Source organism: Macaca nemestrina, chromosome 6 (genome assembly GCF_043159975.1).
Source record: "Macaca nemestrina isolate mMacNem1 chromosome 6, mMacNem.hap1, whole genome shotgun sequence".
In the NCBI taxonomy this organism is placed as follows: Eukaryota; Metazoa; Chordata; class Mammalia; order Primates; family Cercopithecidae; genus Macaca; species Macaca nemestrina.
In genome coordinates this window covers 84917164-84989252 of record NC_092130.1, presented here as the reverse complement: position 1 = coordinate 84989252, position 72089 = coordinate 84917164, and the positions used below count along the sequence as shown (strand labels likewise).

The 72089-nt window shown below is 38.9% G+C and overlaps 1 protein-coding gene across 1 annotated transcript; it reads right to left on the bottom strand.

Annotated features, from left to right (window-relative positions):
- Nucleotides 1-25359: 25359 nt before the first annotated feature.
- Nucleotides 25360-65712, bottom strand: LOC105484100 (proprotein convertase subtilisin/kexin type 1). Its single transcript, XM_011745347.3, has 14 exons — nt 65299-65712; nt 61627-61731; nt 57677-57787; nt 54825-54971; nt 53422-53498; nt 47624-47712; nt 44272-44444; nt 42678-42890; nt 40123-40223; nt 32492-32725; nt 31423-31580; nt 29867-30000; nt 27369-27530; nt 25360-25830 (listed from the first exon to the last, which is right to left on the bottom strand). Exons 1-14 carry the CDS (start codon nt 65476-65478, stop codon nt 25465-25467), a joined length of 2250 nt encoding a protein of 749 aa, XP_011743649.1. The 5' UTR covers nt 65479-65712; the 3' UTR covers nt 25360-25464.
- Between the last annotated feature and the right edge of the window lie 6377 nt (nt 65713-72089).

The window sequence follows — 72089 nt, the reverse complement described above, 5'->3', positions numbered from 1 at the left end:
GAGTTTCCATAACACCAAAGCAATGTCTGCCTGAACCATATGTTTTCGAATCCAAACACAGGTTTTTGGATTCAAAACGTTCTCCCTCTTTCTTCTTGGTAATATGACAAGTAGAAAAACAGCAGGAAACATTTAGGACCACATAATAGAGGGCCATTTCCAGAAAACAAACAAATTCATTGGGACATTCCAGAAAGAAAACCTTGATAGGCCCATGAATATTTGCTCTATTCTGGAACTTCTGACATAAAGGAGATGTAATGGAAAGCCTCCTGGACTGAAATAATTTCTGATTTCCACTCTTCAAACTCAAGGTGTGAAAGGTAAGGATGACAAACAAGGAGAATACTGTATTACGCACTAGACTCTCTGCTTCAATCTGCACATTCAAGTGCCGATGGGTACAGTAATTATTTGTGTCTGCTCAACATCTTTTGAAAATGCTCTTGTATGTCTTGTAGTTTTCCATCTTTTGAGTTCTGTCTCATCAAAGTATGCTGCAAAAACTGCATCAGAATCTTTTGCTACTTAAGGTACAAGCATGTGACCTAGGTTTCCTCATTCAGATGCACCCCTACCAAAGACCGATGAGAAAGAGACTAGTGTTAGGATGTGGCCATGGAGAGAGAGATTTTCTGGTAGTTGTGGTGGAAGAAATGTTCCGGTTCTTCTGGGGTTGTGGCGCTGGAGTTTCTGGCACTCAATCTCGGGTATGATCAGTGCTGAGCAGTGGGTGGTGGTAGCAGGGCTGTTTTCACTAATACATTTCCCCTCGGGTAGAAGATGGGCATTGTTCCTATATTTCTAGCTGCTTAGCATTTTAAGTCCAATTCTCTGACTCTTTGAGATTCTGACACTTTCTCATATATTCAATAAGTCTCATTTTGCTTAAATTAGTTAGAAATCATCCTGTGATTTTCAACTAAGAGTCTTGACCTGAATAATGGATATAAGAAATAGTAACAGAGGGGCAGTTTAACCTCAGTTATGATAGCTAGAAGGGGCGTTGGAAATGGAATATTGGATGTGACCATAGAATAAAAGAATCTGATAGAGATTTTCAGGTGTCTTCAAATATGGAAGTTATTTTCTTGCTTAAATAAAGGAATGGTTTTTCAACTTCCCCTATAGCTGTACAAGAAATAGCATTAAGGGAAAAAATCTTGAGCATTTTTAAGAGTTTGTTAAATAGCATGAAGAAAATAAGTCCTGAATCATCATCTGGGATAATTTATTATTTGCTTTTTGATGTATTTTGTTTTATGTTTTTACTATGCACATGCGTTTACTCTTATGAGTTTACTATACAGTGTAGCTTCATTAAAGAAAAATTAAAAATATAAAAAGCACAAAACCAAAGGAAAAGTCTCCTGTGATGATTAATTTATGTGTCAACTGGCCAGGCTATATAGTTCCTAAAGTGATTTACTAAAACCTAACTTAGGTGTTACTGTGAAGATATTTTGGCAATGTGGTTAACATCTACAATCAGCCAATTTTAAGTAAAGGAGATTACCCTGTATAATGTGGGTTGGCCTTACCCAAGCAGTTGAAGGCCTTATAAGCAAAAACTGAAGGTTGCCACAGAATAAGAAATTCTGCCTCAAAACAGTATTATAGAAATACTGCCTATGTTTCTAGCCTACTGGCCTATCCTTTGAGTTTTAAACTTGCCAGCCACCACAATCCTATAAACTAATTACTTAAAATAACTCTCTCTCTCTCTATATATATATATATATAATATATATATGATATATATATGATATATATATAAGATATATATTATATATATATATATATAAGATATATATATATCTCCTATTAATTCTGTTTCCTGGAGAACCCTGACTGATGCTTCACCCATAAGACCATCACCCTCTAATATTACATGCTAATATCATGGTATCTTTATTCATTTTTTTCTTTTCTTTTCTTTTCTTTCTTTTCTCCGACCTCTCAGGGTGAATTCATATTTTTTCTATATACATATATACAGTCATATAATGCATAACATTTCAGCCAGTAATGGACCACATATACAATAGTGGTCCCATAAGATTAAAATGGAGTGGAAAAATTCCTATTGTACAACAATGTTGTAGCCATCCTAATAAAGCACCATGCATTGCGCATGTGTTCATGGTGATGCTAATTAAAGAAAACTACTGTGCTTCCAGTTGTATAAAAGTATAGCACACATAATTATATACAGTACATAATGTTAGATAATGATAATAAAAAACTATGTTACTAGTTTATATATTTACCATACTATGCTTTAAAAAAATTATTTTTATTTATTTTTTATTTTTTGAGACAGAGTCTCACTCTGTCACCCAGGCTGGAGTGCAGTGGTGCAATCTCAGCTTACTACAACCTCTGCCTCCTGGGTTCAAGTGATTCTCCTGCCTCAGCCTCCTGAATAGCTGAGAGTATAGGCATGCACCACCATGCCTGGTTAATTTTTGTATGCTTACTGGAGACAGAGTTTCACCATGTGGGCCAGGTCGGTCTTGAACTCTTGACCTCAAGTGATCTGCCTGCCTGGCCTCCCAAAGTGCTGGGATTGCAGAAGTTTGCCACCATACCCAGCCCCATACTATACTTTCAATCATTATTTTATAGTGTACTTCTACATATATATAAAAAGAGTTAACTGTAAAATAGCCTCAGGTAGGTCCTTCAGGAGGTATTCCAGAAGAAGGCATTGTTATTATGAGAGATGACAGCTCCATAAGTGTTCCTGCTCCTAAAGTCCTTCCAGTGGGATAAGATGTGGAGGTGGAAGACACTGATATTAATAATGCTGACTCTGTGTAGGCCTAGGCTGTGTGTGTTTGTGTGTTATTTCTTAACAAGAAAAGTAAAAAGTAAAGCAAAATAAATAAAATCGATAAAAATCTTATAGAATAAGGATACAAAGGAAGAATATATTTTTGTACAGCTGTACAATGTGTGTTTTAAGCCAACTTATTACAAATGAGCCAAATAAAAAAGTCAAACTTTGATTTTTTTAATTAAACTTTTATTTTTTAATTTTTTTAAAATTAAATTTATAAAGTAAAAGTCTACAAAAAGCTAAGTTTAATTTATTATAAAAGAAATAAAAATATCTATTTGTGAATTTAGTGTAGGCTAATTGTACAGTGTTTATAAAGTCTACAGCAGTGTACAGTAATGTCTTAGGCCTTCACATTCAATCACCACTTGCTGATTTACCCACAGTAACTTCCAGTCCTGAAAGCTCTTTTCATGGTTAGATATACGGGCAAATCATTTTTTTCTCTTTTATACTGCATTTTAACTGTACCTTTTCTATATTTAGATATGTCTAGATATACAAATATTTACCATTGTGTTACAATTCCCTACGGTGTTCAGTATAGTAACATATTCTACAACTTTGTAGCCTAGGAGCAACAGGCTGTACCAGGTAGCCTAGATGTGTAATAGGCTATACCTTCTAGGCTTATGTCAATATACTTCATAATGTTCACACAATGATGAAATTGCCTAACAACATATTTCTTAGACTGTATTCCCATTGTTAAGTGATACATGACTGAATATATGTGCAACTATTTATCCATTTATTTACAAAATAGGATAATACCATTCACACTGTATGTTAGGATGCTTTTTTCCCCCCACTCAACAGTGTACCTTGAATACATTTCCAAATCAATGAATGTACTTTTAAAAACATAATTTTTAATTTATTGCTGCATTATTGATAGTAATCAAGATCTGTAAAGAACTTAAATATTCATCAACAAATGAATGGATAAAGAAAAAATGTGGTGTATATATATACAATGGAATGTTCTTTAGCCTTAACAAAGAAGGCTATCCTGCCACCTGTGACAATACGGATGAACCTGGGGGACATTATGCTGCGTGAAATAAACCAGACACACAAACACAAATACTGCATGACTTCATTTATATGTGGAATCTAAAATAGTCAAACTTATAGAAGCAGAGAGTGGAATGGTGTTTGCCAGGGAATGGGAAGGGGGAAAGTGGGAAGGAGAAATTGAAAGATGTTAGTCAGAAGATATAAAGTTTCAGTTATACAAAATGAATGAATTCTGGAGATCTAATGTACAGTGTGGTGACTACAGTTAACAAATACTGTATTGTAAACTTTACATTTTTTAAGCAGATAGGTCTTAAATGTTCTCACTGCACCAAAAAAGAGAAAAAAGAAAATAAGAATGGTAAGTACGTGGGGTGAGAGATATGTTAATTGGCTTGATTGGGATGATTATTTTACAGTGTATATGTATATCAAAACATCAAGTTGTGCACTTAAATATATAGTTTTTTTCTCAATTATACCTTGATAAAGCTGAAAATTGTTTGCCAGTTTTATAAGCAAAAAACTAAAGAAACAAATTCATAAACCCCATCATTTTTAGTGCCAGTTTATTATCCCACTGTGTGAATAGTACAATTTCTGAAAATAGCTCTAAAGATATCCTTTAAAAGTCCTAGAATTAGAACTTCTGGATGAATAAAATTCATATTTTTAAAACTTTTGGTACATACTGCCAAACTGCTCTAAAGAAAAAGAATACCAACTTATACTCTTATTTATGAGTGTCCTTTCACCGTACTTTAACCAATTCATTTTATTATCATTCAAATTATTTTCTAGTTTAGAACTTTAAAAAGTTAACATGTATTATTTAAAAATTTTATGTTGGTGTATATGTATTTTTGCCTAATTGAGATTAGTGTATGTATATATGTAAGTAAATATATATATTCTACTTTTAAAAATAGTTATTACAAATAATTTCTTATATTATAAAACTTTCTAATTCATTTTTAGTGACCTGATAACGTTCCACTTCACAGATGTGCCATAATTGATTTATGCATTCTGCAATTAGTTATACGCTCTCATTTTTGCCAAAATTTCTATTTCCTTAGGATATTTTCTCAGAATGGGATTATAGGATCAAAAATTAGGAATGTTTATGAGCTTTCGATACCAGTGAATGTTCTCATTAGTAGAATAAGTCTGTTTCACCATATTCATCGATTTTGAATATTGGCTTAAAAAGTGAGAAAAACGTTATGAATGTGGTATGTAAGAGTGAAGCAGGTATTGCATTAAAAATACTAATGAGGGTTAATTTTGGCCCTCATCTAGATTCATTTGCTATTTCTCTTTCTTGTTTTATAAATGAGAATGAGGGACTTGAAACAAGTATTTAGTGAATCCATTCACATTGGGAAAACGTTTCCCAGGTTTCTACATTAGTATTAACTTACACTGTAGCATAGGAAAAATAACTAGGGCAACAAAAATGAAGCTGATGAAGTATATAAATTGTAAATATAAATTTTGATAAATTACAGATATGCACATAATAACATTTTATAATTGCCTGTCTTTCAGGGCCAGAGGATCTACCACCACAGAAGCATTCGAGATGTGAGTTCCCAGTGTGAAAGGACTGGGAGTTAACAGAAGAGCCACAGTGAGGTAGAGTTTGCTGTGTTTATATTTGCATTGAAGTTATTTTTAAAATATTATTTTCTCTTTCCTGCACACAATATTTTTTATTCTATAGCATACATAGAATCTATAGGTTTGATTCTATAGCATACATAGAATCTTTATGTTTGATTCGATAGCATAATTTCATTTCTTCTCAATCAGCCTTTTTGGCCATTTTGTTAAAGATCAGAGGTGTAGCCACATTAAGGAAAAGCATTCAAATCTGGGTTAGCCCTATCCGTGGTGACAGTTATTACCTGAGTGCCAGCGCCAGGATTGGATAGAGGGGGTATACAGCAGCCTGTCCTGAATGGTGTCTGAACAGGACCATTTCTGGTTCAATGTAGCCTTCCTTGGTTTTAACCTGTATCGTATGGGCTTGCCTAAAAGGAACAATATCCATTAATATTGAAAATTCTCTAACACAGCTATTCTTAAATTATTGTCCACACAACCCCGGGAATCCTGATATCTTTTCAGGGTGTCTGCAAAGCCAGCATGATTTTCGTAATAATCCTGACATAATTTGGCTTTTTCACTTTGTTGATATTTAGACTGATGGTACAAAAGCTATTGGTGGTACCTTAGTTACACCAAACTGTACTAGAAGTCATTTTATGCTTCACCCTTACATACTCATAATTTTTTTAAAAATTCCAGATGCAATTAAAAATACTCTTGGTGAAGCAGTAAAAACTAAATATAGACCCTTGAATATATGCCTTTTATGTTAGCTGATGAAATGTGAAGTTTATATAAAGCACTTTACTGCATGCCAAATTATCAGGCTTTTCTTGAAGAAAAACATTTGTGTAATTGTTTGAGTTGCAAACTGAACTAGTTGCTTTTTTCATCGAACATCATTTTTACTTGGAAAAAAAAAAGACTTATGCTTTTTTAAAAAAAAAAAAAAACTGTGCTTATTCTGACCTGAGTATTTGGCAGAAATGTTCTTGAAAATGAATAAAATGAGCTTGTCACTTCAAGGAAAACAGCTGATAGTCTTCATTGCCGGTGATGAAGTTTGAGCTTTCAAGTGAAATTAAAGTTTCAGAACACTTGTATCTACTATCATGAGGTTGACGGTTTCTTAATATTTAGAGATTTTATTATGAAATTAGGAATATTAATTAATGTGATTTTTAAAAATATTATATGATTAAATGTGTCAAAATTTGGAACATTTGCTAACTCAGTGAAATCAATATTGTCCAAATAGCAATGCTTGGGGTTACAAAATTATGCATGGATAAAAACTCTATTCAAAGTTCAAGATAGACCAATAGATTTTAATGTAAGAGAGCCCGAAAAGTTTATTGGGATAGTTTCAGAGTCTACATTGTGTCTTTTAAAAAACAACTTGTTGAATCTTGGTGCAGTATCACAGGAGAATATCCACAACTATGTTCCTTCCTTTTTCAGCTGTATCTTTGTGAAGCTACCTTTTCTGCATATACTTCAACCAAATTTTATGTTGCAGCAGGTTGAATGCTGAAGTAGGTAGCAGAATCCAGCATTCTTCTATTAAGCCAGACACTAAAGAGATTTGCAAAAATATAAAACAATGCAATTCTTCTCATTAACATTATGTTTTGGAAATATAATTATTTTTTCATAAAAATATGTTAATATATAGTGGGTTTAAATACGTTATTTATGTTAATATACAGTGGGTTTATTACTGTAATTTTAGAATTAACTAGTAAGTAGATACTTAATTTTTTCCATTTTTAAATACAGAAAGTTTCAATAGATATAACCCACATAAACAAAAACCCTTTGGGGTCCTCAATAATGTTGAGTGTGAAAGGTGTATGAGTCCAAAAACTTTAAGAACTGCTATCGGGCGCACACCCAAGATGGCCGAATAGGAACAGCTCCAGCCTCCAGCTCCCAGCATGAGCGACACAGAAGATGGGTGATTTCTGCGTTTTCAACTGAGGTACTGGGTTCATCTCACTGGGGCATGTCAGACAGCTGGCGCTGGTCCACGGGTGCAGCCTGAACAGCGAGAGCTGAAGCAGGGCGAGGCATCGCCTCACCTGGGAAGCACAAAGGGGAAGGAAATTCCTTTTCTTAGCCAAAGGAAATTGAGACATACAACACCTGGAAAATCAGGTAACTCCCACCCTAATACTGCGCTTTACCAAGGGTCTTAGCAAACAGCACACCAGGAGATTATATATCCCACACCTGGCCCAGGGGGTCCCACGCCCACAGAGGCTCCCTCATTGCTAGCACAGCAGTCTGAGATCTAACTGCAAGGCGGCAGTGAGGCTGGGGGAGGGGCGCCCGCTATTGCTGAGGCTTAAGTAGGTAAACAAAGCCTCCGGGAAGCTCGAATTGGGTGGAACCCACCACAGCTCAAAGAGGCCGGCCTGCTTCTGTAGACTCCTCCTCTGGGGACAGGGCATAGCTAAACAAAAAGCAGCAGAAACTTCGGCAGAGGTAAATGCCCTTGTCTGACAGCTTTGAAGAGAGCAGTGGATCTCCCAGCACGGAGGTTGAGATCTGAGAACGGACAGACTGCCTGCTTAAGTGGGTTCCTGACCCCTGAGGAGCCTAACTGGGAGACATCCCCCACTAGGTCCAGACTGACACCTCACACCTCACATGGCAGAGTACACCCCTGAGACGAAGCTTCCAGAGCAAGAATCAGACAGCAACACTTTCAGTTCAGCAATATTCTATCTTCTGCAGCCTCCTCTGCTGATACCCAGGCAAACAGGGTCTGGAGTGGACCTCAAGCAAACTCCAACAGACCTGCAGCTGAGGATCCTGACTGTTAGAAAGAAAACTAACAAACAGAAAGGACATCCACACCAAAACCCCATCAGTACGTCACCATCATCAAAGACCAAAGGCAGATAAAACCACAAAGATGAGAAAAAGCAGTGCAGAAAAGCTGGAAATCCAAAAAATCAGAGCACCTCCCCCCTCCAAAGGAACCCAGTTCATTGCCAGCAACGGAACAAAGCTGAATGGGGAATGACTTTGACGAGTTGAGGGAAGAAGGCTTCAGTCAATCAAACTTCTCAGAGCTAAAGGAGGAGCTATGTAGCCAGCACAAAGAAACTAAAAACCTTGAAAGAAGAATGGATGAATGGATAACTAGAATAATCAATGCAGAGAAGACCTTAAAAGAACTGATAGAGATGAAAACCATAACACAAGAACTACGTGACAAATGCACAAGCTTCAGTAACCGACTCGATCAACTGGAAGAAAAAGTATCAGCGATTGAAGATCAAAGGAATGAAATGAAGCAAGAAGAGAAGTGTAGAGAAAAAAAGAGTAAAAAGAAATGAACAGAGCCTCCAAGAAATATGGGATTATGTGAAAAGACCAAATCTACGTCTGATTGGTGTGCTTGAAAGTGACGGGGAAAATGGAACCAAGTTGGAAAACACTCTGCAGGATATCATCCAGGAGAACTTCTCCAACCTAGTAAGGCAGGCCAACATTCAAATTCAGGAAATACAGAGAACACCACAAAGATACTCTTCGAGAGGAGCAACTCCAAGACACATAATTGTCAGATTCACCAAAGTTGAAATGAAGGAAAAAATGTTAAGGGCAGCCAGAGAGAAAGGTTGGGTTACACACAAAGGGAAGCCCATCAGACTAACAGCAGATCTCTCAGCAGAAACTCTCAAAGCCAGAAGAGAGTGGGGACCAATATTCAACATTCTTAAAGAAAAGAATTTTCAACCCAGAATTTCATATCCAACCAAACTAAGTTTCATAAGTAAAGGAGAAATAAAATCCTTTACAGACAAGCAAATGCTTAGAGATTTTGTCACCACCAGGCCTGCCCTACAAGAGATCCTGAAGGAAGCACTAAACATGGAAGGAACAACAGGTACCAGCCATTGCAAAAACATGTCAAAATGTAAAGTCCATCGATGCTAGGAAAATACTGCATCAACTAGCGAGCAAAATAACCAGCTAATATCATAGTGACAGGTTCAAGTTCACACATAACAATGTTAACCTTAAATGTAAATGGACTAAATGGTCCAATTAAAAGACACAGAGTGGCAAATTGGAAAAAGAGTCAAGACCCATCAGTTTGCTGCATTCAGGAGACCCATCTCACATGCAGAGACACACATAGGCTCAAAATAAAGGGATGGAGGAAGATCTCCCAAGCAAATGGAAAACAAGCAAACAAAAAAAGCAGGGGTTGCAATCCTAATCTCTGAAAAAACAGACTTTAAACCATCAAAGATCAAAAGAGTCAAAGAAGGTCATTACATAATGGTAAAGGGATCAATTCATCAGGAAGAGCTAACTATCCTAAATATATATGCACCCAATGCAGGAGCACCCAGATTCATAAAGCAAGTCCTTAGAGACTTACAAAGAGGGACTTAGACTCCCATACAATAATAATGGGAGACTTTAACACCCCACTGTCAACATTAGACAGATCAACGAGACAGAAAGTTAACAAAGATATCCAGGAATTGGACTCAACTCTGCACCAAGCAGACCTAATAGACATCTACAGAACTCTCAACCCCAAATCAACAGAATGTACATTCTTCTCAGCACCACATTGCACTTATTCCAAAATTGACCACATAGTTGGAAGTAAAGCACTCCTCAGCAAATGTACAAGAACAGAAATTATAACAAATTGTCTCTCAGACCACAGTGCAATCAAACTAGAACTCAGGACTAAGAAACTCAATCAAAACTGCTCAACTACATGGAAACTGAACAACCTGCTCCTGAATGACTACTGGGTACATAACAAAATGAAGGCAGAAATAAGAATGTTCTTTGAAACCAATGAGAACAAAGATACAACATACCAGAATCTCTGGGACACATTTAAAGCAGTGTGTAGAGGGAAATTTATGGCACTAAATGCCCACAAGAGAAAGCAGGAAAGATCTAAAATTGACACCTTAGCATCACAATTAAAAGAACTAGAGAAGCAAGAGCAAACACATTCAAAAGCTAGCAGAAGGCAAGAAATAACTAAGATCAGAGCAGAACTGAAGGAGATAGAGACACAAAAAACCCTCCAAAATATCAATGAATCCAGGAGCTGGTTTTTTGAAAAGATCAACAAAATTGATAGACCACTAGCAAGACTAATAAAGAAGAAAAGAGAGAAGAATCAAATAGATGCAGTAAAAAATAATAAAGGGGATATCACCACCGACCCCACACAAATACAAACTACCATCAGAGAATACTATAAACACCTCTACGCAAATAAACTAGAAAACCTAGAAGAAATGGATAATTTCCTGGACACTTACACTCTCCCAGGACTAAACCAGTAAGAACTTGAATCCGTGAATAGACCAATAGCAAACTCTGAAATTGAGGCAATAATTAATAGCAAACCAAAAAAAGTCCAGGACCAGATGGATTCACAACCTAATTCTACCAGAGGAACAAGGAGGAGCTGGTACCATTCCTTCTGAAACTATTCCAATCAATAGAAAAAGAGGGAATCCTCCCTAACTCGTTTTACGAAGCCAACGTCATCCTGATACCAAAGCCTGACAGAGATACAACGAAAAAAGAGAATTTTAGACCAATATCCCTGATGAACATTGATACAAAATTCCTCAATAAAATACTGGCAAACCAAATCTAGCAGCACATAAAAAGCTTATCCACCATGATCAAGTGGGCTTCATCCCTGGGATGCAAGGCTGGTTCAACTTACGCAAATCAGTAAACATAATCCAGCATGTAAACAGAACCAAAGACAAAAACCACATGATTATCTCAATAGATGCAGAAAAGGCCTTTGACACAATTCAACAGCCCTTCATGCTAAAAACTGTCAATAAATTTGGTATTGATGGAACGTGTCTCAAAATAATAAGAGCTATTTATGACAAACCCACAGCCAATATCATACTGAATGGGTAAAAACTGGAAGCATTCCCTTTGAAAACTGGCACAAGGCAGGGATGCCCTCTCTCACCACTCCTATTCAACATAGTGTTGGAAGTTCTGGCTAGGGCAATCAGGCAAGAGAAAGAAATCAAGGGTATTCAGTTAGGAAAAGAAGAAGCCCAATTGTCCCTGTTTGCAGATGACATGATTGTATATTTAGAAAACACTGTTGTCTCAGCCCAAAATCTTGTTAAACTGATAAGCAACTTCAGCAAAGTCTCAGGATACAAAATCAATGTGCAAAAATCACAAGTATTCTTATACACCAGTAACAGACAAACAGAGCCAAATCATGAATGAACTCCCATTCACAATAGCTTCAAAGACAATAAAATACCTAGGAATCTAACTTACAAGGGATGTAAAGGACCTCTTCAAGGAGAACTACAAACCATTGCTCAGTGAAATAAAAGAGGACACAAACAAATGGAAGAACATACCATGCTCATGGATAGGAAGAATCAATATTGTGAAAATGGCCATAGTGCCCAAGGTAATTTATAGATTAAATGCCATCCTCATTAAGCTCCCAATGACTTTCTTCACAGAATTTGAAAAAACTGCTTTAAAGTTCATATGGAACCAAAAAAGAGCCTGCATTGCCAAGACAATCCTAAGACAAAAGAACAAAGCTGGAGGCATCACGCTACCTGACTTCAAACCATACTACAAGGCTACAGTAACCAAAACAGTATGGTACTGGTACCAAAACAGAGATATAGACCAATGGAACAGAACAGAGTCCTCAGAAATAATACCACACATCTACAGCCATCTGATCGTTGACAAACCTGACAAAAACAAGAAATGGGGAAAGGATTCCCTATTTAATAAATGGTGCTGGGAAAATTGGCTAGCCATAAGTAGAAAGCTGAAACTGGATCCTTTCCTTACTCCTTATACAAAATTAATTCAAGATGGATTAGAGACTTATCTGTTAGACCTAAAACCATAAAAACCCTAGAAGAAAACCTAGGTAATACCATTCAGGACATAGGCATGGGCAAGGACTTCATGTCTAAAACACCAAAAGCAACAGCAACAAAGCCAAAATTGACAAATGGGATCTAATTAAACTAAAGAGCTTCTGCACAGCAAAAGAAACTACCATCAGAGTGAACAGGAAACCTACAGAATGGGAGAAAATTTTTGCAATCTACTCATCTGACAAAGGGCTAATATCCAGAACCTATAAAGAACTCAATCAAATTTACAAGAAAAAAACAAACAACCCCATCAAAAAGTGGGCAAAGGATATGAACAGACACTTCTCAAAAGAAGACATTCATACAGCCAACAGACACATGAAAAAATGCTCATCATCACTGGCCATCAGAGAAATGCAAATCAAAACCACAATGAGATACCATCTCACACCAGTTAGATGGCAATCATTAAAAAATCAGGAAACAACAGGTGCTGGAGAGGATATGGAGAAACAGGAACACTTTTACACTGTTGGTGGGACTGTAAACTAGTTTAACCATTGTGGAAAACAGTGTGGCGATTCCTCAAGGATCTAGAACTAGAAATACCATTTGACCCAGCCACCCCACTACTAGGGATACACCCAAAGGATTGTTTTTTTTTTTTTTTTTTGAGACGGAGTCTCGCTCTGTCACCCAGGCTGGAGTGCAGTGGCCGGATCTCAGCTCACTGCAAGCTCCGCCTCCCGGGTTCACGCCATTCTCCTGCCTCAGCCTCCCGAGTAGCTGGGACTACAGGCGCCTGCCACCTCGCCTGGCTAAGTTTTTGTATTTTTTTTTAGTAGAGACGGGGTTTCACCGTGTCAGCCAGGATGGTCTCGATCTCCTGACCTCGTGATCCGCCCGTCTCAGCCTCCCAAAGTGCTGGGATTACAGGCTTGAGCCACCGCGCCCGGCCACCCAAAGGATTGTAAGTCATGCTGCTATAAAGACACATGCACACGTATGTTTATTGAGGCACTATTCACAATAGCAAAGACTTGGAATCAACCCAAATGTCCATCAGTGACAGACTGGATTAAGAAAATGTGGCACATATACACCATGGAATACTAGGCAGCCATAAAAAAGGATGAGTTTGTGTCCTTTGTAGGGACGTGGATGCAGCTGGAAACCATCATTCTCAGCAAACTATTGCAAGAACAGAAAACCAAACACCGCGTGTTCTCACTCATAGGTGGGAATTGAACAATGAGATCACCTGGATACAGGAAGGGGATCATCACACACTGGGTCCTATTGTGGGGAGGGGGGGGGAGGGATAGCATTAGGAGATATACCTGATGTAAATGACGAGTTAATGGGTGCAGCACACCAACATGGCACATGTATACATATGTAACAAACCTGCACGTTGTGCACATGTACCCTAGAACTTAAAGTATATTCAAAAAAAAAAAAAAAAAAAAAGAAGAAGAAGAAAAAGGAAATTAAAAAATTAAAAAAAACCCCTGCTGTCTTCATAAATTATCTTTGGATAATTTTGCATGTGAATATCATGAGGCTCTCCCAAGCAAGGTAATGTGTTCAGCAATAGATTAGGATGACCTCCTGATTTGAATGTAAAATTGGGTGTTATGGTCAATAACAGTCACACAAATAATTAATTAAGAGATGTCAAAAAGAAAAACACAGCTTTCAAAAGCCTCTTGAGTATTTCGCTCATGTGTGCCTGACAGTTGGACGTGGTTACTGGGGTGTGCTGGTGAGTGCAGCTCTTGGTCTCCTAAGGGAGCTGTTTGCTTTGCCTTGTCACACACATGCTCTTTTGATCTCAGATACTAGTCTCTGTCTGGCTTCCTTGTGGTTAATACATCTGACATATGGCTTGTTTCTTTGTCTAGCTTTTATTGTGTTATTTCATCAGGCTACTTTGAAATCAGTATATGCAATAATCGGCAGACTACAATTCAGTTTTAAGTGCATTTTCTTATCAAGATACATAGAGTTGTATGGCATTCTTATGATCCAGTGCTTCAACTGATGGCATATAATGTAGCGTTAAATAAAACTATACAGCCTGACATAGTTAAGTGTATTATTACCTGACATCGAACATAAAAACAGAAGAGTGAAAAAGGTGTATGAGGTCTTCATAGATAACTAAGCAGCTGAGTGAAAATACAGAAAGGTATTTCCCTGCTGCTGTTCTAATATCGCTACTTCACTTTCTCTAAGCTTTGGATTTCTCTCCTCATTTCCTCTTTCTGTAGGATTCTGTTCTCAGCAAGTGTTTGATACCACCTAAGGGTTCTGTCTTAGTGCTCACGCAGTTTATCACACATCTTCACCACGTATTAGCTATGCGACCTTGATCAGGTGAATTCAGCTGTTTGTGTTACTATTGTATTTCCCTCTCTGTAAAGTGGGGGATGATAATAAGTGTATCCACATCACTGAATGAAGAATAAGTGAAACCATCCATCTACTGGGCTTAGCATCCTGACTACCACCCCCAGTGGATCCTCCCTGGGTATCAGCTATTATTCTTCTCTACTTTTACTCATTGGCACTTTCACCTCATTTGCACAAAGAACTATATTAATTCAACAAACACATATTTAATAGCTATTGCATACCAGGCATTGTGCTAGGATGAGGGATACACGATGAATAAAAACAGTGCCCATGAGAGCAGAGGGCATGTCCACATAGTATTTAATACATTATGCTATTTCTGGCCTCTATCACAGTGTCTGACAGAGAGTAGGTGTTTCATCCATATAAGCAAATAACCAACCCTAAGAGTTAAGTGAAATTTTTATTCCTATTTTACAGATGAAGAAACTGAGACTTAGAAAGGAAGAGTAATCCATTTAGTGACACCCAGGTAGCTAGTCACAAAATCCCTCCAGAGGGATCTAGGAAGAAAATGCTTAACACTGCCAATTCATGCTGCTTGAGAAGGGTTAATCTGACTTCCCAATTTCTAATTTCCAAAGCACATCACGGACCTGCAGATAAACTAAATTCCCAACAACACTTTCCATAAGTACTCATTGATGTCCGCCTTGTGGTACAAGACACTGTGCCAATCTTTGGGATATTGCAAGTTAACCTGAGAGACATTAGAGGAGCTTACATTCCATTTGAGGAGACAGTTATGAAACAACTGATTATGTGTGTGGTTGCCTTGTGATAAACACTATGTAGACACATATATCAGAGGTTCTGACTTAAGCTGGTATGATGGTCAGAAAGGCTTCCCTGAGGATAGGATTTGTAAACTAAGCTCTGAAGGGTAAGTAGGAAAGAAGTAACTAGAAAAGAAGTGCAGGAAAAGCATTTCTAGCAGAATAGCATGTTCAAGAACTTGGAGCAGTAGCATACTGGAGGAAGGCCAGTGTGCTATACCCAGAGACTGAGTGGGACAGGGAGATGACAGGGAGCTATGGAAACAGGTTAGGGACAAATTCCCCAGGGCTTCAGACCCATGCTAAGCATTTTGATTTTGTTTTGTTTTGTTTTTGAGATGGAGTCTCACTCCGTCGCCAGGCTGGAGTGCAATGGCACAATCTCGGTTGCCTGCAACTTTCACCTCCCAGGTTCAAGCAATTCTCTGCCTCAGCCTCCTGAGTAGCTGGGACTACAGGCACAGGCCACCACGCCTAGCTAATTTTTTTTTTGTATTTTTAGTAGAGACGAGATTTCACCATGTTGGCCAGGATGGTCTTGATCTCCTGACCTCGTGATCTGCCTGCCTTGGCCTCCCAAAGTGCTGGGATTACAGGTGTGCATTTTGGTTTTATCCTAAGTACTCTTCAGTGAGTTTTCAAGAAGAGAGTGATGTGATAAGATACACAATTTAGAAACATCACAGTATGAATGGAGACCAGGGAGCACTCTGTTGCACTAGCGATGTGAAAGAAGATGGCATTGTGGACCAGGATGGTAACACTGAGGACAAGTGGGCAGGCTTGAGAGATACTCAAGATGTTGAGTTCATAGACTTGTGACTTAGATGAGGGAGATAAGCAGGAGGCAGATCTGAGCTTTATGGGGTCTGAAGCTCCTGGAACTGGAGAGCTCTTTCAGAAATGGATACTGTATATGGGAAGGTCCTAGGATGACCATCAAAGTCCTAGGCATTTCATACAGGCACAGTGAGATATGTACAAAGAAGAGGAGGTTTCTCTTCTCTGCATCTCTTTTTATTAAGAAGCAGCACTTTTCTCAGAATCCTCTCCAGCATTCCTTTCATGCTTAGGAAATTGGGTAGAGAAATAGGTGATTCTTTCCAATTCTGAGACTCAGTGATTGTGGTGGGAACAAAACATTTTAGGAAGTACAATTTCTCATCATCAAGCTGAGAAGACAATTCACATATGTGCTCTAGTGACAAGATATAATTATTGTTCAATAAGATACTTTTGATATAATTATGCTGGGACAACAGGGATAAGCGAAAGCTGTCCTTGACAAACTGGAACAATGACCACTCTATCTGTTATGGACATATGTGACTGGGTGAGTTCCCTCTCTTCCCACCTCTGAGCAGTCTTCCCTGCCCGTGTGTCCCTGCTGCTGGGCTATGACTCATCTTCCTCACTGACCACAGTTGGCACCTGTTTTCTGTCAGCTGACTGGCACTGCAGCATTTTCCACTGGGGCAAGGAGAAGGCATGAGCTGTAAGCGCTCAGAAATAATCAGGAGTATGGGGATTGCTTCTGACGGAACCCAGACTCAAGCTAGGAAATTATTGACGGGATGTAGTTGGCTGGGAGATAGTGTCTTTCCAAGTAAGCCGAGAGAACGCTGGTCCCTGAATATGCTCCAGGAGAAACAGATTCTGTCTGGACAAATGCTGAAAAATGCACTCCTAAAGAGTCTTAGTGCACATTAGTATATTTAAAAGTCTATTGAGAAGTCCTACAGTGAAAAAAATGCAAAAATCAGATTTTGTCCACAACTATGCAAGACCAGGGCTTCCTTTCTAAACATACACACCCCACACCACTGATAAATATCCTGAAGAATAGACTTGAAGAAACTTGTTAAAAAGAAGACACATTAACATCAAGGCAGGAAAGCCAAGAAATGGAGAGACAAATAGAATGGCCCAACATACTAGAATACTCCTAGAGTCAATGTGCTGGTTATTAATATATCTTAGCATCCCTGGGGCTGAGCTACACATGAGTTCATGGGATTAATTCTTCATCCAAATGTTGCTTGAGTTATTGGATTGGTCTGTTGCCTCCTAAGAATTTTGGTTCATTTCAAAATAGGTCAAGGAGTGATGATTGACAAGGACAACTTCTCTCACATTTAAATTTATTGGGGTTTCCAAAATTTGAAGTAAAGAAGTGGTATAAACTCTATCTAAGTGTTCCTGGAAGCAGGAGATTGCTTATTAAGGCACCAGTTTGCAAAATTTGGAAGTAAAGCTAAAAAGTGAAACAGAGTGAAAGAGCAAAAAGATGGGGTTGGATAAACCAGTTTTAAAATTGTGGCTTCACTGTACAACCTTTGGCAAATGATTTAACCTTTCCAAATCTCAGTTTCCATATATGTAAAAATACTTCACTTGTAGGATAATGCAAGCATTAGAAATAACATGTCTTATTCATGAATTATCATTGTGAAAATATAGAAAATGTGTGCTTAATGCAAAGAAAACGTTTAGTTAACAAAAGCTATTCCTATTATTTCAAATAACAGAAAAGAATCTACAGTAGATTCCTATGGTTCAGGAAAGTATACTCTGTTCATGGAGCAGAAGGGGCAGAGTGGATAATTCAAAGTGTCATGTATATTAATGCTATTGCCTTGCAAATTACAAGGCAGTTAGGACAACTTCATCTTCCTTCTCATGAGTTTAAATTTGTATTTAAGAACAAACATTTATTCCGTGCTATAAATATCTTCTAAAGTGTCATGTCACCTTTTTTGTCTTGCTAATATGAGGCATAGCTTGGATGCTGGAATTACTGCCAGGTTAAAATTTCAGCTCTACTCCTTGCTATCTGTATGACCTTAAGCAAGCAAATGAAACACATTATCCCTCAGTGCCTCACTTTTCCCGTCCTCAAAATAAGGACAATAATATTATTTATCTCAGATTTGTTTTACAATTCTTGTGAGAATTTAATTAAACAATGCACTGTGCTGTGAATATAGTTAAGCAAGAAGCTGTTTTATATTGTTATTATTGGCATCTCTATGCTTTAGAATTTTTTTTGTTTGAAAATTGTTACTCCAATTTCTTTCTGGATGTTAGGAGAAATCCTTACCAACTGGATGTAAGACAAAATTAAACAATGATTTTCTTTATTCAATATCTTCTTTTCCCTCACTTGTTGCCTCTGGCTTTCCTTAGTCCTGGGGAACTGTCTTTTGAGTCTCACTGTCACTTCAAGGACTCCTCGTTGCAGTTCAGTCTACACTGGTGATGATTAACCCATTTCCAATGTGGCTTTAGGAAAGGAAGGTTCACATTGGAATGACAATTCATGAGGCCACATGATCTTAACCAGAGACATTTAACAGTATTTTCATCTTCTTCATAAATTCTTACATTTTCTCCTTTATTAGATTTGCAGATAAGTGCTACAATTTCAAATCTGTTTGGTTCTAAAGTCCATTTTGTTTTCATGACACCACAGTAAAAACAACAATCTCACAAATAATAAAAACTAACATTTACTGAATATTTACTTTCTACAGAAACCATACTTTGCCAGGCACGGTGGCTCACACCTGTAATCCCAGCACTTTGTGAGGCCAAGGCGAGATCACTTGAGGCCAGGAGTTTGAGACCAGGCTAGCCAACATGGCGAAACCTTGTCTCAACTAAAAATACAAAAATTAGCTGAGCATGGAGGTGGGCACCTGTAATCCCAGCTACTCAGGAGGCTGAGACAGGAGAATCAGATGAACCCAGGAAACAGAGGCTGCAGTGAGCCGAGATCACACCGCTGCACTCCAGCCTGGGCAACAGAGCAAAACTCCATCTCAAAAAATAAACAAACAAACAAAAAACTAAATTACTTCTCTGCACTATCTTATTTAATCCTAACAGCAAATGCATAAGAGGTAGACTTAATTATTGTAGATGAGTAAATAAGGCCCAGAGAGGTGAGGTAACCCACTCAATGGCACATAGTTAGAAGGTGGTGAGCCTGGATTCCTCTAGCCTTTAACTTGTTAATACATTTTCAGACATTTTTGGCCCTTTAATGATTAGAATGGTATCATTTACAGCAACTGATTGAGAAAAGCTAAGGCTTGTGCCTTTTTGGTTTCTGTAGGTAAAAATAACACCAGCAGGTTCATGGCCATTCATTCATGTCACGAAAGTTTAGTAAATGCTAGTAAAGAATGACCAGAGCCAAGGGCCTAGATGCTCAGATAAACAAGATGGATTTGATCCACCCCTGAGAGGACTGATGGGATGGATAGGATCTCGCAGGTGGGCTTTCTTCCTTCTAATTCTCTCTGGCAAGAGAATTGAAACAGCCCATAAATTTCTTTATTATTACAAATCTCTCTTAACATTTTGGGCTCAAAACTTATACTATTCAATAAGCATTTTCTTATCCAAAACAGACTGGCATTAGGCACCCTACCATGGAACACTCAAATGACACTCTTTTCTATGAATGTGACTATGAACTGAAAATTATGCATGATATGTGGGGAGCACTGGACCCTCCCCAAGGATGAGTTTGGGGCTAAGCCCTGGTGGTGCCTGGAATAGGAGACGTGATGATGCAAGAAGTATTGTAAAGTATGTAAGACGGAACTAAGGCCGAAGGCTACTCTCCTCTCACTGAGACATCATCTAGGTTTATAAATCACCTGCCACTGGGGCTACTAGGGACAGGGATATGGGAAATGAAGGTATCAATCATGACAACCCTGCAGGAAGAAATTTGAGGATATTTTCCTCTATCCTCTTCTAAGAACAAGAATTCCTTTTAAGATTGGGGTCCCTGTTCAGATACATATTTAATGAAGATACTCTCAATATGGGGGTGTATAGAGATGGGGTGCATATGGATCTGGAGGAGACAGAAAGTGCTTTATGGCATTCTAGGCAAATTGACTGAAAGTGGCATACATGGTAGAGAGAACCAGTATAGAAACCAGGAAAGTGGTCTCTGCCTCCCTGGCACATGCCATGAGAATGAAGGGCACATAATGATTTCAGATACCTCCTTTTACTGACACATTAATGATAGAGTAATGCTTATAAAATATGTACATATAGCAACAACATACAGGCTAGTTAGACTGTTCTCCTCAGGATGGCTCTGCTTCATGCTATGAGTTGGCTGGGCTTGGTTCCAGAATGTGGTTTTGATTTGCATCTGGTTCATATACATCTGTTCTGGAAACCAGGCTTAAGGGGCAGTAGCTCCTGGGGCACACTCTCCTCACAGCGCTGGTCACTGAAAAGCAAGAGCCAAGCCAAACTGTGCAAGCACATTTGAGGCTTCTGCTTGCTTCACATTCATTAATATTCCATTGGCCAAAGTAGATTGCATGGTCAACATCAGTGGTCCAGGAAAGTATACTCTGTCCACAGGGGCGGAGGGAACAGAGTGGATAATTCAAACAATCATTTATATGAATACTATAGCCTTGCAAATTACAAGGCAGTTGGAAAGCACTTCTCTTCCTCCTCATGAGTTTAAACTTGTATTTAAGAATTAATGTGTATCCTTTGTACACGTGCATGTATTTGTGTTTGTACTCACAGCATGTACATGCTTAATCCAACAGCTACCAGATGGACATTCAAAAGAAAGTAGAGACCATCTATGGAAATTGTTTTATATACACACAAACACACACACACACACACACACACACACACACACACACACACACACACACGACTATTTCTATATATATATATATATTTCTGTGTATATATATGTATACATATGTAAATATATACACACACACACACATATATGAAATTCAGCCTTTAAAAGGAGATCTTGCCACTTGCAATAAATGGATGAACCTAGAATATATTATGCTAAGAGAAATAAGCCAGACACAGAAAGAAAAATGCTGCATAATGTCACTTATATGTGGAATTTTTAAAAAGTCAAATAGATAGAAACATAGAGTAGAATGGTGGTTGCAGTGGGGTGGGAGAGGTAGGGGGAAATGGGGAGATATAGGTGAAATAGTATAATGTTGTAGTTATGTAGGATAAAAGTCTAGAGATGTGATGTACAGCATGAGGACTATAGTTAATAAAAAATGTATTACATACTGGAAATTTGCTTAAAGAGTTTTCTTAGCGTTTAGGTGCTTTTACCACAAAAGAAAAAAGAAAAAAAGGCAACTGAGAGAATGGATATGTTAATTCGCTTGACTGTAATCATCCTTTCACTATGTATTTATATATCACAACATCACATTGTACACCTTAAATATATACAATCAATCAATTAATCGATTAATCAATGAAATGAAAATAGAGATATATCTTCAACTAATCCTGATGGAAAGAAGTCCTTCTGGAATTTCTGAAAGATCATTCTAGTTTGACTGAATGGTTATGACTTAGGACAAATGAATGGATTCTGGGGAAAAACCAGTCCCCAAGGGGAGAAAGGTCAGATTCTGAGATGGTGGGTCGAAATTCCGGGAATGGAAGTTTGAAGCAAGAGAGAGACGTGGGCCTGAAGTTCAGAAATCGAAGTTGGGAATTGGGGCCTGGCACAGCAGCTGATGCCTGTAATCCCAGCACTTTGGGAGGTTGAGGCAGGTGGATCACCTGAGCCCAAAAGTTTGAGACCAGTCTGGGCAACATGATGAAACCTGTCCCTACAAAAAACACGAAAATTAGCTGGACGTGGCGGTGCACACCTGTAGTCCCAGTTACCAGGGAGACTGAGGTGGAAGGATTGTTTGAGCCTGGGATGTGGAGGCTGCAGTGAGCCATGATCATACCATTGCACTCTAGTCTGGGCAAAAGAGTGAGACTCTGTAGAAAAAAAAAAAGTTAGGGCTTTGAGGGTTCTAATGAGAGAACCTCTGGGAAGAATTTCACACTTAGCTGCTTTCCTCTGGCCTGTAAACTAAGTCGTATTTGGTGAACTGTTGGAAATCATTTCTCTTACAGGTAGTAAGTCCCGTTAGTTTAGTTTAGATAGTTTGTTCATTTCTCAACATTCCAATTAAGGCTCATTCATACAGCTCTGCATGTTGCCAAGAAAGTGAAGGATGGGCTAGAGAGGAAAATAAAACACACCTTGTTCAGGTAGATTCTTAAATTGACTCCTAGAAAGCCCAATTTCCTAAAAAGGAACTAACTCCTTAATGTAAACTTTCAGTTTTTCTTTTGTATAGTCCCTTTGGGAAACACAATAAAAGAGGGAGATCTTGTTTGTGGTGGAAACATGAGCTTTTTTCTTTTGACTTAGTGAGAAACAATTTATTTTTCTGATTTATAAGCATATTTTACATATTCTGGTCAATACATCAGATGTATAATGTGGAAGTTCCCTTAAGAATACCAAGACCGCACATGTTAAACTCAGCTACACGTTGTATTAGGCTATTAGACAAATGTCACTTTTAATATCACAACACATACATGTACTTTTTTTCATTGACAGAGGAACATGCCTTTCAAAAATATTTTATTGGATGAAACTTTCTTATTCTCAGGAAAACTTTCAGTTCTTTAATATAATTTATTATGCTCTTTAAAATTCTGTTTGATAAAAGCATTGGCATATTATAAATACCTGTAAAGAAAATATAGTTTAAAATTTCAAGGGAAATAGTATATAAGTTTTCTCTTTTACATTTTCACAAAAATCCACACAGGCACTAAGAAAGACTGACAAAACTGTTTTATATCTGAATATTATATTCCAGGTTGGAAACAGTCAATATGATTTTATTTAAATATTAAAGCTTCTTCAGAGTGAACCTTTGGCTACAACCCAATGAATTGGTTGGGGTTTTAACCCAGAAAATATTTTGTTAGGAAGAATCAAAAAGAAAGATGTATACATCTAGCACTAGATTGGGAATGGAAAAGTGTTGAGTTTTAATACTAACTCTTTCATTTATTGGTCTCTCCGGGCCAATCTAAGAATCTTCTGGTCCTTTTTGGTTTTAATACTTTTTGATATGCTCCAATATTGGAAATCATATCTAACACTTTATATCAAACAATATATGAAACTTCCAAGGACAGAGTGATTCTGCAAGTCTTTTAGGAGAACATTCTCTAAGCATTATGGGCATTGCTCTGGAAACACCCTTGTTCTACACAAATTCAAATGGTAGAAGAGCAGGTGAAAGTTTGTGTTACCAACCATACTTCAAACCAAAGCAAATGACAGACTCTAGTGTTCTTTTCATGAAGCAGTTCAATGCCATGAATGGCCTTATGAAGTTCAAACTTCCACGGAAGAATTGCACACAGCAAACTCAGTGGGAGAGAGCCAGCATTGTAGGTGACTGGAGACTTTGTGAGCATATCGAAAGAAGGAAGCTAGAAGGTTAGTAATAAATGAATTAGTATTAGTGAGCATCCAGGTGAGGTGAGATTACACAAGCAAACTCATAATTATTATTGTACAGATCCTGCCTAACAGAAGATGCGGGTAGTTTGTTTTTTCCTAATGCATTTACACTTTGTACACATTCACTTAGTGTAGTAGTGGGCAAAATCAAATGCCTATTGGATACTGCCCAGCAAGGAATCAAGTGCCTGTTCTAGGTAGCATGGAGCAGGATGCCATGGAGACCCAGAGCTCATCTAATCAGGCAGCTGCTACTCAGCTCCGGCTAACTGTTGCCATGAGCAAAGATGGGTCCGAGAATCAGGTTTTATGTGAAACATCATATTTTCAATAACCACTCACATTTTAAAAACATTCTGCATACCAAACAAAATCTACCTGAGGGACATTTAAGGTCCATAGCCTGCCAGTTTCTGTCTTCTGATTTGAAGCTTAGGAGCAATTTGATGAGAATTTGGACACTACCAGTGATAGGATTGGAGAAGATCTTTTAGTATCAAGGAATAAACATTCAGTTTCAATGACCTAGGACACCCTGTTCTAATGAACACAGTTGGAAAAAAATAAAAACAAAAACAAAACTTCTCATGGTTTCTTCCTATCATAAGTATTTTTCTGTTATTACATTAGGTCTCCACGTGATGAGTGTTTTCCTGTTATTGTTGAAAAAATTGTGACTAGGAATTTGCCAAGTCCCAAGTGTAAGATTTTTTCTAGGAAAGTGGTATAAATCATTTCTCCCAACATTTATTTTGTGGCTGAGAAAGGAGACAGGTATAGAAAACTTTCAGAAGAAGGAGAAAGAGGAAAGACCAGGCATGCAGCACAAGTCATAGCCGCCTCTGGGTCCACAGACGCCTCTGGCACCACGGACATGGTGCACCAGGCAAAGAAGAATGTTCCAAAATTGCTGAGACCAGAGCATTCAGATTTCAAGGTCTGTTTCTAGATCTAAATAATCCAGCTTATGCCCAACATGACCAGATTTTGACTACAGGAATGAGTGACAGTTTGGAATAGAAAGATCTAGGGAATGAGTCTTACAGTGAACTCCTTCATTAGACTTACCAAATACTGTCTTGGCATCAAAATTTGAAGAACCACATGGACAAGACAGGGAACAAGCAACAGAAACAGTTTCTGTCTCCTTCTCCTTCTTTGCAGATTATTTTCAAATTAATTGACATCCCAGGTTTTGCCTTTTCTTTTGAGAATTGAAATGGGCTCTAATGCAGTGTTCTAATGTAGTGTAAGAGCTTTTTGTCAACTGTGACTCCAGAAAGAACAAAACACTTCACTTGTGCAGACAGGAAAGATGTGTTTTGAAATACCTGTGATCAATTCTGGAAGTTGAACTTCCTGCTTGAGCTCATCCCCTTCACATGTACAGTTTAGGGAGAAAAAGAAAAGGTACCACAAAGGATATTATAAGCATAAGAATTCATGACAAAACAACCACTTCAGACACAGGCAAAATTTCAGGGTAAGGAAGAAGCATGAATATTTCTGAATTGGGACCACACACTTGTTTTAATTTTCCTCATTCAGAATGTCCACCAGAGCTTGAAGCAGCCGGTCATCTCTGTGCTTGTAAGGTTTAGTGTTATAAAAAACATCAACATAGTCATTATAGAGACTGTCTTCAGAGTCTTTAAGCTGGGAAGGTTTGTTCAGCTTTTCCAGGGCTTCATAGAAGTTTTCATAAGGGATGTTGAGCTTTGCACTTGGGGACTTCTTTGGTGATTGCTTTGGCGGCGAGTTTTTACTGAAAGCACTTTGTAGGAGTCGCAGCATGGCCTCGGAAGGGGCTCCCTCCTCCAACTCATCCCTCTGGCCCCCTATGCTGCTGCTGCTAGGGCTTTTGGACACCAGGGTGTTCTCTTGTGTGGGCTGCTCCTGAAACACAGAATGCCATCCACAAAGGGAAGAAGGTTCATTATTTATGGCCAGGCAAGCTAGGTGCAACCCTAGCACAGGACCACCGCCTGCTGCTTGAGAGACAATAAGGGAGGGGAGAGAGTTCAAGACTGGGAGCCAGATGGACTTGGGCTTCAACCCTCCTTTGCCTACCCTCTGGAGTACCTTTAGCAACCTTTTAAATCTCCCTCCACTTCACCTGTCAGGTGGAATAAGAGTACCTCAATTTGTGGTGGTTTTGAAGACTGGATGAGAGAGTATAGGTTAAGTACTCAGTACATATTGGTTTTCTTCACTTGTCAGCCTGATGTCATGGAATCCATTTTGGGAAGCAGAGGATATCAAAATACCTAACAAGTCATATAGGAGGCACCCACCAGTTGCGGTACCATGGGAGTGCCTTCCTGGAGGCACCTGCTTTCAAAACTACCCTTTTAGTCACTGAGTTGTAAGAAGTGGTCAGGGGAGAGACTGAGGTGCTTGGCTGGGGAGCAGGAAGCCTGAAAGCCCAGAGAAGCAACCCTTGGTCAACTGCTGTGGAAGGGTTTCAATATTATAACAACAGAACAGAAGGGTCCTGTTAATGTTCCTTAAGGAATCTCAGAGGGAGAAACACTCTCAAGGTTAACTTGCTTCGAGACTGTGAAGAAAAGTACTCAGGACGCAGGTCCTGAAGGGAAGCTGCTTTGAAGAATATAGATGGGACTAGAATTCAAGCTGAGGCCTTCACAGTTCATGTATAAGTTTCTTGAATATGTACTTTGTCTCTGTATCTTCCAAAACACCCAGCTCAGAGCTGGACCTATTCAGAGCAGGGCGTTCTGAAAATTCTGAAAACCTACCTGTTACACCTGAGGCACTGTGCTAGATGCTGGGATACAGAGACAAAGAAAATGTGGGGTTTTCCCACCATCTGAAAGAAGGAAGCCAGGAGCCACAGCAGGCTGAGACCCAGGAATGTGAACGACTTACTTTAGCTATCCTCTGCAATTTTTTGAGAAAAAGTGTGATCTATCGCTCCCCTTGGTGTTGCCAAGAAGTGTCAGTTAATGAATTAATAAAAAGAAGCCTACATGATTTGGCCATTTGAGCCTTGTTTTTCTTTCTGCAAAATGGATACACGAATGTTCATCCTTCCTAGGTTATAGGGATTATAAGGTAATGAGACAATGTGGAAAATGCTTAAAAACAAAGTGCAATACAGATGTTAGATATAGTGATTGTGCATAAAGACAACTTTTTTTTTTCCATTTGATATCTGTCATAAGCGGGGAAAATTCATGTTAGGAAATTTAATAATTTTGAATTCATTAACTGTGATTTCTAAGTTCTGGATAAAATACCAAATGATAAAAATACAGTTTTATCCTATGGAAAAAAATAGTTTACCACTGTCACTTCTTTTCCTCCCCATCCATGTTTGACTTATTCCTGCTTGGAAGTTGGGTACAGCTTCACTGACTACATTGTCTACACCAGTTTAAAAGAGAACATGCCAAGAACAGAGTCAGACAGACCTCCCCTGGATCCACCATCTTCTCCACCCCTCTTCTGTCATTCTGAACGGTGTTGTAGGACGTGTACACACGAGGCTGCTTCATATGCTCTGGCTGAGAAGAGGTCCCATGCAAAATCAGCTTCCAGTTCACAATTCTTCCTTCATTTTGAATTCTTCCAGACTAACAAATAAGCATACCTATATTTAGTATGTGTTTTGGATAATATAAAACGAACTCATTCAAAATAGCTAAAAAGGATTTCATTGTAAAAATCTAATTTTAAGATTCTGTGCATTTCATGTGAAAGAAATCATTGGATTCACTCTTGCTATAAAAACTGACAATTTGTAGGTTCAACAATTTAAAAACTGATTGCTTCATAATCAAACATTTAATTTAAAAATCAGAACTCTCTGTGTAAATCTTCTTTTCCATGTTGGATGTTTTCTTGAAAAGCTGACTGTACCTTCTATAAATATAATTATATTTCCCAATTATCAACTTATAGAAACATTCCACTGGGGAAAAATTCAGCCTCTATGGAGTATTATAAACAACCTCCAGCATTAATAAGCCCTTAAAAATTGTGTGGCACATATGCACCGTGGAATTCTATGCAGCTATAAAAAAGAGTGAGTTCATGTCCTTTGCAGGGACATGGATAAAGCTGGAAACCATCATTCTCAGCAAAACAACACAGGAACAGAAAACCAAACACTGCATGTTCTCACTCATAAGTGGGAGTTGAACAATGAGAACACATGGGCACAGGGAAGGGAACATCACACAACGAGGCCTGTCAGGGGGCAGGGGGCAAAGGGAGGGATAGCATTAGGAGAAATATCTAATGTAGATGACTGGTTAATGGGTGCAGCAAACCACCATGGCACACATATACCTATGTAACAAACCTGCACATTCTGCACATGTATCCCAGAACTTAAAGTGTGTGTGTGTGTGTGTGTGTGTGTGTGTATATGAGGTCTATAAAGTTCAATGACAAAATATACAATAAATAAAAGAGGTATATAAATTCAGTTACAAAAAAATGTATATTTGTGGGAATAGTCATAATTTCCAGAGGTTCAACAATTATAAATAATGTGTTAAAATCTAAAATATCTTTAAAAATCTAGAAGTATAAGGTCAGATTTTGCAGACTTGACATGAAATAAATCCCACATTGGTAAATAGATTTTCTTGGTTTTCTGATGGTGAAATTGAGTTGAAGAATAGAGGCCAAGTTCAAGAACAGGCCCATATACTAAGAATATTTTTTTTTGCTCTATGAGAGCAGGACATTTTACAACTTCTATTTCTAAATCAAAATTTTAGCAGTCTTTAGGAGAAAGCTATCCTCAGAGAAAAAATGTAACAAACGACTATAGAATTTGTATTCATTTAATTGACATTTCCAGGAACTTTAAATAATTTCTTTTCAAAAAGTTATCTAGGCTGGGTGTGGTGACTCACTCCTGTAATCCCAGCACTTTGGGAGGCCAAGGCAGGTAAATCACCTGAGGTGAGGAGCTTGAGACTAGCCTGGCCAACATGGTGAAACCCCATCTCTAGTAAAAATATAAAAATTAGCCAAGTATGGTGGTGGGTGCCTATAATTCTAGCTAGTCAGGAGGCTGAGGCAGGAGAATCGCTTGAACCCAGCAGGCGGAGGTTGCAGTGAGCTGAGATTGTACCACAGCACTCCAGCCTGGGCGACAGAGCAAGACTCCGTCTCAAAAAAAAAAAAAAAAAAAAAAAGTTATTTAAGCATATAATTCTACACTGCTGATATTTATTACACCTTTGTCTCAGAATAACTCAGAGCCAAAACATTATTCATTTATATGCTCCCCTACAGAGAATGTTGGAGAAATGATGCAAAAATAAATAATTAAGCTATATGTGGCTTTTTTCTAACTTTTGCTCTGTCCTTTCATTTTTGTGACTGTGTGTTAAAATTACAGAAGGATGTCAAAGAATGTTAGTAAACAGAATGAAAAAGAAATGAGAAATGCTTTTCGGTTTGTTTCATGACTAAAACTGTTTTAAAAAGTCACATTAAATAAGATATCTCTCCAAACATTAAGCTACGTCTAAATAGCTACTGCAGAATCATTGTAAGCGTGCCTTTAAGATGTGACCCTGGCAGAATGTCACACCAAAGTTGGTCTGAACATTTAAGCATCTTTGTGAATATGGTTGGTTTTGTTGGCTAAATAGGTCAGATGGCTGGCTGCATGCAGACATGGGAACCCCTGGCTTTGTCCCACAGTCTGTCACATTGTTTATATAAGTGTTTTTTCCCCTCTTATAGTATGGCTGGTGCCTAATCTTCCTTTTTGAATATTATCTACACAACCAAGCAGTCAGGGCTTGAAACATCTACTTTTCCCTTACTTCTACTAAGAAGGGGTATAATTCTTCAGGGGCCTAATTAATGATGAAATCACCCTTAAAAGTGCTTCAAAGTGTTTAAAAGTAAGCTTATGTTTTTTCATCCTCTCATTCACACTTACCATATCTGTAATTCGCAAAGTCCAAGTACCTACAGGGTTCTCTCCCCATGTGTGAACAGACATGAAATCCCAATTCTTAAAGCCATTAGGAGATGTATCCCGTTCTCTTTCAGCCAACAGCACAGTGCTAGTTCCTATGAAACAAATACAAGTTTAATGAATGTCCTAATAGTTCTGACTGTAGGATACACTCTAGCATCTGATAACTGAAAATAAAAGCTGAAAAAGATGAGTTCTCCTACTTTTCTTTCAGTATAAGACCAGGATAGAGACACTCACAAGGAAAAAATATGATGTTTTTATTTATAGTACTTTGCACATTGCCTGGCATATATAATAATAATATTATTTGCCTCAATAAATATTGTGGAAAAATAATGAATGAATGAATACATTGACTAAGGTTTATTTAAATAAGGAAAACTCAGCAAACTACATTTACACGTTGAATTAAAGAAGAGAGTAAAAGGTCTAAAAATATTTTAATGAAACTATCATTTCTGAAGTGTGAGAGGAAATCTTGAAAATTTAGTAGGTGCCTGACTCCATAATGATTTAGACATAAAAATTATTATTTAATTAATTATATCATCATTAATAATCATAATTATTTAATTAATATATTAATTAATTCCTTAAAGATATATTAATTTAACAATCTCTTATATTAAAACACAAGATTACTTGTAAATTTTCAAGTCCAAGCCCTCTCTAGATCAATTAATAATAGTTTTATGTGGAAGGGTTAAATAACTGTAGGTCTATCAATTTAAAAAGTATACCACCAATATTTCAGGTTAATTCCAATACATCTAGAAAGCATAACTTCAAAATTAACAGAGCCTATTCCAAACCTCTAGCAGTTAACATTCAGGAGGAAGATTGTAGAGATAGCTCATCTTTCCTCACATATCACCCACAGAAACCAAATTTAGTCAGTTGAGTCCTACTAAAACATAAAGGAGTATTGGGACTGCTCCTCCTGGTTAGATTATGGCTTATGGTTCATGAGCCCTTTCCCATCCACTATCTTATCTGAATTAGTGCCCTTGCAGGAACAAGCAAGCGTTTGTATAGCATATAAAATAGCCTTATTCATTGTACTATGGTAAATTTGTTAATCTTCTGAATCTCCTCTAATGGATCTGAATTCCCAGTTTTCAATGGACTCCTTGTATGTTTCGGATACATCTGTGAGTTTGAGTTTGATTAATTATCAGAGTAACTTTCACTAATTTGTTATCTAAGAGAAAAGTCATAGGTCAGTAAAATGGAAAAGTAAACACAGTTTGAAGATGCATGACTTCAGAAAACTATAATAATTGGCATTATCTGAATGGGCCTCATTCTCTGCTTATCAAAGGATCAGTGGGAATGGGCAGGGCAGAGGGAGATCTAACACCAAGAAAAAGGAAAAACTAAGCATGTTTTTTAAGACTTGAAAATATCTATTAGGAGACTTTGTTCTAAGAACAAACAAAAGCAATAAGTTATTTGAATTATTCAACTTACACTTAAAAATTTAAATGGCTTAGAACATTTTTCTTTTAATTTACCAGCAGCAGAAGTAAGTGTGACATGAAGGTCTCCTCTTCGGGAATATTCAATTGTTGCTTCAAATTGCACATGCTCCAGGGACTTGATGGCATTTTCTTGTCCTTCACAAGCTTTTGTTGGAATTTCAATGATAACTTCTCCATTAGCTTTCAGGGCTCTAAATACATTAAAGAATGAGCATTGAATAAAGTATATCCAAACTTCCTTGCATTTTATGCATATCTGTACATGTCAATCTTGACTAAATCAACTAAGCTTTTTGTCATTCCCTGTGATGTGTAGAACCCAATTCAGAATTAGGTATATGTGAATTTTAATGCAAAGAAAATGGTAAGGGACACTAATACTTAAATACAATGCTATTTGCTGTGGAGTCAAATTCAGGCAGATTTATTGCAGACCCGTCAAAGAGACCCTCTTAAGAAAAAAATTTTATCTAGAAAGCTTTCTGAAGTATGCCCCAAGTCTCCCATCCTTGGATATTTTGTGTGAGCGGGTCTTCAGTATTATTTTGATTGCCTTGATAGAAATTACAAAACACTCATAGCAGAAATTTCTTCTGTGACAAGATGTGGTGTGCCAGAGGGAGTCTATGTAAGTGTATGATAAAGAATCCTTCATGGAAGAAACCCCATGAATCACACAGTACTGTGGCATGAAGCAAGGTGATTTTGCAAGCAGATTTTGGGTAAAACTGGTTGACAAGTACTGCATTTCATCAACCCTAAGATGCATTTTTAAAAATAGTTAAACATCGAATTTAGAATGAATCTTAAAGCTGATGGTTGGTTGATCACAGTTTAATTGACAATGAAACAATGATGCATCTTAGACTGGGTGCTGTGTGGTAGGTGGACTACAAGAGGAATATGCAAATGTGTTAACATGGTTTCTAGAGCTTTGGTCTCTCAGTGAATCCCCATGGAGACCCACAGAGAACACTAGAAAACTCCACCTCCATCTACTTCAGAAGGGTAGGTACAAAAAAAAAAACAGGCAGAATGGCAAACACAGTAATGAAATTGTGCCACGAGCACACATGTGTTTAAAATTCCAGGAGACATTTACCTGGGCTCAAAGTCATTGTCCTTTACAACACACTCTTTCTTCTCAGGCACACTCCTCCAAGTCCTGGGATCAGCTAAATCCACCAGAGCTTTGGCATTTAGCAAGCCAAATCCAAATCGACTATTCACCATCAAGCCTGCTCCATTCTTTTTCCATCCAGGGTTATTGGCCAGCGGGTCATACTCAGAGGTCCAGACAACCAGGTGCTGCATATCTCGCCAGGTGAGATTTGGGCTGGAGGGGAAGTGACCCAAAGTGTCTTTCAGAGAAAAATGAAGTTTCCTTGCAAAAGCAAGTGCTAACAATAAGCATCTCCATTCAGGGATTATGAAGTGCATTTTGCTATTGTAGTTATATTATTCTAGGGTCTATTACTGTTCATATATCTTTTCATTCAGAATACAAAATACATGCTGAAAACTTCTCCCTGTAACATGTAAGTTATGACTTCTCTCCATAGCATATAAGCTTTTACTATGAGTAAAATTCGGTCCTCAGCAATATAGAAGTATAAAACTTTGTCCTTCATTTCTAATTACTTCCATTTAACTGAGCAAACATTTTATAATGGTAACACTTTCTTTATGCCCTCCAGCCTCATTCTGTCCATTAAAAGCCTTAGCACTTTCAACATTATGAACCCACAGATGAGGCCTTGACTTCCTTCTTAGGAAGAGTGAGATGTTAAAGACAGAGACTGGCTACCTGCTGTAAACATGTATTGCCTTTTTCTTATCAAAAGTGTCAAGAGACTCTCAGCTATTTGCGCTCACTCTTGCAAGGCACTGTGCTAATACTGTGGGGATATTCAAGGATGTGGTTCATGTCTTTAAGAAGTTTACAATCCAGTAAAAATAATTAAGTCTTTTTATAATTCTATCTGGTGAGTGCTATATCCATGGCTTAATGCCTTGCGGGAGTATACAGTAGAAAGAATTTCCATGGAATAGAAAGATCTAGGAAAACTATATGGGGGAGAAATATTTGAGGTGGACTTTGACAGCTGGTAGGGTGTTGAGAAGTGGAGATAGAGAAGAAGGCCACTAGAGCAAAGGCACCAAAATGGGACAGTACAGGTGTGGCCAGATGACAGCCTGGTTTGCTGGGGCAGGGGAGAGGCAGTGAGGAGTACTGAGCCAGAGCGATGAGAACCTTGCATGCCAGAAAGGGAGCTTATACTTTATCCTTTGGGCAATGGGAATCAGGGAGAATTTTTGAGCAAGGAAATAGTAAAATCATAAGTCTTAGTAAGATTAATTTAGAACACTCTAAAGATAAATCAGAGATATAAGGGATTGTTGGATCTATTATACTATAAGGAGGCCTTCCTTGATCAACATATTTAAAATTTCCACTCTCCTACATGCTCCCAAGCTCTCTTATTCTGCTATATGTGCATGTTCTCCTTCCATTGCAGTTATAGGCTTCTAACATGTGGGAGACTCATTTGTATTGTGTTTTATTAATGTCTGTCTCCCTGGTTCTAATTTAACCATGAGAAGTGGTGAGATCTTTATCTATCTTGTTCTCTGATGTGTAACACCCAGAAGAATGCTGGGCACAGGGTATATGCTAAGAAGATATGGTTGGTTCAGAGACCGAACATGCCTAAGTGCTAACTAGCCCCAAATATAATTTTAAAACATATTGCTCCCAGTCATCAGTCAGATTCTGAAACTTTTCCTTGACTTTGAGACCTGTATTGTTCCCTGAAGCCAATCAAGCATTATGTAATAAGTAGATGCCCCAGTTTTTACTCCTCAAGGTTCCTGTCTCAGCACTTGGTTGGAGAACAATCATCAGGGAAGTCTGGCTCACTTTGCTGCCTTCTCCCCAAAGCCCATCATGTACTGGCTCAGTAATCCCCTGTGACAAGAAAGAGGCAGTGGACATTCCTAAACACCGAAGAGTCTGGCTGCTAGTTAAAAATTGTGTGTGATTTTTCAGGCCTGACCATAGGTGATTTCAAAGGTTTTACCTGGCACGACACACGGGGAAGCTGCCCTCCCCACGTAGACACAGTGCACAGCTGGTGGCTCACAGCCTCTGAGAGGAGTTCCCATGAAGGCCGCAGGCCCCCTGGCCCCTCATGTTCTTTCCATATTGATATTCCTAGCTGGTGAGAGTCTTTCTAGGTCCCTCGGTCAGGCCTCCTCATGGAGAGAGGAGGGGAAACATCCAGACACTTTCTTCACTCGGACTCAGTGCCTGGTGCTTCTCCACTCTCGTACTCTCTTGGTCCCTCTCTGGCTCACATCTCAGAGTCCATAAAATTGCCAGAGCCTTTTGTTCAGGACTCCCTCAACAGTGAGATGACCCTCATGTCCGTGCTGAGCCACTCAACCAGTATGCCAGGAACAGGGCGAGTCAGTGTTTTCTCTGGTTTCAGACTCTTGCTTATATCATAGCAGTAAGTGACTAAAGGCTCAATGCTTTCATTTTTGGCTTGTTGCATTAATAGGCTACTCCATACCTGACAGCTCAGCTCACCTGAGCTGAGCTCTCGACAAACATACCACTTTACCCCAGAGAGTGACTGACAGAGGCCTTGGAAGGACACCAGTTTTAAGGATCCTCAGTGAGTCCCAGAATGCTTGCCTTATAATCATCTGGTACACTTGTAAATAGAATAGGGCATTTTATTGAAATGCTTGCTTCCTTCCAGTCTTTTAAAAGGAGTTTTAGGTAAAACCTCTTATCAAGGCAGTCAACGGACAGCACACCAGTTTTCCATTTGGATCATCAGTGTGTGCAGGTGCGTGTGTGGAGGCAGGAAGGAGGAAGCATATTGAGGAGGCTTAAGACAAGGTGCTAATGATCATGATTATCACATATAGAACACACGTCCTAGATTTCTGTAGCTTAGCATTTATTTTATATGTAGTTGCAGGTTTTATTGTTTTAAAATTTTCCTTTATCTAGTCTTTGCAAAATATTAAGGAGCTTCATTGTCATGCAATTAGAAAAACCTATTTTTCTAACAAAGTTATTCTTCATTCGTGTGCTTGTATTTCATGAATGGAAAGGAGCTGCTAACAACAGTGCAACTCATTCCTGACAGCCTTCCCTTGTTAATTTGTGCTCAATGACATCCACAATAATTAAATTTTTAAACACTGCATTGAGTTGCTAATCAAAGATATGTTTACAGAAAATAAGGGTATGGAATTAAACACCGAATTAAGCATTCCTTCTCATTAGAAGAGATGTAGATAATGTAATTTGGAGACAAAATTCCAGAGTGAAAAGTCTTCACGTAGCATTGAAAGTCCATTTCTCTTTCTCCAGGCTTTAATAAAACCAGAAGTTTGGCTCATTTGTTCATTTAATATTTCCAAAGGTGTGAAGGGATTCAATGGTTCACTTCAGAATTTTCCTCACCTATTAAAAATTATTCTGGTTCTTTTGCTCTCTCCTCAAGAGGCTGAGGCTATTTTCTATCAGCTTTCTTAGGTACACTCACTACATAATAATAATAGTGCCACAAACATTTACACAAATAATTCCTTTCTTTCTTAGTATATTTATCTCCAAGATACACCTACTAACTACCCTAATGGGTTTCTACACAAACACAGGTGGATGAGGTTGTAGGAAAACATAGTGGTAAAAGTAACTCTTTATAGCATTTGTTTCTCAAAACTTGGTTAAGGTATTACTAGCATTAAAAAGTGCCTGGGAGATTTGTTAAAAAAGGAATTCCTAGGTTGCATACCAGAAACTTCTAGGCAGATACAAAGTCTGAATAGTTGCCAGCAAAAGGACCTGGGAACCTGCATGTTGAATAAACTCCCCAGGCAGTGATTCTGTGTGCTGGTGCTTGAGAAACATTGCTTTGGGAAGGAAAGTATTTCTTTGTGCATATTTCAGCCAGCAACCATTCCTTCTCCTTTCCTTTTCTCTTCCCATTCCCCAGCACTCTGGCTATATAACATTGAACACAGCATATTGAGTAGTCTGCTTGTGACAGAAAACTTATGAGAAACTCATAAATGCGTGTTCATTTATCAGCCTCAATCTTCTGAACCCTCCTTTATTTGAGGGGATGATAGGCTGCCATTCAACATTGCCTCTCCCTCCAAGGGCTGTGGGAGGCTACAAGGTGTGGTTGCTGATAGCACAGTCTTTGCAATCAGAGAGATTTGAGTTTGAATTTCTTTGTGGGATCTTGGTTATATATCTCAACCTCTCTAAACCTTATTTTTTTCCATTTATAGGTGAAATTAGTAATTTCTATGTCATAAGAATGTTGTCAGGGTTATAATTAATACTGTATACAAAGAGGCCAGCTGTGTCTGGTCTATAGTAAGAACCTAATTAACATTGGATGCCATTATTTTTGATAAGTTTAGGCAAGGGCTTTTCAGTCTCCATAGTTGTTCCTATGGGGTGGCACATGATTAAATGATTTTCTCATTCTTGAGTGCCTTGGGATAAAGCTTGGTCACATGTCTAGAAATTCTGGCATTCAGCTTCGGTATAGACAATTGAATAGAGTTCAAAAAAATGTTCAATTGAGAACAGAAATATTAATAATCTCTATGTACCTTGGCAGTAAGGATATAAATGTTAAGATAGATCAGTCATATCTATCTTACTGATGAATTGAATCAAAATGAAGGGAATTAAATTCTTATGATATGCACCTGGGAGATCATAGACTCTTAATATCTCTTAAATCATGAACACTGAGGATCTGGTGAAACCTATAAGCCATTCCCCAGAAATATGGCATATACACATTTATAAGCAATTCTGCATTTAGTTGCAAAGAGATTCATGGACCCCTTGGAACCCATCTGAGTGTTTCACAGAAATGAAACCCCTGCTTTAGAGACTGTCCATCAGAGACTGAGATTAATGAGGCTATATCATTCCTAGATCATTTTCTCCTATATAGAAAAAAGAAGGATCAAATTAGCCAGGCGTGGTAGCACATGCCTGTAAACCCAGCTACTTGGGAGGCTGAGGCATGAGAATTTCTTGAAACTGAGGGGTGGAAGTTGCAGTGAGCCAAGATCACGCCACTGCACTCCAGCCTGGGTGATGGAGTGAGACTCTGTCTCCAAAAGAAAAAGAAAGGGAAGGATTATTTTCTGTATAGGATCATTTTCTACTATACAGAAAAAGAAGACTTGAGATTTTAGAAACCAAGGATTGCACTTTTATAACTTCAGCTCTTACATTAAATTGACATTATTGACATTACATCTGTTCAGCAGATGGATATTTCTACTATATTGGTCACTATACAAGGATTGGCCAGGCATGGCTAGTTATATTTACATACATCTGATAGGTGTTGGATAGAGAAAAAAGGCTCTAGACGTAAAATTTTAAGATTGCTTTCTTTTAACAGCTCCCAGGGATTGTAGTCTATATTTTGAAATCTTAAATATAATAAGTCTGTTGCACAGGATCCTATAATCCACAGGACCCTATTTTCTTCCAGTCCAGACCCCTCATCACACCCCAACAATTCACATTGGATTACCTATACAGGCTGACATTTTCAGTCTCAATTCTGAGAATCTTAGGAAGATTAGAAGTTTGTAAAAAATGGTCTGGTTTGACCCCTTCATTTTATAGATGGAAAGACTGAACCCCACAAGTAAATTAACTTGCCTAAGGCCACATAGCTAGTGGTAGAGCTAGAACTCGAAGCCAGGTATTCCTTGCAATTTTCACTGCTTGGACAATTATTTCTCGAAGTTAATTTGGATCTGCTGATTCCAATCTCAACTTGTATTAATAGATTTTTGGCTTTTGTCCATCTACTTCCTATTATAAGTGAACTTAGATTCTGAACATAGCTTTCCTGGAAAGCCCAATATCTATTTCTAATTGAGCACCTGAATGTACTTCTTCTCTTACCAAGCATCTTGCCAGCCCCTCCAGGTAGGTGGACTCTTGGTAAGAGCCTTGCTAGACTTCTCTTGCTTAGCCACTGTGGCCATCTCATAGCCGAAATACCCAGGAATATACCCCATCTCCATAGGAAGCCCCAGGGATCCGAGAGATAAACGGACTCTCCTGGACAAAGACTCAACAACCTCAGGGCCTTGCCAGTCGTGGCAAAGGCCAAGATGTTCCTCCCTTCTGTTATTACGAACTGAGTCTACTGAACATGACATAAGGACACTGCTTTGTTCTCTCTCTAGAGAATATGTAATTTATTCCAGGATAATCTCCTTATTAGGAAGGATAATAGTAATTTACAAGTTTAATCACTTCTTCTAATATGCAGCCATAGCACCTGACTTGACATTTCAAGATTCACTGTCACCACGCATCAGAAAGCAGGAATGAGGACACATAAAAAGCTGTGATGTGCAGTGTGAGACAGTTCAATTTTTTCCTTTGTGTTAAGTGTCGGACTATTGGGTAATTATGAGAAAAAAAAAGTTAAATCTTTTTTTTTAACATCATACACTAAAATAAATTCCAGAGGGATTTAGAATTTAAATATGATGAAGAAAGCATAACAAAAGATATATAAATAAATGTTTATCTAATTTGGGGTTGTGAAACTTTTTCTGAACATAAAAGCAAAGGAAGAAGCCTTGAAGAAACAGACTGACAAACATAACTACATATATATTAACTACATTTCATTAAAAATTACACAGAAACAAATTAAAAGGTAAATGTCAAACTTATAAAGCATCTAACTTTTGTGAACGAAGGCCATAAAACAAAACTAAGGCCATAAAGAAGCAACCCCAGAAGACAAAGAGCTGAAGGGTATGAAATATTGAGCTTCATTAGTAATTAAATACAAGCATATTAAAATGAGATACTGTTTTCGCCTATCAAAATAGCAAATATTTTAAAAGATAATAAAAGTAGTTTTAACAAGGGTTTTGGAAACTGGCACTTTCACACATATATTCCTGGAGGGAATATAAAATGGTACAGTCTTTCAAGGTAGCATCTTGTCAATATGTATCAAAATCATTAAAACATGCTTGCCCTTTGACCCAGAAATTCCAATTCTGAGTGTTTATCCTGAGGAAATTATCAGAGATGACAACTAATATTTACTGACAATGGTGTTTAAGCATGATTAGATGACTTTAACAAAATTTACATTTATACAATGGAACACTATGAAAACATAAAAATCCTGCCTTTAAATCTCATGTCTCCTGATGTGGTTATATCAGCTCCAGGACTAGGCTTATATATTCAAAGAAAGGAGTTTTTTAAACTTGTTCGTAATACTGCCCACTGGAAACTATTTAAACAAAATCCTGCTGGAAGAGAATAAACAAAAGGCATTGTAGCTGAGTGGGAAGAAGATTTGAGGGACAGCATAAGTTTTAAAGGTCAAAGAATATTGACTTAGACAGGAGAAAGTACATTTACTATATTGTAGAATGGGTTTTAAAAACAGATTACAAGATAATGTCTATATTAAGATCCCAATTTTGTAAGATGTGTGTGTGTTAAATCTACATTGAGATGTTAATTATGGTTAGTGACCTCAAAGTGGCAGGAAAGAGCTTGTCTTTATTTGCAGTATTCCAAAATTTCTTCTGTAACCATGTATTCAGAAAAAAAAAAAAAAAGTGTTATTAAAAAGGAGAATCAGCATTTGTAAAGGTGATTAGAAGCTTTCCAGGCCTTACTTTGCTTCCAGGGCCAAAGCGAAGATGCCAGCAGCCAGAGGTGCAGAGGCCGAGGTGCCTGTGTGCGTCTCCGTGCAGTCATTGTGCAGGTCAGCGCTCGTCTGGATGACGTCAGGAAGGAGAGAAAGACAGGGAGAACATGTGAGGAGTGTGAGCCTGTCTTGGGGGTTAACTGTACCAAAGGCTGCATCTGCTATGACCAGGAAACTCAGCTGATTCGATTGCCTACTTTCTCCTCTATACCACAGGCGGATGTTTGCCATCTGCTGATATTTCAGTTCACTCTCCTCTATATGCAACTCCTCTATAATTCTGGCAGCAAGATGCCTTTTCTGGGGATGAAGTACTCCCACTATGAATATTTTCTTTTCTGAGATTCCCAAACGAAATGCTGTCTATAAAAAACAAAGTTTCAAAAATCACTGTGAATCATGCTGGCCCATTAATCATCAGGTCCATTGTGTTTGGTCTGGCATATTTAGAAATTCTGTCTCATACAAAATTCCCTTTTGCCTTCAGATTGACGTTTGGCTGCCTCTTCAGCACAAGGATATGAAGCCATCCTGGTCTTAGCCATTTGAACTACTTGCACAAAAAATGCTTAGTATGTAGTTTGCACTCACTGTTGAACTAGATTTGATACCTGTGAATTGGTGTCCACATTTGCACTTTGAGGAAAATGGTGGGTCTTTAAAATGAAAAGTGTGCTGGACTTAGTTCTGGGTTCAAATTCTCTAACTGCTACTTAATAGATTTGTCCTCGGGCAAGTCATTTGGCTCCCCATTTGTAAAATGTGATTTATATTTTCTGACTCATAGGCTGAGACTTAACCGAGATGTTCTCTGTGAAAATAGTTTTACATAATTTTCTTGCAAGTAAGGAATTACCCCAGCTAACTTTAGGGTAATGAAGAGATTGCTGAGATGAACGGAAGAGACTAAAAAGACTTCCTGTCTGCCATAAGGACCACGGCGCTGCTGGTTGGGCCAAGGGATTACTAACAAGACACCCACCCAGGCTCCAGCACTGAAGTTCTAGCTCGATATTTCGTGTGTGGGAGGGAGGTGTAAAAAAATAATTTGTTCTATTATCACCTCCATTGGCTTCCTGCTTGGAGTTGCTGAATTTCTCAAGTTATGATGGCTCCGCTCCTCAGAGGGCTGCGGAAGCAAGGTTGCCCTTTTTACCTGTTGACGCAAGCAAGCCCCCAGAGATGACTATGCTGAGGAAAAGGTTTGCGTAAGAAAAAGGTTATGTTACTGAGGCTGTCTCAAATAGAATCCACCAGCTGTCTCTCCTAAGGCTGGCTTTCTTACCGAGGGAGTTTTACAAAGATAGAAAATCTTTCTTCTGCTTCAGTGCAGGGTACTCCAGATAAGGAACAGTCTACGAAATGGTGATTCTGAAATGCCTAACAGGCCGTTTCCTAAAGGGAGCTCTGGACACCCGGGGAAATGACAACAACCAGGGACTCTGAAGACAAGTGGGGCAGATGTCTGATATGCCCCTTTCAAAACCTGTAAGATATGTCTGCCATAAAAACCCCTGGGTGGAATGTCACTGTCTATTACTTGAGTAGCTGAAGAGATGCGCATGAGAAGCAGGCCCACACTTCTAAGTTGAGACCACAGCTTTACTGTCTAAACTAGGTTGCAGAAGTGATCCTGTATGAAGAAGATATTCATGCTGACAATTTTGTTGAGATGCCGTTAATAGGAATCTTGCATGCATTCCAAGGTCATTATTATAGGGTTCACCCACCCTCTAATTAGATCATGACCTGCTATTTCATTGAGATAGGATCTATACACTTTAGCTAGTTGGTGCTTTCTGTGTCAGGAGTTAAATTGGGGGCTTCACATTTTTAAATTAAAAGTGCCTCCCTTTGTTCTCAAAGCCCCTAAAGGCCCCTCCATCATCATGCCCTTGAAGGGAAATCCAATAATTGCCCTTGGCCATCTGACTCATGGAAGCAAAGGCACAGGCAAGCGTGGGCTGGAGGAGCTCTCTGAGCATACAACCTCCCTGAGCTGCTTACCCAGATGCTGAGCAGTTCACCTCAGGGGACACTGAAACTGCTATTTTCCTGTGGGTCATCCATTCTTAGGAGACATAGGTGGTGTAGACTCTGTATTTTTATCATCTGCTACAGGCCAAGTCAGACTATATCCCTGCTGTTAAAGGATCAGCAAGTACAAGGGTGATAAGGCCCCTACAACGGTGAAATCTCCTTTAAGACTGTTTACAGGGAGGCATCAGACAAGCAGAAAAGACATTTGGAGTCTCGGCTGTGTGTAATGACAGGTTTGGTGGCTTCTCAAGGCTGGGTTTAAAAATGACAGAGGGGAAGATCATCTTGGCAGAAGTGTCATTATCCCTGGAGAGAAAACTTTCTGATGGATGCCAGCCTTTTAAGAGAGTAAGTGTGAGTCTCCCCAACTGAGACATCAAGCTTAAGCAAATCAATCGTACCAAAGGTCAGTTAGGGGAATCATTTTGCATGCATGCCACGCTCTCCTACCTAAGCAGAGAGAATTAGACAAAAGCAACATACGATTCTCTGGTCGGTGTAATCCCCGCTGCTGTAAGAGGTGGCCAGTGTGGAGGAGCACTTCTCAGCGTACCAGGGGGATAGGCCTTGCTGGGAGGCACTGCTGATGGAGATGGTGTAGATGCTGTCTGTGTAGCCATCACAGTCACAATTATCTCCCTGACGCCCCCCGTTTCCCGAAGCCCAGACGAAGATGGACCCCTTCCCCTGTCTCCCCTAAAGGAAAAGCCAGAATGCATATCATCTGTTATCATCTATTGGGGTCACTGTTATATCCCAATAAAACCCCCAACAACTACGTGTGTGAAATTCTCAGAGGCAGCCTTTTGGGATCTATTTTCAATTCCAGATCTTTTGGCTTCAATGTTGGAAATCTCACAAGGCTGTATATTATAAGCCACTGGACCCTGGCCCTGCCAGTCTCTGGGCCCTCCTGGGGTAGGGCTGAACACACACTTTTCATTCTTATGCAGATTCATAATCTAGCGTTTTGCACTTGCTCATATTTTTCCACCCTTCTCTTGGTTTGTGTCACTGCACTTGAATCTTTGAACTTCCTCTCTTTCTTTCTGCTTCAATCTTCTGGCTGACTGATAGAATGACAAAATTAGGAATTATTCAGATCTGCCTTGCAGCTGCATTAAAAGGGACTCTTCAATTGAATGGAACTCGTCAAAGCCGCCCTTTCTATGATTTTTCAATTTGTGCTCTCCAGAGTTTCTACTTTTGTTTCATCTTGTGGAGCACAAGGCTTTAGAATCTGTGCAAGAATACAGTAAACCCAAGTGACGGAGCAACCCAACCAAGGCACGGGTATTCAACAGGCACGTGCAGAGCAGAAGGCAGCACGCTTCTATATTTGAAAAGCATTTCCAGAGCACTTGGAAGAAGTCTCGGTATTTTTTTTTACTAGTGTAAAAACCCAAAAGCAGTAGGAAAATGAGTAAGGAGAAAGAAATGTCCAGAAGTACTTTTAAAATAAATATGCTAAAAGTAATACATTTCCATTCAACCTCAGACCCAAATAGGGAAAACTCATTTTACTTATTTATTTTTATTTTTGAGGAAGGGTCTCACTCTGTCACCCAGGCTGGAGTGCAGTGGTGCAATCTCAGCTCACTGCAACCTCCGCCTTCTGGGGTTCAAGCAATTCTTGTGTCTCAGCCTCCCGAGTAGCTGGCGCTATAAGCATCTAAGTTGAGACCATGGTTTTACTGTCTAAACTAGGTTGCAGAAGAGTGCAACCTAGTTACACCTGGCTAATCTTTGTGTTTTTAGTAGAGGTGGGGTTTCTCCATGTTGGCCAGGCTGGTCTCAAATGCCTGGCCTCAAGTGATCTGCCTCCCTTCGCCTCCCAAACTGCTGGGATTATAGGCGTGAGTGACCGTGCCTGGCCACAAATAGGGAAAACTTTCTTAAGCCTTAACTCTCATCCCTCTGAAGAATGATTTGGCTCTCTAACTGCATTTAAAATTGTAAAAGACTTTGTTAAGATATCTCCAACAATGTTTTTCCATGTAACCTAAGTGTTCTTTCCTTCTCCCCATATCCAGATGGTCAGGTTTCATTTCATGTGGGTCTATGTTAAGTGTCTTACCTGTTTGACACCATATTCAAAAGCCTTCTGTGCTAGCCGGCCAGGCCCCTCCACAGTTTTCCCATCATCATTAGGGCCCCAGCTTGCACTATAAATATCCACGTGTCCAGGATTGAATCCAATTGAACTGGCCTCAATAGCATCCGTCACAATGCCATCCAGCATTCTTATGCCTGAGAAACAAAATAAACACGCACAAAGGTTGATGTCAGTATGTACATGGACAAAAGCCCAATACTCTTACTATTTGTATTTTTAAAGGACTTTAAGAGTCAAGAACCAGGTAACTACTAGATGTCCCCAATTTCTGTAACCCAGCTACTGACACCACAGAAGGAAGGAACATGTCGCTGCCCCCGTAAGCTTTTTTGTCGCACTTTGGAGATAATACTATGCACTGTTTAGGCAGCTGTGATTTTTTTGTGGGGGAGGGGGGAGTCCCACTCAAGGCTCTGTTCCCAGCGATACCTCTGGGCATTGAGTCTGAAGTGGAGCAGCATCCTTGGATGAGAGGAAATGGCAGTGATTGTTGCCAATTACAAAATGTTTGCCCTCCCTCCCACCCCAACTAAATGATAGGCCAGCTTTTAGAAAGACCCTCCAAGCAGCCCTCCCATGATGCACCTGCTCATGGCTGTCCCACAAATGGCTGTGGCCCAGTCTGTGCCACACAAGGACTCTGGACAGGAAACATGTAGCTTCAAAAGATCTAGCCACAACAGGAAACTAACAAATAGGGAAAGAAGCACTTTTGTTTCTAAGCCCTGATTAAAAATAACCCAGAGGCCATCCTTTCATGTGTTTGCTAAGAAACATTTTCAAGGAACATGCTTCCTTTTCTTCTAAATGATCTCAAGGATGAAATCATTGCCATGGATTTCACTCCCAAGGGGGAATCATTTTTCATCAGGACAACGTAGGTGCGGTAGCTCTTCGTGCTTTCCAACAAGCTGTCACCAGTCATCAGACTTATGAATTCAAGAGCCAGGAAGGCAAAAGCAATCTGGACAGATTACAGGCAGCTACCTGGTTATTTCTGGCTTCAGGCTCGTAATGCAATAAAGTGCACAGCCTTAGATTTTCACACTTATTTACTATGGAGCAAAGGTAAAATGATAAGTAATTGATATGATCAGTGAAAGTTGTATTTGTGAAAAGGAAATTGCTTAAAAATGCATTTAGGGCCAGGTGCAGTGGCTCATGCCTATAATCCCAACACTTTGGGAGGCCGAGGTGCGTGGATCACTTGGGGCCAGGAGTTCAAGACCAGCCTGGCGAACATGGAGAAACCCCATCTTTACTAAAAATACAAAAATTAACCAGGCATGGTGGTGTACACCTATAATCCCAGCTACTCAGGAAGCTAAGGCACAAGAAATGCTTGAACCCGGGAAGCAGAGGTTGCAGTGAGCTAAGAAAAAGCATGTAGGAAAAATATCCCAGCTCTGCTTCTTACTAGCTGGGGACTCTTGGGCAAGCCACTTAACCCTCTGTACCTCAGTTTCTTCAACTATAAAATAGGGATGATAAAAACAGCTCATGTGCATTCATTATGTGCAGCCACCAAACCACAGGCTTTACATGTATAAACTCATCTAAACCTTGCAACCACCATTTGAGGTGAGTGCTGTAATTCTCCTCACTTTATAAATGGAGAGATTCAGGCCCAGGAGGGATAGTGACTTGCTCAAGGCCACACAGCTTGAAATTGAGGAGCCAAAATTTGAACCCTACAAATCTAGCCCCTAAATCTGTTAACCACCAGGATGCACTGTCTATAGTATGTTGTAGAGTAATTCACTGACATACAATAGGTGCCTAATAAATGAAGATTATTGGTAAAAAATGCATTTGGGGCCAGACCATCAAAGGATGGAGTAATGGAAAACATCAGTAGGCTTGGAATCTTGTGTTTCAGTTCTACACTGCCACAAACTAGCTTTCATTACCTTGAGAAGCTTGCTTCTGATTCTTTCGCTACCAAATGAAGGGATCAGATGATTCTTTCACAAACAATAGCTGTTTAGTTCGTTATGACTTAAAGAGTGAATTCTTTTACTAGCTGATTACATAATTTGTGCTTCTCCCTTCACTTTTTAAAAAAATTAACAGAACACTTTGAAGATGTTAGTATCAAAGGAATCAGGAATGACACTTAAAATTCTAAGAGTGCCCTGTATTCATGAAAGATGCATTACATGTCAGGATGTATATTTATTTGATTTCTAAAAAGGAATGCACAACCAAATGCAAGGTATACTCATGTAGAGTTTATGGGGTTTTATTGTAATTGACATGTTCTACAATAGATTATTTTTGTGATTATAGTTTTTGAAAACCGAACTAAACTTGAAGCTTATAACATAACCCGAAAGCCTGAGGTAGGGATAGCATAAAGAGGAGAGACCATTTTTATCTTTTCTGTTGGCCCCTGCAGATTCACTTTCCACTCTTCTCCATTAGAACATGGACTGCATCAATGGGCTCTCTCTTTCTAATGGGTTCAGCCAACTGAAGACACCAGCAAGAGGGTGGGAATCAAGAGGAGAATGAGGTGCCTATACCCCTGGGTCCCCTTTGCCTAGAAGTAGCTCTCCTTTGCCTGAATCCCCTTTGCCTACAAGTAGCTCTGTTGTTGTACTCAAGGCCTATCCAGTGGCTCTCTCCTGTGACCACAGCTTTTCCTCTCTATTTTCTACAGGCTTCTCCTTCCCTTTGCTTCTTAAGGTTAAAGGTGGTAACATCTGTCTACCACTTCTTAGCCCCTTGTTGGTTTTCTCTAATTCTTGTAAATAGTTTCTTTATTAAAATGTCCACAGTTGCCCTAATGCAATTTACCATGTGTTTCCCCATAAGGACACTGATGAAAACAATTAGAGATTCTACATCCTTGCTATAAAAGATAAAATTTGGCTACTTAATATAATAAGTATGTATTTTTTAAAACTTTGAAGCTGTTCTTTTCTATAAAGTGAAGAACTTCTACAGAATTGAGAGGCAGGAAAAGTCTTTGCCTAAATTTACCTCCTCCTTCTGTTTCCTCAGCAAGCACTCAATAACAAACCATTCTAAATCAGAACATAGAGAAAATTAGATTTGGTTCAAATGCTATTCAGCATTTCCACATTTTTTTTCCTGCAAAGATGTATAGGCTATATTCAACTATCCATTTTCTAGGAATCCATATCTATTGACTTGCTTGCAAATCATATTCAGGTCCTGTAGCAACTTTTGCATGGGGCTAATTTCTTCCTCCAGTTGTTAAAAAGAAAAGCTCCCCTCCCTCATTCACAATGGGTGACATAAGCTTCACATTAAAGTGCCAAACTATAGGGACAATCCTCTGTTTTACCTCCAACTTTGGAATTGTATGCAACTCCAACCCCGCATTTGTGATTATTTGCTTGCATGGCAATTTCTCCTGCACATCTGGTCCCATGTCTGAGGATTGAAAAATAAGAATTATAAAACATACAGAAGAACAAACATTTGTTTTGCATATGAATGAATTAATGGGGCATAGATATATTAACTTTTTGTCAACCTTGTTACTGCTTTTGTTTTTGTTTTAGATCACTATGAGATAAAACTTATGTTCAAATGAAGGGCACAAGTACTAGAACCAAAGTATGTGGTTTCAAATTCTGGCTTCTGCCATTCACTAAGGGTGTGACCTTGGGTAAGTTACTTGTCCTCAAAGACTTGGTCACATGACAAATTATATGTAAAGCACTTAGAACAGTGGATGGCAGATAGTAAGAACCCAGTAAGTGTTAACTATTGATACAATTATAAGAACTCTGACATTCAGAAACAATTTCAAAGAAATGACTTCTGCTTTGTACTTTTTGGTAGCAAAGTGGCTCCTCACTGCTCTCCCTAGTGACTGACTTGGATTGGATTATCCCTGATCAGCCTTAGTAGGATATGATAGAACAAGTCCCTATTAAGCCCTTCGCCTCTCCTCTAAATATATGCACACTAAAATATCTGAAGATTATCTGGTACCAAGAGGAGCTTGAGATATTTGCAAGACATTCTCAGCTAATTGGAAAGCCAAGATGCTCCTGAAATCCTAACTGGGGCCAGAAGCCTGAACATGATTGGTTTTGCAGTTAAGCAAAGAGAGTAATTTATGATTTCAGAGTATTTGGAAGAAAAATGCATCTTCAAAACACCAAATTCCACCATTAAAGCATCAGTTCTGAAATTCTGAGGATGATAATTGTCTTTTCCCACCACCGTCCTGACTCAGGAGGGTCAGTAAGCCAAAAGCACATTAATGTGAATTCATTTATTTCATGATTTTGTTCTGTTGTGGAAACAACCTGTAACAGTGTGAAGGCTGTTGGTGGCTTGGAGGAGTCTACCAGATATACCAACATAGAGTGAAAGAGAGGAAGGGTTAGCTCTGAGCAATAATTTTGACCAGTTCCATTTCAGTTCTACTATACTGGCCATCTATTAATTCAGCATAGCATGGAATATAAAATTCCTAAATTGACTGGGCCCTCAAGAAGAGTTGTTTGACTTCTCTTTTTCCTAAAGTAACAAAGATGATTTTCTGGTCTTCTTCCACAAAATAAAATTCCTGCTCCTTCATGTTAATCCTGGCTAGGAATTCTAAGTCAGGACAATATAATTATCTTTAATTCAAGATCTTCCCCGATGCAGCAAACACCTGCTTCTTTTATGTATGCTAGAATTTTCCTTTTTGGGAAACTTACCCTCCTGACTTTTTGTGATTTTTTTTCAATCTTGGGGCCCCTCCTCTCAGACAGCTTTCAAGGACTGATGCAGATTATAGGGAAGAAACCCTACTCTTTCTTGGGAATCATGAGCTTTAAGTTCCATGTGAGTCATATGGGTCTTGCTCTGCCAGGCAGGATTCTATTGAAAGTGACGCCAAGCGGAGGCGAGCAGCACTAGAGATGGAAACAGAGTTCTTGATGTCCTGAGAACATATTGTTTGAGCTCTTGGATCTTGCAACATCAGAAACTAGAACATCACTTGGGTGAATATTTTTTAAATCCCTTTGTTACTTAATGTTTGAGTTAGGATTCTTTCATTTGCAACTGAAGCCGTCCTGACCACACCCATTCTCTGAGAAAAGTGTGCACATCTGAACACACAGAAGGCACCTTATGCTTTGTGGATGGATTAACGCTCTTTGTCTTAGTAGAAGGAGTAATTCAGTTGTCATCTCCAAGAAATGTACTTCTAGAAGTTACCACTGCCTTCTTATATATTTCCATGTATACAGGATGGGAGACAGGGCTCAGGTCAGCAAAAGAATCCAGCGCAAGTCTTCAGCCTGAGCTAACAGAATCAACCTGCTGACAGACATCCCCAGGATTGTGCCTTTGTCCTAAAAAATGATGCAGTGTGACAGCACCTATTATTTATCTCTCCTTGTATATGGAGGACTATTCTCTAGTGAAAGCTGCAGGAGGATCATGGTACAAATATGTGTTGACATGTTTTCCTCCTCTTATCCTCACATTCCACCTCCAAACATTGAGAGAAAGAGAAGTGTTCCTATGTCATTCTTTATAGGCTGCAGCTCTTTTTCTTTTCTAAGTGAGGTGCTGCAGTAAAAGAACTCTCTATTATCTTAGAACAATGGTAGTAACTGGCATTTAAACAAAATGATTTGTTTAAAAATTATTCCACGAGATAGTTTAAATACTACCCTTATTTTGGTTAAAATATTCTTGTCACACTTGTTATTTAACTAGAAAAACAGTCTGTAATTGGTGTTGAAATACTGAATACAGATTTATGCCAGCTTAATAGTAAGCATTACCTGCACTGTTAAGTTTTTATTATTTAGTGATTCCTCTTTTGACTTTCAGAGTAGCATTCAAATGCAGCTTCTATTAATCTCATTTACATGGTAATAAAGAACAACAGCAATACAGATAGTTTAAAGAGATAATACTCTTGGAATTGGGATATAATACCTCTCCAATTGCTGTAAAGGCCAAGACAAAATGGGGCCATCCATTTTCCAAACCTAAGGGATTTATGTCTGACAACATGCTAGGAGGCAACTCTACTTTTTATTATACCTTCTGATAAATGATAAGGATGCCACCTTTTTGGTAGATAGTCAAGAGGATCCTGAGAGAGAATTGCTCATTATGTCATTTCCAAATAGCAGATTCTGAATTGGCTCAGAAAATTGACTTGTCTCTGCTGCTTCCATCAGATGATACTATTCTTGTCATGTTGATTTCTCACCGAAAGGAGGTCTACCTCAGTTACTAAATGAATAGCTGTGATCATTATCATCATTATCATCACCACAGCAAATACTTATTTAACTTTTTTATGTACCAGTGTCCAAGCCATATATGTATGTATGCCCAAGCCAAATATCCTTGTCGCACATGTTATTTAAGCCATAGATAGATAGATAGATAGATAGATAGATAGATAGATAGACAGATAGATAGATATACACACACACACACATATATGGCTTAAATAGCATGTGTGACAAGAATATTTTAACCAGAATAAGGGTAGTATTTAAACTATCTTGTGGAATAATTTTTAAACAAATCAATTTGTTTAAATGCTAGATAGACAGATATAGAGATAAATAATCTACCTCATTGAGTTAGAGGTTTTAAGTGAGTTTATATATATATATCATTTAATATATATACATATATATCATTTAATATATACACATATAAACTCATTTAAAACCTCTAACTCAATGAAGTATTTTATATATTATGTAATACTTATTATGTATAAACTCACTTAATACCTCACTCTCTCTCTCTACACATATATATATATATAAAATCAGTTAATACCTCTAACTCAAGGAAGTAGATTCTTTTTCAAAAGATGATAAAACTTAAGCACAAAGAAGTTAAATAATTTGCTCAAGATCACCCAACTACTAAGTGGCAGATCTAAAATTTGACCTAAATTTGGCTCCCAAGTCTGCTCTTAACTGTTGGGCTATGCCATGCTTTCTCAATGCTATGTGGAAGGTTCACAGCAGGCTATGATCTGGAAGCTCAGAGCTTTCAGGCACAAAACAAATAGCATTATATGATCTTCTTCCCTGGGGCCTTTGCAGCTCCCTGAGTCAAGGAAATTTTATTTTATTATAATTATTACATTCATATATATAAAACAACTATTATAAATGCTGTGCTGTGAGATCCCCTTTGTTTTGAGGAAGGTCTGAGTGTTCCATCTCCTGACTGGAGAAACTCCAGAGAATATCAGTTCATCAAGAATTCACCCACTATGCAGCCATCACACAAGTTATCACCCACACTGGATCCTGAGGCCAGACTCAGGCTCTGCCTGGAAGGACCATATACTGCCTAGGAAGGAGCCAGTGCCTCCATCTAAGTCACCTCAGCTGCACTCAAGTGTCTGGGAACAGATTTCCCAAGTACTTTCTTCCAAGTACTTATTACCCATTTCCTCAGGAAGTTCATTTAAGAAACATAGGGAGAAGGTACGTCGTCACCCATTTTAGGGGAAGAAAATGGAGTAGAGGCAGAGAGAAGTAGTGATTTCCCCAGGTCACCCTCTCCTCTGGGAATTGGCAAAGCCATAACTACATTACAAGGCTGTGCCCCAAAACAGTAGAAATCCCTACTGGTCCTGCATTATCCTGCTTCAGACATACAGTGAAAAGTTTGTCTGAGGGTCTGCTGTAAGCTCTCGAGACACTCTCACTTTCCTCCAAAGGTACCCCTGCCAGAGGTTCCTATTGTATTTTTACCGGAATGTTTTCACCTCTAAGGGGTATTTGCAGTTAACCCCTTTACTCAACCTCAAAGAAATAAATGGTACTGAAAGAAGTCGTATCCCTGAACTATCCACAAGCTTCCCATTCTCCCCAAGGAAGAAATAAACACCCAGAAGTTGAGGCCAAGTCCATGTGCCCCAGCCTCCCATCCTGGGGTTTGTTGGCTTTCTGGAGGGAGGACTATCCAAAGAAAGAAATAACTTTAGATCCATATTACTGCACCAGCCGCTTTGGAGTTCTGAGGGAGAATAAGGGAGGGAGGAAGGGAGGGAGTGAGAGAGAGGCAGAGAGAGACAGAGACAGACTTGTCTGACTCAAGTTGGGTAACAGTCCAAGAGACAGAGCCATCCAGAGAGAAGAGAGAAGCATTCATGTGACATATACCAAGAGCTATTAGATGCTTGGCTTTTTCCATCCTCACTTGTAGTAGCAAACCCTAATTTTGACCTTGGCTTTGATCATTTTGGTGCAAGTCTCTTCTGTGTAGAGAAAATGAAGAGGAAAGTTTGAATGTCTCCTTAATGTCTGTGAGAACATCGGTATGAACAAAGATGGTTTCTCCCATGGGCACGGACACTTTGAGGGTCCACATGCCTGAGGGTGAAGTTTCTTTGGGACTAGGAGAGAAGTTGAAATTCTCTTGCCTCTGGGTCTTTCTTTCACCTCTCACTTTAGAAGATCGTGCTCTTGGCCTCTGTGGCTCTTGGCCTCTCTCACCACAATGTGGCTTCAAGGGAGAGAGAGTTAATCTGGGAGTCGGGTGCTGTCTCCTCTCTTTCCTATGGCCTTATAGCAGCAGGAACTCTGGAGGAGACTTCCCACTGGCTCAATGCCCTGGAGACTGCGTTGGATTCAGGGGTCAGAACTCAGAGGCATTTCTCTTGTCTGGAGTCTGGCCATGCTCTTCTGAGAGAACTGGTGAGGGTGACTGTAGCCACCGTCGGAAGTTGTGGGCATTGTTCATATCCATTTCTTTACATATATTTATTTTCATGACTAACATAAAGCATGTTGCTAAGAGTAAAAGATTCATAGAGGAATTGATGGGAGGGATGGGCTTAAAGTGTGTACTCTTTATGTCTCAAACATTCTTTCTAAAGCTACAACAATTCAGTAACATTTGAGAGGAGAATTTCATAATGTAAGAAGTTTAATGAAAATATGGTTCTATAAACTAAAGGGAATATAAAAATAGAAACTTTGGTTTCTGTTTTAAAAGCAACAAAATATTGTCGTATGGATGTTGTGCATTAACATTTTCTGAGCGCTGAAATGTGGATGAAATGTATGGTATAATTTTCTCAAACAAGATAAAAGCATTGTAAAGTACTTTATTTCACCCAATTGCACATTTACTCACTTGTTCTCATTTGTGGGATCATATCGGGGAAATGGATCATGGTCATTATCATTAAAATCATAGCTAGCCTCTGGATCCTAAAGAAACAACAAAAAACAACACTGTGACATCATAAAAAAAAAAAAAAAGCATCACTTCCGAAGGTACCCTATACCTTCCCATCCTGGCTGATAGCTCAAAAGCCTGCATTTTAGCGTTTCTGGCCGAGTCACTGAATATTTATTATACCCACAAACCAGGCAGACATGATGAACACAACCAGCATTCAATTCTCAGTGAATGTTACCAAGCCTATGGTTCACAGACACTCATAGGATATTGGAGCTGGAAGGAATTAGTTTACTTAGTTCAGTCACCTCAGTTTTCAGATGAGAAAATTGAGGCCCAGAGAAGTTAAATGACTTCCCTAAGGCCATAAAGCTAGTTAGTGATACTTTGACACTCATTTCTCTTATGAATATAGGTGCAAAGAGGTGGCTGGAGATGGGACTCAGGTCCATGGTGTTCTCCTTCAGCCTCCCAGGCACACTAAATAAACATAATTTAATTCGAGAGAGGGTGTTTGAAATTCAAGACAAGCTTCCAGGTTCCACTCCTTTTTCCAACCCCATAGCTACACTTAAACGCCTTCCACATACCATTACTGTTACTTTTCAATGCTTTCCGTATATTTCAATCATTCCTAATTTCTACTCTGTGCTACTATTTGTCCTTCTCTTTTCCTTAGCTCTTTAGCTTGGCATTATAGCCGGGGAATGTTTGATAGGTGGAAAGGATGAGAGAAAAACAAGGGATAATCTTAAAGATGAAACACCAGCCTCCTGATCTAAAGACCTAAGATATATGATGGTGTTCATATTATATTATAAGCTTCGTAAACAATGAAACAAATTGTTTTTTTATTTATTTTCCCATTTCTAGAAAACTTTTCCTTTCTCAGCTTGGCATAGGTGCATTGTGTATTATTCACTTTGGATTTGCATGGAAGAAATCACATTTATATAATTTTACAATGTCAGGGATATAGACTCATAAAAGAGGTGAGGAGGGAAACTGTGGAAATAATCTCAGGCAAGGGGCTTAATTTGATTACTTTAATGCCCCCAAACACTGAGCAACTCAAAGTCAATGGATTTTGGTAACTTAATTGGTATAGGCACTGCCCCTCCTTCTCCCAACACATATACTTTTGTGCAATTTTTGATCCTACTGAATTATTTCAGTGCCTACTGGTACAAAATAAATTCATGTAAGCTAGTGGGAAGTAGGAGAAGGGACAAAACCTTGGCCCATAATCCCAGGGACTGACACCACAGCAGCATCCCATTGAAAAGAAGGAAAGCCCTAACTGTGCGTCTGCACAGACAGCTCCCTAAGTCAGTCATGAGAAGGCACACACTTACATAGTTGGCATAAATGTCCGTGTGATTCCACTCCAAACCATCATCCAGTACGGTGATAACAACTCCTTTGCCTGTAATGCCTTTTTGCCAAACAGGTATCACATGAAGGTCCAGCTTGGGCAGGGCTGCCGTCATCCTGGTATCTTGCTGGTAAAGAAAAACAAAGAAGCATTTGTAAAGTCATAATTAGCTTGCTACAAAATGAGCACTTAAGTTCCAACCTGGAGACCCATCTTTCTTTTTCCTTGGGTCACTCTACTCTTTAGAAGAAGCCAATTCAGTGAAATGAAAAAACAAAGTTGAGAGTAGGGCCAAAGGAACCCCCAGAGTGCTGCTCTTCTCCCAATTGTCCCAAATGGACATCACTTGAAAAGATGAATCACCTGTGCTCCTTCTCTTTGAACTACGTGGCTTTGAAGGATTTTATCCCTAAATGTCTTTCATTTATAATAACATGCTCAAGCCTTTCATCTACGGAAGGTCTATTTGATAGTCGATGTTTTCATCTCCCCCCAAATCCTGATTCTCCATTGCCACATTGAGCTCTCATTATATTGCCTAGTGCATAGTCGTTCATGAATGTTTTAGAATTCTTCATCTGAAAGAAAAAGCAGAACCTGGAATGCTCAGGAGACTTGATTGCCTCAGGAATTGCAATGTAATTGCCTATTTTTAAGTATGAGTGATTCAGGGGGTAAGTATCTGTGAGAGGAGATTCAGGGTTTTCCTTTTCAAATACATTTTCTGATAGTCAGTGTGTGGGACTGTACAGGAGAAGTTGGGTAGCAAGAGAACACAGATACAAGCACATTTCTTTTTTTTTTTTTTTGAGACGGAGTCTGGCTCTGTCACCCAGGCTGGAGTGCAGTGGCGCGATCTCGGCTCACTGCAAGCTCCGCCTCCCGGGTTTACGCCATTCTCCTGCCTCAGCCTCCCGAGTAGCTGGGACTACAGGCGCCCACCACCTCGCCCGGCTAGTTTTTTGTATTTTTTAGTAGAGACGGGGTTTCACCGTGTTAGCCAGGATGGTCTCGATCTCCTGACCTCGTGATCCGCCCGTCTCGGCCTCCCAAAGTGCTGGGATTACAGGCTTGAGCCACCGCGCCCGGCCACAAGCACATTTCTAAGCCTGTGAGAGAGAGACAGTAAAAGAATGCCAGGTACCTGGTGAAAGGGTCAATAAGAAATCTATAAATAACTACAATCAAAAGTGTCAGTGAAGGAACTGCCCTCTTGCTGTTGTGCCCTCCTCCCCATAAAGAGGTTGGGGGAGTGGGGTGACAGGTATTTATCAGGCTGGTATGAAGCTGAATCACAGGAGGCTGGAACTGTTTGGCCAACAGATTGTTGGCCAAAGTCAGAGAAGAAGGCCTTTATGTCAGTTGTAGGAGCAATTTTAGACTGTAGTTGTTAAGAGTATAGACTCTGGAGTCATGAATTATGGTCCCACCACTAGCAGCCATGGATTTTGGCAAATTATTCTACTTTCCAATATCTCTGCTTTTCCATCTGTTAAATGAGCATAAGTACTATTTCTACAACACAGATAATCATGAGAACAAAATGAATTAATTCATATCAAACATTTTAGAATAGTGTTCGTCACACAGGAAATGCACAACAAGTGTTAACTGATAAGTCTCTTCTGCTGCAATGAGCAAATACTTAAGATAGTGGCAAGAGGCCGGGTGCGGTGGCTTATGCCTGTAATACCAGCACTTTGGGAGGCCGAGGCGGGTGGATCACCCGAGGTCAGGAGTTCGAGACCAGCCTGACCAATGTGACAAACCCTGTGTCTATTAAAAATACAAAAATTAGCTGGGCATGGTGGCGGGCATCTGTAATCCAAGCTACTCCAGAGGCTGAAGTAGGAGAATCGCTTGAAGCCGGGAGGCAGAGGTTGCAGTGAACCGAAATCACGCCATTGCACTCCAGCCTGGGCAACAAGAGCAAAACTCTGTCAAAAAAAAAAAAAGAAAGAAAAAGAAAGAAAGAAAGAAAGGGAGGAAGGAAGGAAGGAAGGAAGGAAGGAAGGAAGGAAGGAAGGAAGGAAGGAAGGAAGGAAGGAAGGAAGGAGAGAGAGAAAGAAAGAAAGAAAAGAAAGAAAGAAAGAGAAGATAGTGTCATAAGAAACTGATCCCCTTTTCCATCCATTATGCAACAAAAGTATCTAAGTCTTAGCTTGTGTTTTTCAAGAGAAATAATCTTTTATAACATTCTCACAACAGATCCTTCTACTAGCCTATATTACTACCATACAGACATAACATTACACAGAAGAGAGGACACCCTGCAGGTAGACAGCAACACTTAACAATTTCTCCACTCAAGGATTTGGTAACTATCTTAAAGGTAGAATGGTTTGCCAGTTCAGACATTTGCAATAGACTTTTCTTGTGTTCCTTCTTTTCGCCTCTTTCAGAGATTCTCATCTGTGTCATATAAGAATTGTCATTCAGGGTTGTATATGCCAAATTATGTTCACTATACTCTGTGAGTGCTTTAAATAGTTCTAAAGAATAACTTTAACCAAATGAGATTTTTGCCATAAGTACTGTTTTTGGAACCCCTAACCTGCAAGACATTATTTTTCTGCACTTACCCCAAATAAACTTAAGAAGACAAAAAATACAACCTATTTTTTCACAGCAGCTAAAGGTAACTGTTTCCGACACCCTTACTCAGTAAAACAGAAGAGACAGATCAAGGAGGTCCCATCAGCCCTAATCTCCAGATAAGATAGCTTCCTATGAAATCCTCCATCATAAAAAAAAAATTCTTGTTGCAAATGTAACAATATAAAGAAGTCAGGTCCCAGATGCCACCCACACAGTCCTTCTGTACGTACTTACCAAGTACCATTGCTGATTCCACATGGGATCATTGAAGAGATTTTGTGCTGAGTCCTTTATAGCTGAACGTTTAGTTCTTTCTTTTTCATACTGTTGTTCAGCCCATATCACCTACAAGGATTTTTATAGCAAGAAAATAAAAAGTCAAATATCTACCTCTGTATCTTTCCTCTAACTATCTCCAGTACCCTTCCTAGCAGAGTTCAGGCAGCTCTGCAATATTTTCATTTGACTACAGATCAAACTGGCACCTCAGAGAGAAGAAGGGATTGCCCACTGGGGAGATGAACATTTCCTCTATTACAGTAAAGTGCACCTTTAGGGGGAGGAGAAGCAGTCAGTGAAATGATAATTCCCTCAAATTATTTACATTGTGGTTTCAGTGGAAGCAAAAGTTCAGTCTGCTTTCATCAGCAAATGGACCATAATACTCATTTTTATATTGAGGTTTCAGGGCTCCATGGCTGAAAATTTGTCTGCTTTTATGGATTAAGTCAACAAGCCAAGAGACTGCTGTTATAATGCTCTTATAGATTAATTTCTCTTTCTTTACGTACAAAAGGTAGAAATTGCAAATATTTTATAAAGTAAGAATGGCGTTGTATCCATGCAAATGTGCAACTATCCCTCCCCTGTGCTTCGACCTCTGCTTAAAAGTACTTAATATGAGAAACATATCCTGGGTGATGAATAGCACTACTGACCACGCACACTTACCATTAATTCAGTCTCATGTATTATGCAAAGCGATCTGACAATATGAAAATTACCTGGCCCATATTTACAGCATAATCCTATTATACTTGAAGCCCTAAGAGAGTGAGGGACTGCCTTGTAGTTATATTCATTATAAGATAATTCTATATTCTTATTTTTCTTGGCAACATGACTATTTCATACCCCAAACACATCTTTTCTGCTCAGTGCATGATGACAATTCAGTGTGTGGTGGAATATTGTTAATGTGAGAGTACTCATGAATCAGCTCCAAAAATAAAAACTGAAAAATAATTTGCAACTGAAGGATAAAACCATCCACTAAGACTGCCCTGAATTTTCAATTAAAAATGTACTGCAAACCTATTAAAAATAATGGGAAGAACTTGAAAGCTAGAAATTAGTCACTATGATTTATTTTTAAAGTGCTTGTATTTTCAAGCTTAATTGTTTTGGCTTAAAATACCTCAGTGCTTGGAATGCTGCCCATCATCTGAGTTGATCTCTGGAAGCTGACTGCTAGGGCATAAGTACTAATCTTTGAGGTAGAGGGTCACTTACACTTGGAGATTTTATTAATAGACTTGTAAAGATAGACTATTGCTGCATTTCACAGAGCTGATTTGAAAGAATATTATCTTCCATCAAAAAAGAGCAATAAAATGAAAACCAAGAGCAATTTTTTAGAAATGGGATACAAGAGGAGGCACTCTGCCATCTGATCAGATAAACATCCAATTGTAGAAAACAGTTTTATGATTAACGTCATTAACTCAGAATCACATATTAATCTCTAGAAGAGCAGGCTGAATGGAATAGAGGAAAATTGGTAGTGTCTTTCTATTATGCATAATAGGTATCATGTACTTAATTATAAATAATTTGATCTGGAAAGAGCATTAAAGATCATCTACTTCAACCTTCCAATGCAAGTTTCTATGGTCCTAGACTGCTTCCTAAAATAAAATTATTCTTGGGCTAACTTTTTACAAAGTTATACCTGTGCTGGAGACTAAATTCTTAGCTTTTTTCTATAAATGTCTTGAGATTCCCCGAAAAAATCAGCTATCAAGGGGATGTATAAAGAGTAGAATGGGCCATCTTCATTTTCATGAGATACTTTGAGTAAGAAGGACAGTTAGGTATGCTCTATTCTGTCCAATTTTCTCCTATGAAAATGAGAAGACAGGTCAGTTTGACTTCTATGTGCATTAATGGGCATGCAGTTTGGGCATGCATTTAGGCAAAGAAGGAAATCTCTCTCCTGCTTAGCCGGGGGACTAAGCCTAGCCAGAGTGCTGGAAGTTGTTCTGCTTTTCAGAGCCCACACGCAATGAGCCATCTGCCTTGAAGTGAGTAAGGGAAGACCTCAGTGGACAAGAAACTTCTGTAATAAGGTCCAGGGCCTCTGATTTGGTCTTCCACATCAAGCAATAACTTGACAAGAGCTAGCAATGGGTGTAGATGAGCTATCGGGTCACTGTCCGTGGTCCCTTCACAGCATTGTTTGTCAGGATGTGGTTGTTTCTTTTATATTCCAACACTGGTGACCCAGGTCATTCCCATTCCCCACCCTCATAATTTGTCTTTTTCTTCTCCTTTTTAAAATGCTATCCATTTCAGAATGAATAAAACAGCAAATTATCTTACAGGCCCATGAATTCCATCTACTTTCAACAGTTCTATCACCTGTCTCATATATATATATATATATATATATATATATATATATATATATATATATTTCTGTCATATATATGTCAAATATATATATTTATTTCTGCCATATATATATAGATATACATATATGTATATATACATACATATATACATAGATATACATATATGTATATACACATACATATATACACACATACACACATATATAAGTATATATATACACACATATATACACATATATTCTTTGCCCCCCTGGGAAGTTGAAAGCATTTTTTTTTTTTTGAGACAGAGTCTTGCTCTGTCTCCCAGGCTGGAGTGCAGTGGCCCGATCTCCACTCACTGCAAGCTCCGCCTCCCGGGTTCACGCCATTCTCCTGCCTCAGCCTCCGGAGTAGCTGGGACTACAGGCGCCCGCCGTCGCGCCCGGCTAATTTTTTGTAGTAGAGACGGGGTTTCACCGTGGTCTCGATCTCCTGACCTCGTGATCCGCCCGCCTAGGCCTCCCAAAGTGCTGGGATTACAGGCGTGAGCCACCGCGCCCGGCCGGGAAGTTGAAAGGATGTTTTTAATTCTCTTACCAAGAGGATCTCTCACCATAATTCTCCAGGGTGTCCTAGGTAACAAAAATCATGTACACAGATATCAAGATATCAGTGTAAATTGGAATCAGGATAAATTTCTTCCAGTATGGCATATCCTTGAGAAAAGGCAACACTGTATGAAAATTACAATACTCCCAACATAGTCAACATTGTCTAATATATTTGTTCACCTTGAAAATAGACTTCAAAATCAATAGGTACATTAGCTATGTATTCAAATTGCCTCTACCTTATTTACCTGTATTTATTCTGTACATTTTCTGCTGTTACCTAATCATTGAACCAAGATACAAACTAGGATGAAAAGAGATCAAATGGTTTGGATCCAACAATAGAATATTTATGGAAACATTTGTCTCATGAAGACATGGATTTACAGTTCTCTCATAAACACTAGCTCCTTATACAGCAAAACCAAATAGAAATAATAGACCTTTTTTTCAGTTATGCTGAAATGTTATTGAAAGTAAGGCTCATGTATTTCTTTGAGCCCATATTGGTATTAAAATGTTTGGTACATAGGTACATAATAGGTACCTAGTAAAAGGTTGTTGATTGATTGTATTGTCAAACATTTTTATTAGTGCTGCCCCCTCATTTTAAACATTCACTTTCATGCTCTTAGACTGAATTTGTGAGTGTACATATAAAATTAACTTTAGATATATATGTAATTATATAATTAAAGTGCATATATATGTGTAAAATTAACTTTAGCTCAACCAATTCAACCCAATCTTGTTATTATTATGTGCAATTATAATTTTTATAATTATAATTTTATTTTATGTGCAATTATAATTTATAAAGAAATTAGAAACATTACTGATAAACAATCTTGGTCACAATAAAAAAGAACCACATTTGCAAAATGCTTCTGTTCTTATTAGAAATCATAAAGAAAGCAGGTAAGTTAGAGTATTGGTTTGAAGACAAATGTACAACACTTACACGATCATCATCAGATAATCTCTTAGTGATATGAAAGGCACTCCTTCGAGACCTTCTGGGGTGGTTTTTATGTTTGAATAAGTAGTGATTTTCAAGTGAACCAATCTATAAAAGGAAAGAAATAAAATAAATATCCACTTTCCCAAACAAGTATATATGGACTAGTTTAAAACTCAGCTAACTTAGAGGTAGGCAACTTTTATTAAGCCCATTCCTTGTATCTGAAGTTAATATTTTTCTTTTCTTTTTTTAACTTTTATTTTAAGTTCAGGGGTACAAGTACAAATTTGTTACATAGGCAAACTTATGTCATGGTTTTTTTTTTTTTTTTTTTTTTTTTTGGTACAGATTATTTCATCACCCAGGTATTAAGCCTATTACCCGTTAGTTATTTTTCCTGATCCCTTCCCTTCTCCCACCCTCCACCTGCCAAAAGGCCCCAGTATGTGCTGTTCCCCTCTATGTATTTACGTGTTCTCATCATTTAGCTCTCACTTTTGAGTGAGAACATGCAGTATTTGGTTTTCTGTTCCTGTGTTAGTTTGCCAACAATAATGGCCTCCAGCTTCATCCACATTCTTCATGAAGAAGGCACTGGTAGAGGTTTTAAGATGACCCTCAGAATATTATTGCTTGAGCTCACAGTATACTCACTAGCTCACAGTAGGAGACTAGTGATGCTTCTATTTTACACACATTGGAGGAAATACATGTTTTTGTGTGTGTGACAATATCATATTAAAATGTTCATTTGATCAAATATATCTGTTCAAAGAACAATTATTTGTGGTAAGCAGGCAAACACCTAGATACTATCTATGGTCAGTGCCACTTTCACTAAAATAAATTATCATTTTTATAAAATGTAGCCATTGAATTCATAGTGATGAATTGTTATTAGCCACTATTAGTGATCATTTGATTTCCCACTAATTCAAGGCTTTCAGAAAGGAACATGCTACATTTAGGGCAGGTGTTCCACTTAAGAGTGTGTATACTTCTCTGGGTAGCTATTGACACCTTTGGTTCATTTAGAACTATATTCATTATCCTTTTGAGCTAGTCTCCCTTTACTCAGCACTAAATTTGAAGCTACCAAATCCTCTAGATAACCCTACATTTTAAAAATTAAGAAACAAACAATTGACAACAGTATATTACTGAAGAAACACGTTCTTTAAATTGGTGATTCTCATCACCTAGAGAATTTTAAAATAGAGAAGCTTAGGCCCTGCTCCAAGCCTGAATCTCAGTGAATCTTCCTATAAGCTGTGGATGGAATTGGGGAGAGAAATCAGCAGCCATAGGAAAAGATCACCAGTGCTTAGCTCTGTTTTCTCTGCTGTCAACTAGTTTTTCTTCTTGTCACTGTCTTAATCCAAGCTTTATCCTGAGGCAATAAGGTACCCAATATAGTAATGCTAAATTTGTGTAATTTTAGTAATATTAAACAAAAAGAGAAATAAGCAGAACCAGGAACGTGCTACCAGTCTTCTACAAATAATTATTATTCTAATAAAATAGTTTTTGTTAAGTTTGTTTTAAAACTTTTGTTAGTAATACCATTTTAACTAAAAATGGATAGAGGAAATATAGCATTGTAAATCACATATAAATATGGATGGTTTTTCCCCACTATTTGTTAATGCTTTTGTGACTATGCTATCCCTTACCCAAAGATCCTCCCAAGAATGATGATGTATTGTTTTTTAGTATTAAGATTTCTGTTTATTTGTTTTGAAAAGCAATTTTCACATTGAATGGTCTAGGTTTAGATACATGCCTAGAGCTAACAGGTGGGAAAAAGAAGAGAGATTTAGTTTTTGCTGTCTTCCCCAGTCTCCTCCTACACAGTTCCCAGTGCTATTTAGCCTTTTGGTAGCTGCTCAAGGAATACACAATTAAATCCCCAGTGTCTACCCCTATAGGACATACATAATTTTTATGATGCCCACAGTATTCACCAGCACAATGTCATCTGCTACTCATGCTCTCTTTGGGTCTCAAAAATTCCTAATAATTGCGTGCGATTCCCAGACTTACTACTAAACTGTATTATGTCTCACTGTTTTCCCACAAGCTGTTTTCCATGCCTAGACTGTCTTCTCCAATCTCATTATGTTCTCCTGGCAATCTCTGACTCCTCTTCCCCGTGCAAATGTTTCCTCCTTTGGGCAGTTTTCATTCACCCCTCTCAAATTCCCTACTACTTTCATTCCTTCAACCAATGAATATTGAGACTTCAAGAACAACTTTTATTATTACACAAATTACAATCAGTTGCAATCATTAATCTTTAAGCTAGTCTCCTCTAGATTCTTGATTACTTGAGAGCGTTTTTTTCCCCCCTCTTATTCCTCAGCCCCTAACACGGAGCCTGGCAAGAGGGCAAGGGCTGGCCAAAATCAAAAGACTCATCTGCTGCTGGGACACCAGGAAGCCAATCTGCATAGATTTTCCTGCCGGGCATTTCAAAGACAATTTGGTTTATAAAGTTAAGAATGAAGCCTCCAGCAAGAGCAGGAGAATTCCCCAGCGGGTTCGGTCTACAAAATCGCCAACGCCCCCGCCGATTACTCATCCGTGACTCCAGCGGCGTCTCAACCACCACCTCCAGAAAAAACGCGCCAAAATGTTTTACAACTCCCTCCTCCCACGCTTCAATGCAGACCAACTTCCCAAGCAGGGGGCTAGGGCTTGATTCTGAGCCAAGGAAAGGAAAGCTCTAGCTTAGAAGTCACACTCCCTAGGGTCCTCTCGGAATCGCTCAGCTATTAGCAGTCTCCCACTTAATGTCTTGACGCTCACTCACCTCCAACCAGCTACCTATTGACCAAGCCTTCACTTGGACAGGCAACAATAAGCTGAAATTCCCGGGAAAACGATTACGTACTTAGCTGAAGAACAAGAAAGAAATAGATCCCTTTCTCACAGTCAGTTCGGCATCTCGACCCTGCAGTGGGACTGGTCGGGCAAAGTTATGAAGCTTGGACTTTGTAAGTTCCCAGTTAAAATCCGGAGCTCCCCAGAGGGGTACGGAGATAGATGGTCCCGTGTCTCTCACCCACCATTTCTCCCCCAGCTTCCCAGGCTACTCCGCGGCCTCCCAACCTCCTGGTCGCCAGTCCCAGCAGCTGGCACTCTTCCAATGCCCTGGGCGTGCCCTTACAGGCTGCCAGGGCGGACAGCCCCAAGCCTGCTTAGCCCCTTGCATCAGGACTTGGATCTGATGCTGCCATATTGAAAAGAAGGCAACAGCCGGCTCCTGACGCAGACCGCCTCAGTCCCGGGGGATGGAGCGCACTGATTCTCCCGGGGGCGCTTGGTTGGTAAGAGCTTGAGTGCATCTCAAGTTCTCTGAACAAGCGTGGAGGGATTTTTCTTCCAAACCGCGCGGGAATGGATTTCAATTCTAGAGCGGCCAACAGTAAGCCTAAGCCCTACCCAGCTGCAGTGGCTTCCTTCTGCTTGGCTGCGCCCAGCCCAAACAGTAAATAAAGCAAGCTTTCTCTCTCTCCAAGCGCGCCAGGGGCTAGAGCGGGAGCAGCTCCTTGTTCTTTGCTACACTGGGCTCCGGAGAGTGTAACCTGGGGCTCCCCCTTGGAAGACCGCGCTCCAGTCCCGCCAGTCCCCTGGGGCCCCAGAAAGTTTCTTGAAAGTGGAAACTCTTACCTGACCCAAAAGGTCATAACCCAGCTCCTCGGCGATGGCCGAGGCTGCTTCCGGGCCCCCGGGGATCTCCGCTGCCCATTCATTAACAAATTGTCTTTTCGCTTTTGCACTGTTCAGTGCACACCAAGCGCAAAAGAGGGCGAAAGCAGTGCACTGCAGAGTCCAGGCTCTTCGCTCCATGGCTCACACACTCGCTTCAACACGAGTGGGAAGGGAGAGCAAAAAGAAGCAAGATAGGAGAAAAGCCAGAGAGACTCCCCCTTCCCACCCTCGGGCTCTGGACCACTCCTGGCTCCTGGTTGCTCTGCGAAGAGCTAGGAGGAGCGCGAGGAGAGGCTGGGCGGCTGCGAGCGCTCAGTGAAGCGCTTCGGTCTCCAGGCTGAGTGGAGCCCCAGCCCTTCCCAGCCAGAATGGAAATGAGTGTTTACACGTCAAATCGACGAAAGCCATCTCTTGACGTCAGATCTACCTGGACTAAGATCTGAATAGTATTCCCGGCGGGGCGGAGAAGCGGCTAAAATAAGCAGCCAGGGATTAGGAAAAGGAAGGAACTGTTTGCTGGGATCAGTTAAGTCTGCTCCTTGTCAGCCCATAAATTTTGTACCGTGAGAAACATCTTCACTTTTCAAAGAGAAGTGCCCCCATTTGAATATAACTACCAAGAATAAAAGCCTGGGAGTGCTTTCCCACCCTTCCATCCATTTTCTCTGTATTTATTATCTCATGTGTGTGGCAGGGAGGGGGGAGGCGATAGGATTCTTATAATGGCCTTTTGGGTATCAGCACCTGCTATGAAGAACAAGACTCTTAGGTCTTTCAAATCAGAGAAAGGCTAGGAGGGTAAGGAGAAGAAGGGAAGCTACTACTGCCCAAATTCTGTTCTAAATTGTCTAAGAAAATGAGCATGTCTCCAAGACAATGTTAAAGCAATACTTTTAGAAATGAATTTTTAACCAAACACTTTAGTTTACAGGTTTACTTCCTCCTCCCCTTTGTTTCTCAACCTCAGTAAAACGATATCAATAATTATACTCCCATATTGCAAAGCCAGCGCCACTACCACCTTTTACGGTGTTTATCAGTAAAATGATTAATCATGTGATTTTTAAAAAAACATTTTTAAGAATTTGTCAACAAGGGGATCTAGGGTCCCAAAAGCTGTTGTGTTGATTCAGGGAGGGAAGGAGCAGTTTTTATTTACCTCGACTTTCCATTTTGCCTCAGTAGAGCTCTTCACTTTGGTGCTGAGCTGGAGCTGTGCCATTACTTTCCCATAAAATGCACAATGCCTCTTTGTGGAAAAATGGTTTCCTGTGGGAGGAGAGCAAGCAAACATCTAAATGAATTCTCCACCCCTCACCCTAGGGAAGTGAGTTCAGTCTCCCATGGTGGAGCCTATTCGAGCCCTGAGGAATTGAACCTGGCGGGAGATACCAGTGCCTGGTATTCAGCACCGAGGTCTGGACAGCGACACGCGCAGGACTGCAGCAGGAGCTGCTCTGTCTTCTGACCACCAAAGACGTCCTGTCTTCTGAGCACCAAAGACGTCCACTCTTCTGTAGCTGGCCAGCACCAAGCTGTTTTCCTTTTGATATGTGCCTTTCCCTTTTTTGAACAGCAAAATAGGAAATTGGCCGCAGAGGGGAGTGTGGTTAGGTTCATGATCGTGACAACTTGTGTCCAGCTCTTGGGAACGTGTTGGACTCAGGCCAAAAGTAAAATCGCCAGGCGGTGAAATTGAGAGAGCCTGCTGCCCCTGGGAAGATTTTTTTTTTTAAGCTCAACCGCCTGAGGGCGCGATCTATGCTGTAGAAATAGAAGAAAGGGGAGAAGGTTGGAAAGAAAGCATATGAGCAAGTGGGGAAAGGATGCAAGAGATGTTCCTTACAAGAAGCAAATGAGACAAGACTTGGTGGAGGATGGGGCTCCGTAGTGCTAATTTTTCATTAGCCTCCACGTTTGCAGAAATATGCACTAGATAATTTATTTAAACATAAAGCATCTTTACAAAAACAAATGCCAATGTTAGTAAGCCATGTGATATGGTGAAGTGTTTTACAACAATGTAACTCACACGAGATGAAATGGAATGGGCTCCGATTGATAGCTTTGTTGTCTGTTCTGTAAATCTACATGTGTGAATGTTGATGGCTGGGTAAGCTGTCTTCTTTTCCCTTCACACCTCAGCCCGAGTTGTGGCCTTGAGCTCTCAAGGGTGTTTCATTCTCACAGCAGACAGATGCTAACTGTGCACTAGCAAGGCAAGAGAAGCCCAGGGCAAATGTTTTATAATGGTAGATGTGTCAGAGGAGGAACATATTTTTGTTCCTTTCTTATTATTGTTCAAGTAAATCAGTTTGGCAGAGTGTTGGCAATAAGGTCAGTGTTTCTCTCATTAATGAGGCATTTCTCTTAAATGGAGCACCATATAAGCCTGGAATAACCATTTGGTTTATATACCTAATAGGGCAAAGTAAACTCTCACAAAAGATAATATCCTCATCAACACAATACATATATCAGTAACTTAATCTGCTATTGTCTGATTTTTATCCTATGAACCTCTTTGCCAGAACTTCTGGCATGCAGAAGAAATAAATTTCTACCAAGACTAGAGGTGCAAGTAGATTTAGAATCCATTTTTAACTTTTTTATCAAGGACTAGTCCTATCCTGATTTGTAGATCATGGTAGTGACTTCCAGGCCCATCAGTATTATACTTCATATTATAAATTGGAAGAGCCAATTATCACCTTAAGTTGGTTTTAATAGCATTTGATTCATGTGATTAATTCATATAGAAAACCGGATACTCCAGAAACTAAAGAGGATGTGTTTCCATTATAAGTTATCAAGTGAGTGCCATGCCTTTCATGATGCTCACAAATGCCCAGTGATACAGCTAAGCATTCATTAAGGTTTCTTGGAGAATAAAAGAAGATACTATGAGCAGGATGTAAGAATATGCTCAAAGGAGATCTATAGATCACCATATCTCTTCAGTCTTAGGAAACAAATGTTTAAAACATTTTGTTATTATGAAATAAAACATATACCCCTGAGCATACTAAACAATGTACTCAATATTTATCACAAAGTGGACACAGTGTAACCTTTTGGGACAAGAAAAAGAGCATTTCTAGACCCACAGAATAACAGAATAATATTCCTAGATTTTCAAGAGATGTTAAAGAATGGATAAGGAAATAACGTAGGTTTAATATTTTCCAGTTGTCATGTAGACTTACCTGTTTGCTGTGGGTAACAGTAAATGCACATTAACTCAAAGGTGTAACGAATTAGTCTGTAATTAAACTAGATTTTTGGTAGCAGAACATATTATACGGGCAAATCTACCTATAGCAGTGTTTTCCAACATAGAAAATAACAACATTTCTGTGGCACACTGAGGTAAACTGGAGGAAATTTGAAGACATCTGTATGGAGCTGGGTGAAGAAATTCATAACATTTTCTTTATATGCTATAATTATATAACAAAATAAAATATAACATTTTGGGCAGTACATTAAATTGCATATTAATAACGTTAAATTGAGAAATCTGAATATGCTTTCACCAATATCAGTTTTTATTTGAAGTTTTATGCTTAAAAGGCTATATATCATTTCTAATTAAAACATTTTAATTACAAATGATCTTTTTATACTCTTAATAGCTGCTGTCAATGAAACTTTTTTGTAAGATTCTATTTTAAATAATGTAACAGTCTTTCTTTTTATTTTCTTGACAAATTTATCATTGGAGCTTTATATGAGAATGCATATAGATTCAGAATCCACCTAAATTTTACAGGTCAACTATGACAAAATAATATTGAAATTATAAGTTGGAAAATACACACACTTTCTAGAGAAGTTATCGTCTACCAACTTTACCACAAATTGAGAAAAGTATCTGGTATACACAAAAAACTGATATTGGGGTTGTCATTTAAAGATATACCTGCCAGAATTCCCTGAATTACTTTCTCATGATATCTCCTCCCATGACCAAATTTTGGCGGACGTGCCATGCTAAGTAAGTACTTAGAATATGAACTCCTCCACCAGATCCACAGACACTTTTCACATGATGGAAATAGATATGCTTGCAGCAGGTTGCTGAAGTAAATACAGCATCAAGGTGGTGGACACGGCTTGGTTGAGTTTCAAGAGTTCAGCAACAAGCTACTTACCAGGCCTTCCCAAGTGATGAGAAGACCAAATATCTTGAGGGACATCTTTAACTGTACTGGTTGGGATGCTCTGACCTATAGAAATGTAAGTAAAAGAGTAACAAAGCAAAGTCTATACGCTGCCAAGACTTTGAGGTAGATGAATAATTATGAAGGACTTTTGCTCAATGAACTAGATAAACACAAAATCTTGAATTTAATATTGAATTGAATTATTGAAATTGAAGCAGTGAGTGCCATAAATTCCACTTGCTAGAAATAATTGATCTTTTCTAATGAAAATGGATAATTAAGTGTTGCCATATACAAGTATTTAGGTTCTTTCTTTAACAGGTTCTTTTAAAATATGCATTTACTGAGTTTCAGAGCATCCCTGCTTCTGCTTGCAGGCAATGCTCTTGCTTCCTTTATGCTCTCAAACATTGCCATTTTCATATTAAAATCTCAGCACGTAACTCCTTTCTCTGCTCCTGAAGTATGTCTTTCTATGAGAATTATAGACTTTAGTGTTGAAAAGTGACCTTGAATATTATACAGCTCCTTGCTTCTCAAAGTCTTCTCCACATATCAGTATTATAGGCATCACTTGGAAGCTTGCTGGAAATGCACACCCTCAGCCCCCACCCCAGAACTACCGAATCAGAATCTGCATTGTTAATGAGTCCATAGTGATTCATACTCAATTAAAGTTTGAGAAGCACTGATCTAGTTAACACACCTGGTATACATGACACTCCTCTGTGATATTTTTTATCAAGTCGTTAGGCAATTCCTGGTCTCCCAAAGCAACCCATTCTTTGGTTTGGATTGGCGCAAATGGTTACAAAGTCCTTCCTTATAATGATACTATAAAACCTTTCCTCATTACTACCTCCAGTCAAACATGCTAATTTTGCCCTCTAATACCACACTGACAAGTCTCAATCTCTTTTATACATGATAGCCATTCATACTTTGAAGGCAGATTGTTATATCTTGCCTAACTTTTTTCTGCTCTAGGTTAAATATCCCCAACCTTTTTAAGACTTTGGCATTCTGCTTGCTCTTGTCCAGATAGGATCTTATAACAGAATTTTTAAAATGGGGCACCCAGAATGGAATATAGTATAGTTGGCCAACTAAAAAAAGGATAATTTATATTTCCAACTTTTTATTTTGAGATAACTTTATATTTACAGAAAATTAAGAAAAAACAGTACACAAAGCTTGTGCATACCTTTCATGCGCCTTTCCAAGGGGTTTACATCTTGTGCAACCATAGTACTATTAGTTAAACCAAAACATTAACATTGATACAATATCCTTAACTCATTTATAGACCTTTATATTTTTCCAATTGTTCTATTAATACATCTTTTTTTAAGGTCCAGTATTCAATTAAGACTCCCTATTGCATTTGGTTATTATGTCTCCTCCAAACTGGGATATTTTATCTTTGTCTCTCACAACCTTAAAACTTTTGAAGAGTACTATTCAGTTATTTTATATTATGGTCCTTAATTTTGGTTTGCCTGGTGTTTCCTAATGATTAGGCTGGGATCAAACATTTGTAAGAATAAGTGATGTTATGTCATTTTCATTGGCTTGTATCAGGAGGTACATGGTGTCCATATGTCTAATTACTAGTGATGTTATCTCTGATCAGTTGGTTAAGGTGGTATCACATCAACCAGATTTCTTCACTATAAAGTCACTATTTGAAAAATAATATTTTGGTTCAAAAATGATTGACAAACTCATGATGCAGACAGCCATAATGTAGTAATATTCTCCAAATTTATATTTTTGGAGAAAATGAAAATAATTTTACTTTCATAGACATTTATGTTTGTGATATTCATAACTTCTCATTCCACATGTCAGGAGATTTTTCTGTGAGATAAAGTGAAATAACCTATTTGAGATACTTAGCAGAAGGGTGAGGACAGAGAAATCGCTTAGTTTGCTACTACTATTAATGCTATTAACCTGTCACTTTCCACTTAATATACTGATATACTTCCATGTCAATAACTGTTCACTGGCCTAATTTATAATGGTTGCATAATTTTCCATTAAATGTGTTAAGCATACTTTAACTTATCAAGTAATGGGGGACACTTAGAGTGTGTCTACTTGTTTGGCTACTATACTTCCAGGTAAATTTGGTTGATTAAATATATGTGCCTTATTTTACTTCACACTAAATCCCTTCAAAAGCTACAGAGAAGGGATTTTGTTAAGCACATAAACTCATGAAATGGGGAGAACAGGAGTGGAAGCAATCCCAAAAAATTATGAAAACAAAAAAGCAAATAATTTAGCAGACCCAAGAAAATAAAATGTCAATCCAGCAGCAAGGAAAGTCAAGAACTAACCCTTTCTATGCTTCAGAATTCCCCATGACTTAGGAATTTGCAGGCACCAAATAGCTTGACATTAGGATGAAAGTAGGTTGGAAAATAAAAAAAAAAGATTGCTTTAAAGTCTGTTTCACAAGCAATCTTCCCCAGCTTCCCTCATCACTCTTTATTGCCGAAAACCATCCCTTTGTCACCCAGCAAAGAGACTGAGGGTGTTTTCCCCAGAGACATCAGACACAGTTAAAGGTGGAGG

Bases quoted from the DNA above. Each gene is read 5' to 3' on its own strand.
- LOC105484100 (XM_011745347.3), bottom strand. From the start codon at position 65,478: ATGGAGCGAAGAGCCTGGACTCTGCAGTGCACTGCTTTCGCCCTCTTT. The intron at 40,224-42,677 runs GTATGTTGCTTT...GACGTCATCCAG, and splicing joins ATTACACCGACCAGAGAATC to ACGAGCGCTGACCTGCACAA. The intron at 31,581-32,491 runs GTAAATGTCTCC...TAATGTATTTAG, and splicing joins GACAATGACTTTGAGCCCAG to AGCCCTGAAAGCTAATGGAG.